Below are 54,334 nucleotides of genomic sequence, written 5' to 3' on the forward strand. Positions count from 1 at the left end.
AGAGACTTATGTGACAGCCTATATTTTATCAAAATGAATGTCAGGTTGACTAATATGTAACCGTAAACATTTTAATAGCTGATGTGGTAAGAACATGTTTGCGATTGTATTTGAGAAATATAGATTTTCAGTTAAAAAGAGTTTTTTTTTTTTTGTTGCAAAAGCTTTATTTTTAAGCTTTTGTCAAATACATTTTGACTGTTTTTTGGCTTTTTGAACCATTAAAAGTGCTTTCAATTGTTTTTACCAAACATATACTTCTTCAAACTGACTTTTTGAGTATTAAACGCACTTTTAAACCTCTTAAACATACACCCAAACAGGCTCTAAGTGTCACATGAATTGTTATGTCATTTTGTAAACATGGTAAGTACCAACAATGGTGACAAATTTAAGTGATGCCTTTCTTATATTTTTTATTTAAAAATTATTATTCTCACCTTTCGAGATGCAAATAACTAATTAAGTATTTATATTCTTTTTTTCTTAATATCTCATTCAATTGATAACAGGGCTAATACACTTAATCTTTGACATTATCAATCTTATGCAGGATTTTATTAATTTTAATTAAAAAAAAAAAATTGTACTACTTGTGAATAAAATTCAATAAGCAATACATGCATTTGAAAAAGAATAAAATCCTATATAATATAGTGCATCAATTGGAGTAATAGTTTCTTCACTTTGTAAAACTTCTTTTAAAGTTTGTAGTTCTGAAAATAAATCTAAACCATTAATATTATAATAAATATCATGTTTCAAAAACTTTCAAGATTAAGAGATTTTTTTCCCCTGCAAACTGTCATCGTCTAATAATTTTAATTTCTTATATATATTTTCATATATCTAAAATTTTTCAACCTACTATGAATTGAAAAAATAACTTGATATACTATATATAAGAAACAGTTAATTCTAAAAAACATTTTCGTCAAACTATTTATTTCTATGAATTATACATTTTATTTTTATGAAAAAGTTTTCATCTTCTCTGATTTCTTTTGAGCATTTAATTTCCAACCTAATCAATATTATAAGTGGAAAATGGTCATGACTCATGTGGGTTTGTGTTGAATCATAGGCATTGAATTTTCCATATATGACATTTCAAGTTTCCATATTTCTCTCTCTTTTCCCCCAAAGTATTTAATATTTAGCCATTGAGTGCTTTCAATGTAATTAATTTTTAACTATAATTGAAGCATTAATTAAAGAGTATTTATTAAATTTTGTTTTTACCATAATTGAGGTCTTAAATAAGTTTTAATGGGAGGGACCTTAATTATACTATTAATATTTGGGTGCCTTGGGCAACTAGTGTCACGTGAACTACCACATCCTTTGTAACGTCATTTTGCTAGAATTTCCTGGTTTGATTTGATCATTCTCTTTGGAAAAGCTTTTTGTTTTCTAGCCACCAAAAAAAAAAAAAGGCCAAAACATTAATAAATAACTTTAAATACAAAACATTTACAAAAGAAAAATGATAAAATTCTTTTCTTTCTTTTTTCAACCATTTTCATATCGAAAATCGATAAATTCATCATTAAATTGATGTGAAACTCATATAAATCCACAAATTTAATGGTTGATCTATTGAATTTACAAAAAGAGATGATTAAAAGATGATCGTGTAATATGCCTCTCTTACAAAACGCTCAAAATTACTTTCACCTTTATATCAAATCAATTTTATTTTGTTTTATTTTTTAAATATCTAAAAAGTGCTATCAATCTACATAACTTTGGTAGGTTGTCTCTTTTGGGTGAGTAACGTAGATGATAATGTATGGACAAAAAGAAGCTAATCAAAGTCACTTTCAATATCTACAAAAAAAAAAAAAAATTGTCACTTCCAATAAAATAAAACCTTGCCTTATTTTGAGCTCTTCCAACTTGTTCAACCATCTTACCATCACATACGTTGAGTCAAACCAATATTGAGCTGGTTTTATGAATTTATGACGAGCAAGTTTTGTAACATAGGCCTTCCCTTGGTCAAACCCACTCAAACCAATCAATCTTGGTAGATTTTTTATTTATTTTTTAACAATCACAAACTCTACACTCTTCCCAAAAGGCAACCGGACTTGATCAAATCCCCATTTTGACCTCATTCATATACTAAACCCGCTATACCATACAAATACAATTGAAATGATAAACCAATGAAAATTAATATTTAATTTTTCTTTAACTAATTTTTAATTTAATGAATAATTTTTACTTTTAATCTTTTATGTTATCAAATTGTATGAGAGTAATATAACAGTTTATTAAATATCATTACTTATTTCGAAACTTTTACCGCTTTACGTTTTAAAATAAAGAAAAATATTATTTAGTAAATTATTATACGACTATTATACGCCTAAATGAAGTCGACATTAAATAGCTAATTTTGAAAATATATCTACATTACTCTAAAATAAAATATTCAAGTTACTGGCTGAGGAGGTCACCCGGTAAACATTCACTGGTTTCCCAACCTACTTCCCCCACATAAATACGTACGTATCCACAAATCCACAATCGCTCGCACTTGCGACTTGCCCATCCCTCCCATTTTCTCAAGAGTCCGTACAAATCCAAATCCGCTTTGAGTGTTCTTTTATTTTTTTCCATTTTTGTTGATGTTTGAAATCTGAAAGCCCAATTTGGAGCTGTGCTTCGTTAAGTTAGTCGCAAGGCAACGAGCAAAAGCGCGTGATTTGCTGGAGCCGGGAGGTGATAAAATATGTCGTCGTCCTCGTCAGTACCAGAGCTGACACTTGCAGATTTATTACTGTGATTCTCTCTCTCTCTGTATAAATGGTTTTTTGGGTCTCGCTCTCTATTGCTTCTGAGAAAAGAAGGCTGGGAATTTTTGGCACTTTGAGCTCTCTGTTCTGTTCTTCCTGATCTTTCTTTCCGTGTTGGGATTGCCATTAAGTTCTCTGCAGCTGCTGGATCTCAGGCCCTGGGCTGATTCCCAAGCTTCGTCACTGTAAGTATATATAAGAATTACGAAATCCAATACTTAGGGCTACCACTGGGTCTGTTTGCTTGCCGAGAAAACGCGGGAATTTTTAGAAAGAAAATGCGTTACCCCATTTTCTGCCTTTCGGTTATAATTTCTTAACGACTCTAATAATTTTTCATGAAAGAATAAATTCTCACATTTTCTCTCACTCACTCACTCATTTACTCGCTCACACACTTTCCCGAATTCTCACCCAGAATTTGTTTTCCCAGTTGGCAGGTTCTCTTTCCAATTACCCGTAGAATCTCTCGCATTAGATTGGAGAAGGAAAGGAAAGGAAAAGCAAGAAATGGGCAAAACGGCGACGAGCAGAGACTGGAGCCAGATCTACGCGATCTACGGCGTGGAGCAGTGGCAGACCCTGGTGTTCCTCCTCCTCCACGCCCTCCTCTTTGGCGTCCTCTCCGTGCTCTACCTCCTCTACTTCGACCCCATCCGCGCCTTCTTCGAGTCTATCCTCTCCGTCACCATCTCCCTCCCCGGCGGCGCCGCCCGATTCGCCGCCGGATTCACAGGCTCCGTCACCGCCCTCTCCGCCGTATGCCTCTTATTCGCCGCCGCCAACTTCTTCTACTCCGCCGTGCCCCTCCACCACGCCATGGCCCTCCGCATGCTCTCCTTCGTCGACGACTGGTCGACGGTGAAGCACGCCCTCGACCTCGGCTGCGGCCGGGGAATCCTCCTCAACGCGGTGGCGACCCAGCTCAAGAAGGAGGGCAGCTCCGGCCGGGTCGTGGGTCTGGACCGCTCCAAGGCCACCACGCTCCGGACCCTCCGTACGGCGAAGCTGGAGGGGGTCGGAGAGTACGTGACGTGCAGAGAAGGCGACGTGAGGAGGCTGCCCTTCGCAGACAACAGCTTCGACGTGGTGGTCTCCGGGGTGTTCCTCCACACGGTGGGGAAAGAGCACGGCCGGAACCGTACAGTGGAGGCCGCGGCGGAGAGGATGAGGGTGGTGGGCGAGGTTGTGAGGGTGTTGAAGCCCGGTGGGGTGGGCGTGGTGTGGGACCTGATGCACGTTCCAGAGTACGCGCGGAGGCTACAAGACCTGAAGATGGAAGAAATCAAGGTGTCAGAGCGGGTCACCGCGTTCATGGTCAGCAGCCACATCGTCTCGTTCCGCAAGCCCCGTCAGCACGTCGTCGGCCCCGCCGAGGTCAGGCTCGACTGGAGGTGTTGACACGTCACTCCTTTTTTTTTTACTTTGACATCTATTAACTAAAAATTTTACTATGCTACTGCTTTGTAGTACAACATGTTCTGCTTAATTTGAAAAAAAAAAAAAAGCAGAAAGAAAGTAGAACCCAAAGAAAAAGAAAAGAAAAGAAAAGATTGGGTCAAAATGAATGTAATTGTCTGGGAAGGCGAAGCTGACCTGGATGCTTTGTTGGAAAATACACTATAGTATAGCTCTAAATCTAATTAATGTAGTTTTTTATTTTTTAATATATGGTTATCAATTGGGAATAATTGATGCCTGATTTTGTTTCAGAATCTGAATTTTGTAAAAAATAAATAATAAATAATGGTTGAATGGTAAGTTTCCTGAATTGTTGGGTGCAAATATATAAGGGGTATTGTTTGATTTTGGTGTCGGTTCCCCACCATGTGGTCTTGCTCCCTGGGAAAGGAGAAAGGGTAGAGTTGATCGATGAGTAGTTTTGAAAAAGATGGCGACTGATATGCAAGTATGTGGAGGTGGTGAGCTGATGGAGCCGTTGTAGGGCTGGGCTGTCGTCAAATCCTTGTCCTGCTTCTCTGATGATTAAGCATGCTGACTATGTTACGTGGGAATTAAATTTAAAGCCACAGGATTTTAATCGTCTTTATATTTAAATGAAAAAAATTAAGTATAATTAGTAACGTTAAATTAAGTGTAATTAGTAACGGTACTTTAATTAATTATAGTGGTAGATTATGGGAAGCACTCGTGTCTAAAAATGCTGAATCTAATGCTATATTGTAGGGTCTAGTGTAATTAACAAGTTTATTATTCCCATAACGAGGTCCAGCCCTCATGACTTCTCTTTAGTCCCGAAGCTTATTAATTGCACCATGTGCGTAAGCATCTTAACCTTTTTTCTCTTCTATAGTTCTATGTCCACGGAAAATATCTTCTCAATTTCAAATTTTCTCCATTTCTTTAGGTTATTGCATTTAAAAGGATAGTGTTGTTCAAAAATAATAAAAAATTATATAATAATAATAATAATAATAATTACATCAATATTATTTACTGTTATAAGAAATTTAGAAAAGCTTATCTTCACATTATTTGGAAAATAAATTGAGAATAAAGGCCATTTTATTATTAATTAAAGACTCAAGATATTTTGAGCCGCTTTAATCTGAAACAAAACAGGCACAATCCCCCTCTCTGTCTCATACACCATTGCACCAATATAATTACTGAGATTGGGAGTTACTATGAAAGGGGTTAGAGTAAGATCACAATTTGAATTACCCTTTTTTATGGTGATTTATTGCTAGGATGATGAATCACTAACAAATATTTTATTAGTTTTCAGTATATCGGTGTTATTATGGTCACGCTCGGATAAAAAAATTTCTCTTATTTTATTGCCTTCTCTTACCCTTTTATTTTTTTTTAACACAATAAACATGTTTAGTATTTGTTTCAAAACATAAAACACTTTTCAACAAGTTTACCAAAGAATTTTCATAAGTAAATTCTACAAATGACACTTTTCAAAGTAAACCCCACCAAAAGTACTTCACAGCTTTAAGAGTAATTGAACTTATCAAGCAGGAATTGGTGCCTGACAGCCCACCAAGATCCAAATGTGTCAGTCTCAGATGATTGAATATACGTTTGAATTTTGAGTTTCATGACTATTTTCTTTTTTCTTTTGTCAATTATACATACAAATATATATATTTTTTTAAAAAAAAAGAAAAGAAAAAAAGAAATTGTTTGATAATTGACATAAAGTCTCACTAATTAGGGAGAGCAGTAGATTGATTTTGCCAGGTGGAAGAAAAGATAAGAGAAATAATATTTGAAAAGATGGTGATATTTTTGGCAGGAAGCAAGTTTGTGGAGGTTGTGAGATAATAGTGTTGATGTAGGGTTGGGGCTGCTATCCTAAAGAAAGCTCTGATGCTGAAATCTCCAATGTTTAATGGGAATGATGATTTAGGTTGACATTTTGTATATTTCTAAATATATATTTAGTAGATCATAATTTTATATTTCTAAAAATGTACGGACCTCCAATTCTTTTTAACACGATATTTTTAAAAAATTCATCCCTCCACACTACAAAATCTAATTTTGCCTCTGATTAGTACTTGCAGCATTTTTTTTTAATTAATTATTTTAATCATTTTTAATAAATAAGTTTCACATTATTTTGTTACTATCTTTTTTTTTTTATAAAAAAAAAAAAAAGAAGGTTAATATCCCTAATTACATTTGTCTTAAAAGTGACGTACATTTTTTAATAGTATGTGTAACTTTTTAAAGACTAATTTTTATAAAATTAAAAAAAAAATAAAAAAAAATTAGGAAACAGTTTGTCCGTGACCAAATAAGTGATAGAAGTATTAAATGAGGGTGGTAGTTAAAAGTTAAAAGCATAATGGATAATAATAATTAAATACGCCAAGTTGATAGTAAATACTAAATACTAAATAGTGGCGTCCTTCTGCTGTCGCCATCGAGATTAATGACACGACAACAAACACGACGAAGTGGGAATTTTCTTTTTCTGAGCACGAGGAAGTGGGAATTAAATCTTCTAGAATTCCTACAATTTTACAAAGATCTCTCGGATTTTTTGAATATGGAATGGAGTGGAATAATGGATAGAGTTCTTCAATCATTTTGCTATTTCGAATTATTAATAATTCGATAATAATACAAATAGTAAATTACTGAAAATCCTAATCCGACTAGCAAAGAAGTTGTGATTTATACTCTCAACCTCAACCATAGATATTGCAATTTCTCTTCTCTGTGACTATTAAAATGCTGTTACCAATAAAAGAAAGAGTAATAGTAGGACATAACACAACTCGGGTGGCGCTTGGAATATGATTCTCTTCATTTCAAATGAAAATTGATAATATTCATTTTTTGTGCGTCTTACAATGTATATAAAGTCAATATTCAGCTTTCATGGATTGAAGGTTAATTTGGCTAAATCGATGCTTATCCCGGTGGGGAATGTGGAGCAAGTGGCTTCGTTAGCCGGCATTTTAGGGTGTGAGGCAGCTACTTTGCCAGTGAAGTACCTTGGTCTCCCGTTGGGAGGCTCTTGTAGGTCCAAGCATATTTGGGATGGAGTGATCGAGAAGATTGAATACCGGTTGGCCAGCTGGAAAAGGGTGTATTTGTCGAAAGGGGGTAGGGTCACCCTTATTAAGAGCACTCTTGCTAACATGCCCACTTATTACTTGTCTCTTTTCCCTATTCCGGTGAGTGTTGCTAAGCGCATTGAGAAGCTTCAACGCAATTTTCTTTGGGGAGGGATAGGCGAAGAGTTCAAATACCACTTGGTGAAGTGGTCGCAGGTTTGCACTCCGATCAAGGAGGGAGGGTTGGGGATCAGGAATTTATTGGTCTTCAACCGCGCTCTTTTAGGGAAATGGTTGTGGCGTTATGGGTCGGAAAGAGATGCTTGGTGGAGAGTTGTGATAGATGCGAAGTTTGGAAGTTTATGGGGAGGATGGTGTTCAGTTGAGCCTGGAGGCACGCTTGGGGTAGGGTTATGGAAGAATATTAGGAAAGGGTGGGAAACTTTCAAAGGCTTTACGAGATTTGTGGTGGGGGATGGGTCTAGGATTAGCTTTTGGCATGATTGGTGGTGTGGAGATTCAGCTCTCAAGATAGCTTTTCCGATCCTTTATAGTATTGCTTGTGCAAAGGAGGCCTCAGTTGCGGATAACGTGGAAATGCTAAGGGGATCCAACCAGTGGAACGTGAGTTTCTTGAGGGCGGCTCATGATTGGGAGGTGGAGGCCTTTGCCTCTTTTTTCCAGGTGTTACATTCTACAGGAGTGAGAAGAGGGTCGGAAGATAGATTATGGTGGAACCCTTCCAAAAGAGGTACTTTCAAGGTCAAGTCTCTCTTTCTATCCTTGGCATGCTCGGAAGGGAGGAGGTTCCCCTGGAAGAGTGTGTGGCGGACACAAGCTCCTCCAAGGGCAGCTTTTTTTGCGTGGTCGGCGGCTTGGGGGAAGATTCTGACCTTAGATAACCTCAGAAAGAGAAATGTGATTGTGGTAAACAGATGTTGGATGTGTAAGAAGAGTGAGGAGACGGTGGATCACCTTCTTATTCATTGTGAGGTGGCGTCTGCTTTGTGGAGTGCCTTTTTTGGCCGTTTTGGGTTATCATGGGTGATGCCTGGTCGGGTTTTCGAGTTGCTAGCTTGTTGGTGGTCTGCAGGAAGGGGGGGGAGTGCTACAGTCTGGAAGATGGTGCCTACTTGCTTTTTTTGGTGTTTATGGAGAGAGAGAAATAATAGGTGCTTCGAGGATGTGGAGAGGTCTTTCGAGGACTTTTTATCCTATTGTTTTCATACTCTGTATCTTTGGACTGTAGCGTTTGTTTTTCCGGTTTCGATTAGCTATAATGATTTCCTTGTACGTTTTTCCCTTTCTAGTTAGGTGATCCTCCTTGTATACTTCCAGTGTACTCCGGGGCGCCTACGCTTTTAATAAAGTCAACTACTTACTTATCAAAAAAAAAAAATATTCAGCTTTCATGGTCTTCCATTTTATCTTATATTCGAATCAAAAGTGGAAAGAATCATCTCTTATAACCTTGTCATGTTTTTAATTAAAAAAAAAAAGACACAGTTTTCTTCTAAATTATACGGGAGAAAGTTCATTTAATTCGTTTTATAAAATTATGAGTACTATTATTAGTATTAATAATATTAAAAAAAAAAAAAAAGACTCAATAATTGGTTGGGAATGTCACGTCAAGCTTGTTGAATGAATGTTAGATAAAATTATAGTATCTAACATTTCTCTAAAATTATTATATGTTCTTTAAGCTTGTGAAAAGCACATACTCTTTAAAATAATGCTATATACTATATTTTTATTCCACAATACTGACGTGATAGTTCTAATCAACCATTGATTTTTTATTTTTTTTTAACAATGAATAATCAAACGGTTAGTTGAGACTAAAACGCCAGCATTGTAAAATAATTGTAAAATAGAAATGTAATTTATAATATTATTCACTTTTTTAATGAAATTAAAAGAGTTAGAACAAATTTATTTATTTTTTTAAAATAATATATACTTCTTACATCCTAAAAGACAGGTGACAATTTTATATGGGTGCAAGCTAAAGTAACTCTATCTGGTTATATATGTTATGAATAGTGAAATTATATATATCTAACTGGCCAACAACTTATATTAATTTGTTTATTAAACCTAAGAGCAGAGAATAATAAAGATTCAACAACTAATCATGCACAAAAGAAGAATAAGTAAAAGATAATTTAATATATATGATAACGTGGATCTTAAGTCACAAAAATAATATGATCATATTTTGAAATATCAATAATATTGTACGGATAAGCTAGCTTTGTGATAACTCTGTTTGCAAATGAAGTAATTAATATTGCGGTAAGATTCAACTACCTTCATTGTAGTTATGAATGAAAGGCCGTACAACTGCTACAAGAAAGTGCAAAATAAAGACCAACTTGTTAAGAAACCCATCTGCTTCAACTCGTCTACACTTCTCATTACATTTGCTCAATTTTTTATACACCAAATTGGGCCTTTCCAGTGATTAGCCTTATATTGTTCTAATATCCCTATAAATTATCATTTTAAAAAAATTAAAGATTTTTAACTTAACCCGGTTAACAATTCTTTAAAACAAAGCCTTAAATCAAGTGATCTAAACCTTCTTTAAATAAATCAGGTCCCTTAAGACATTTTAAAGCAAAAATCCCCAAAACACCCTCATTGGCGGAACACTCGCTCTTGTCCCAGATGCGAGTGCTCGCCCAGGGACCACATGAGTGCATGAACATGGCAATATCCCTTGTGCAATACCCAATCGTACATCTGAGCAATTTTTACTTTTTGTGAACAGCATACGAGCGCTCGCTGCTATAGTACTCAAGCACTCGTTGACCAGTTTTCAGACTATTGGACAATACCCAATCGTACGCCTGAAAAGTAATTTTAACCCGTTGTGAATAGTACACGAGCGCTCGCACATTTTGCAGAATTTCTCTTGCAGCACCTTCAACTTTTTTCGCTATATAAACCCACCCCCGTACAACCCTAAACCCTCATTTCAGCCCCTAGCCGAGCCGTACTCTCTGGCCAAACTCTCACCCTAGGGAGCAAGCCACCCGTCCCCTTAACCCCAATAGTATGGTACAAGGTTTTAGTAGCTCTTTTTGTTAGATGGAACCTCGTAGAGTTCCCTAGCACTGCTTATAACAATGAGTCGTGTTTTGTGATGTTGAAGGACCCGAGCGAGCGAATGAGGTAAAAACACTTACGAACATTTTCCTTAAAAACGTGGGATATGTCAGCTGACTAACCACGCATATGATATGCGCATGTCTATTTTTTGTAATAACTTGGTAACTACTTTAATAACTGATTGATAAGATGCATTGTATGACATGGTACACCGGTACGTGCGGTATATGGCTTGCTATACAGACTTGATTCTATGGTCAAATGTGTGTGTGGTTAAATGAGCATTGAATCCAATTAGGGCTAAGCGTCGGTCGGTAATGTCGGTTTTGGTAGAAAATTTTTATTTTCACCTTTGAACGGACAATGTCGGTAAAGTCGGTTATTTCACCGACTTATTCTGCCAAATTTTATTTTATTTCACCTTTTGAACCGAATGTCGGTCGGTAAAGTCGTTGTCGGTCGGAAGTTGGTAAAGTCTGTGTCGGTAATGTCGGTATGTGGAAAAGTGGCAAATTTGTAGGTAAAGTCGGTTCGGTTAAAAAACCTCTTCCGTCTACCTCACCGAAAAATTTGGAATAAAAAAAAAAAAAATCATTCCGCCTCCTGTCCGCCACCTAGTCGGTAACTGTCGGTGTTAGTTGAAATCGGTCAAAAGTCGGTAATTTCCTCAGCCCTAAATTCAATGGTTGTTTCGTGACCAGCGTAGCCTTAACGGGCGGTCACTACAGGACGTACATCATTAGTAGCGTATGCCACCCGAGGTCAGACTCAGTCAGGCTACTAATGTTATAGAAGGTAGAATACAATAGTTGAGACACCGGCATTGTACAAGTCCCTTGCGATAGTGCCAATCTTGCTGAGAATGAGTAATATCTTGGGTAGACCATATATGATAGTTATGACCTATAAAGCATTAGTTTTATACATTAACATACTTAGGCGATTGCCGTCGGTAGTACACCATCATTTATCAAACCAAACAATATTTTCAAAGTGTATTAACGGAGACAACATCTATTTTCAATGTTTATCAAAACTGCACGTTTATTTCTGCTTAATAAATAATAATCATGAGCTCATGTCATACCCAATTGTGAGGTTTACTTACTAAGTCATTAGACTTATGCAGTTATTACTCTTATAGGGAGCTTGTTTTTAGAACCCAAAAGTAGTATGGTTGCCACCTCAGACCTTACTTTAAGATCTTCATGCTGTTATCGGGTTTGCTTTATATTATTAGTTGCTCCATGTCTTCTAATTTGAGAATTATACTTGTTTTTTGTAATAATTGATAGATTTCTCATATTTATTTCACATTCTTATGCATTAACTCTGATTATGTTTAGAGAAGTGATTCCTAATTTAGCCACCAGTTGGTTAAATTGGGGTAATTGTCAGTAACTCTGCTAGGTTAGTCAAGGCCAGTTTTGGAGGTGTTACAATTGTACAACAACAATATTGGATCAAATGATAATGGAAACCCACAACACTCTCTAGTCTCAAGACCAGGATTGTTATAACAGTTTTCGGACAGCCGGGTTGATGATGAAGGTCCTATAAAACAAAACAAAAAAGGTAGTTCTTGGAGTTCGTCGATCTCTTAAGATTTGAAGACACTCTGATGATTAAGCTAGCTTTCTACTTAAGAGAGAAAAATTGTATGAAAAATTGGAGAGAGAGAGAGAGTACCTCTCTTTGCCTTCTAGAAAGGAAAGAGTGTCCATTTTCTTATATTAAATGGCCTTTAAGTTTGGACGATTTGCTGAGTAGGCTAGATATCCGAGTTGTTTGGCCTAATGGGGTTGCCAGGACCAACAAGGATAACGCTAAGCGACACCAAGATAATTGTTGAATAATCTCAATATAAACAGGGATGTGCACTCAATTCTAGAAGATTTCTTGATATGAATGGAAAAACAGTCTCTTAATTTGATCTAAGTTTTTTTTTTTTTTTTTTGTGTTTTTTTATTTTTGTTTTGACATGTCCACACAAAAAGGGAGAAGGAGATTTGAACTAGTCACTTTTGCTCTATGTGGAGTAATTTTCAGCTAATTGAGCTACCTATCGGAGACAATTTGGTCTAGTAATAGAGCCAGATGAACTAAATTTTCCTCGCATACATTGTGGAATTTATCACTAGAGAAGGAATTAGGGTTTCATGAAATTTCAATTTAGTCTTTAAATTTTTAATTTTGACAACTAAATCTTTAAATTTTCCTTTGATTTCAAATAAGAACCACTCAACTAATTAACGGTATATCACCTCAAACCAATAAATTAATTTCACGTAGCTGTCGTTTGACATGTTATGTAAATATTATATGTGCCACATGGCACAATTATGCTAAAAATTACAAATATACCTTAAATAAATAAATAAAATTATATTTATAATTTAATGTAACTGTATTACATGGCAAGTATAGTGGATACATGACTTGTCAAATGAGAGCCACATGACATTAATTAATAGGGACATGCGAATAGTAACACTATTTACAAATAGGGATGTGTGAACAGTAAAACGCCTCAAATTAGTGATATTTTTTCAAAAAACTTCCCTATTTCAAACGCTACTAGTTTGGTGCTTTTTTTTTTTTTTAAAAAAAAAAAAATTGTTTTAGTAGTGAGAGACTTATTTGAAATCAGAGAAAGAATATTAAGAATATTCATTATTTCAAAAGATCCAAATTAGTGAGACTTTTTTTTTTTTTTTTTTTTTCTCAAAAAAAAGAAATCAGAGAAAAATATAAGGATTTAATTGTCGAAATTGAATACTTAAGGACTCATAAAAATAAATGACATAATATATTATAATAAAAATAAATTAATAAAATAAAATAATTTATAACCTCTAATTTAAAGTTAAATATTTATGTGAACTATTTATGTGAACTATTTATGTCACCAAAGGTCCCATGGTCTAGTGGTCAGGACATTGGACTCTGAATCCAGTAACCCGAGTTCAAATCTCGGTGGGACCTTTTTGACCATTTGTTTTGCTCGGCTCTTCCTCCTCCACCCCCCCACCCCCCGCGTGTATTTTAAGAAGCCAACACCTCTTCTTCCTGCAACGAATGAAAGAAAGGGCCCCGCTTTCTTTCTTTCTTTTTTTTTTTTTTTTTTTTTTTTTTTTTAGAAAAATGTAAAATCAGTCCTTGTAGTTTACTTGATTTGTAATTAACTTCTTGTAATATCAAAATGAACTCAAAGGTTCCTAAGGTATGTTAAAAAAATAATTTAGTTCCTACGATCAAATTCTGTTCACTGACTTAACAAATTATGATAACATAAAACATTAGAATCAATAAAATTGTGATACTTGTCATATTTAAGTCAGTGTCACACTAATAGAATTTGTTAAATTAGTGGACAAAATTTGACTGTAAGGATTAAATTATTTTTTTTGGCATACTTCGGGGACCTTTAAGTTTATTTTAATACTACAAGGACTTAATTGTAAATCAGGTAAATCACAAGGACTAATTTTTCCTTTTTCCTTTTTTTTTTTTTTTTTTTGGCATGGTTCACGAGAGAGAGAGAGAGAGAGAGAGAGAGAGAGAGAGCTATTTCTTGTTTGGCCGATTTTGGTGTTGGGATTTTGGTAATTTTTTGTTCAAAATTTTGCTGGGTGTTAGGAGTTTTGAGTTGTGATAATTTTGGGGGGGTTTCTTGCTATGACCGAATGCCCTATTTCAATTAAATTTCGGTTCTAGTGATTCTAGCAAAGCAAACAGGGCTGAAAAAAATCTGGGTGTTTTTGATGATGAGTTGAAGAAACATTTGGTGTTTTCGAGTTTATCATATTTGGTGTTTCACTCTGAAATGTCATCCTCTTATTGGAGGGCATAAATGACTTAATTTATGCCACTTCCATATATAAGTTATTATCTTCCCTTTAATCTTTATCTTGTATTTACCCAATTATCCAGTAGAGATTGAATATAATCATATCTGTCTCCCTGAAATCCAAGTCAATTGTGTTCTTGAATGAACACCTTTTCTCTAATTCCCACACTTGGATGATATAATTCCGATCTTAAGCTCAACTGCCAAGCATTCATACACAAAATTTATTATTGACGTCCTTAAGGTGTAGCTCAATCAGTTAAGGATCACGCCTTATGAAGCGGAGGTCACTAGTTCGAATCCCCCCTCTTGTGCGGACATGTAAAAAAAAAAAAATTATCGACCATTATGATTTTGAACTTTTGATTACTAGAATATTCATAAAAAATAACCCCCATAAAATTTTTATTAAGAGTGACAATTAATGGTGTGTGTTGCGTTAGAATCATGTCAAGACATGTCTAAAACTACATAAGTTAACCCTAACTCGACTTAATTAATTAAACGGATCAAATCATTCAACCCGCTAATTTAGTGCATTGTGTTTGTGTTTGATTCACCAAAAATTGTCAATCCTAAATATTAAGTTCGCATCATGTTGCAACACGAGTATAAGGCTATATAAGTCAACCATAATCCGACTAATTTAATTGAACGGATTAAACCTCTCAATACTAACTCATAAATTTTGTGTTGAGTTCATAGGTCACGTAAGAAATTGACATCCCTAATTTTTATGCATTATTTACTAAATCCATTTAGCTCCAAACACGTCTGGGGTCATAAAAGAAGTCCAGCAGTAGTATCAAGAATCTCTGCAGTCTACAGCAGCAGATATCAGAGACCACTATTGTGTCGATGGCAACAGACTCACAGACAGCTCTCGTGTCAATGGCCAGACAAAACGATCTCTGAATTAAGCTTAAGATGTATAAGCCACTAGTGATAAATGGGGCTCCAGGTGGCAGTCCACAAACAGCATCTGTGATAAAGGCCACTGAATAATTAAGGGGTACAATGCCTATTTCTTCACCAGAAAATGGGATGAAATGATTGTCCACCTACACCCCACCACCTTCAATCCAAAAAAAAAAAAAAAAACAAAACAAAAAAAAAAACATATAGGAAAAGAAAATGGGATTGATTGCACATGTTTCACTCATCTCAAATCATGCATTAGACCAAACAAAATATCTTTCATTATATTGTACATGGAAAGTACAAAATCCACTGTACATAGCAGGGATGCCAGATGTTCAGAACACCCAAAGAACTACCCCAGCCATACTAAATTAAACTAACTTCTCCGGATTTTCCAGCAAACTCAACAAATACAGATTTACAAATATCTAGGTAATCAAAACTGGGTAGTATTACCTCTATAACTGTAATTTTTAATTGAACCGAAAAAACTTGATCCAACCAGAGTGGAAAACTATAGTGACCTGGGGTAACAGCAATGCAGGATGCAGGAGCCAAGTAATCATGCTGGAATGCAGAAGGAGGAGCTGAGAGGCGGAGGCAAGACACAAACCAGGTGAGGCCCGGCAGGATTGCAACTTATAGTTGCCTCCTCAACATCTGGCAGTCCAAGTTGTGGGGGACGAACATAGCCTGCTACCAGTGGCATGCATAATATTGAGATAACTATCCTGGAACCTGTTGTCGCGAAAAAAAGGATGATCAAGATGAGCAGAAATGAGACAAGAAACCAGATTTTAACGAAAACTTATAAGCGATGAACGAAGTTTAGGAACCTTGCTTCGTGGAGACAGAAACATGCCCTCTTTTCCTCCCAGCAATCATCCAATTATCTGAATTTGCATTGACTTCATACAACACCTCATCCTGTTTCTCAAGCAACAAAGATAATTTAACTGAGCGATATAAACGAGTAATTGAAAATTTCACATTCTTATATTTAGTAATAGCTGCCCAAAGCACTCCTCAGGTCTTAAGAATCTAAGAAGTTGCAGGGTAGTGGGGAAGATGCAAAGGCAACATCATATGAAGGGTATAAAAATAGAATCAACGTTTTTTGCTGTTTTGGTTTCGAATATTGAAAAACTCACCCTTTCTAAGCAAACATGCAATATCATAAAAAATTATTTTCTTTTCCTACCCTTTTCTAAGCAACCAAAATAAAGCAAAAGAACAACCAAGGAAAAGGAAAAATTACCTACTGGTAAACTAGGTAAAGAATTCATGCAATATTAAATGAAACATTTAAGTTCAAGTCCTATGATTGCAAAATAATTCTGCGGACGAAGGCAAATGGGATATGCTACATCCTAATAGTCCTCAGTGGTACTTCAATCCTTTCACAAAACAAAGTCCAAAGGAGTGGGAACTACACACCTCAATTCATAATTGGAAAGAGAAAAGCAACTATCTTACAACAATATGACAATTGGCTTAAAAGAGCTGAACTCTGCAATCAATGCCACATCAAAATTTGATAGGAAAGGAGTGATGCTCTAGAATCCTGATTTCTAACTTTCTTTAAGCATTGTCGATAAATAATGGTTACTTCTCTTGACTTACATTGTGTTTGGAAACTTCATCCTCCTTGAAATCTCTTAACCTTTCAACCCTCCATTTCATGCTAACAAGTTGCCCAACTCTAAGGCCACCAGAAGGGAGAGGAAGAAAACCAACGGCCAGGCATGGGTCAAGCACAGGCCTTTGCAAAACAAGAGCACTCCTGAAGATCAAATCCTGTCTAACACCCTCGGGTCCTGGAGATTCTACAGCCACAGGCGGGTGTGCTCCAATAGTCCTATCACCAGAAATTCCATATCTGAGATTTAATATGCTATCTGGTTGTGGTGCCTTAGCTTCATCTGCAAACCAAAGGAAATATTAGCTCTGTTAAATGTAAGACAAATATGAAAAGATTTGCTTTTATTATATAGGCTACAAGGAAAACCGGTCTGATTTTGACATATTAGTGTTTGGTTTATACAAAATAACTTTTGTTCTCTCTAATGATTAATCACCTACTTTGTAAATGAGAAATACATAGCACTAATTTTGTTTACTTCTTTCTTTTAAGCAGCATCACAATTACTTAGAATAACTGAGTTTACAATTTACCAAAAAACTAATGGGAACAAACAAGCTGAGCATTCATCATCACATCTTCAACTTAAGTAAAAAGCTGCCTTTACTATTGTTCAATCTTCTAAACTCCAAGAAAATCAGATGAGATAAAAAAGTTGACATGTCAACTCACTGCATGGTACAACAAAAAGAAAAAACTTGTGGCTCAATTGAAATGATCGAATTGATCAGGTTGGACAATCGAGTTCAAAGACTCAAAAGTTCTTCAAAGGTTTTGTTTGGAGACTGTATTAATATGCATTAAATTCATTTTCCAGGTTAAAGTAGGCATCCGACTGCTGGTGTTTTCACCAAACATGTTTTATGGAACTTATGACAACTAAAATTACTAGAAAAGGAGTTTAATCTTAAATGGTTCTTGTAACATGTATTTGTCATTGGTAAGTTACACATGCATCTAGTGGAACTTGAACTCAGCACCTCACCGTTCATCCTATTATTGGAGGAGGAAGGATCATTTGAGCTAGAGCTCATTGGCTTCTAGGAATTTTGTAGATCTAAACAAAGCTTCAATTAATCTAAAATATCCTTTCTATCATTTAAAATAAGAACCTTAATTTTGTATAAAGCAATTATCATACTAAAATTGTTAATGGATTGAAGAAGCCCATTTCTTTTCCCCACTACTTCCTTATCTTACTCATATGTATACAGCACTCAAAGATAATATAGCCCAGCCGTATCAACTTCACCACATCAATAATGTCTGCATCCTAGTTGATATCAATTGGAGTATTGCTATATATCACCCTCCTATCCCCTTCCCATCCCCACAAAGCATATGTGGCGTGGTGCCCCATAGCATTTGATGCACGGAGATTAGTTTTTTGATTTGGAGGACCATGCCATATAGGCTTTGGGAGGATGGGAGAGGGATAGGGAAGTGATGAATAGAATTACTCTATCAATTGATATCTAAATCACTATTTCAAAAGGATCTTCGAGAAACCAGGCAAGCCTATCAAAATCAGCACCATACTATCACTGACTATGAACTAGCTGTACCTAACTATTTTAAATACTACCACATTTAGAAGTTTAGAACCCCACCATAAATATAGAAGGGAAGTATGTAACATATAGCATGTTAATATATTAGAGGTATAGTGATGGTCTTAATCTGGCACAAATTGTAAAAAGAGATCTACATATAAGTACATTGACCAGATCAGATATTGTTTGGACAATAGGATTACAGAGAAAATGCTCCCCAACTATGGTGGTAAACTTAATGTCATAATTCTTTATAACTATACCTCTTTTACTTCAGGTATTACTATGATTACCAGTTCTCAAGCCTTAGAATGGTCTTTGAATGACCTATGATGATATATAAGACATTACTGCATATTAATCTTTAGCGAGACACTCATCCACAAGACACTATCTACTCCGGTTTAACTCTAGCATGGAAGCACACAGGTGCCAAAATTTATTTGCACAATCAAATGAGAATACCTTCAGCATTTGACATCTCTAAGCATATACTGAACAGTATTCCTGCTCTGGAATGTGGAGAAATGATGAGGGGGGTGAGGCCTGAAGTTGGTCTCCCATCACCTTTTCGAGTATGAACAAATCCATCTTGAAGATCAAGCCAAGTATCATAGATGGTTAATGTGGCCTTCACTTCTGATTGTAGTATCACCTGGAAGAACATTTACCAATGTAGACTTCATAGAAAAATTGATAAATCATAACAAGAGAATGTCACATTTTGCTAATCTGTAAGAATTGTAATGAAAGACTGCAAGCTAAAATATCTTTCATTAAGTGATGCGGAGTCATTCTAGTTACAGATGGAAAAAGAAAATTTTTGATTCATTAAAATTGGGAACCAGTTCATCGAAATCAAAGTAATACACAAAGAAGTATGCTTTTGAAAACTTGAGACAAATTACCTGCAAAAGCAAAGTTCCATCATTGCATTTATCTGCAATGCGTGTGCTCACGTGGAAAGGATCAGTAAAATGGACGGCTAAGGTCCTGCACATCAGGCCAAGTACTTATTCAGACAAATGCATAACTAATAAAAGGGTAATGCTATTTAGTAGACTGCTATACGATTGCCATACATTGGGATGACATGGCCGTAAAAATTAACCCTTATATATATATTTTTTTACAGGTGCTAATATCCAAGGACTGATTTTTCACTACCACATCATCAAGTTGTTTGGCAGTCGTATAAGAGTCTACTAATTAGCATTACTCATAATAAAAATATCAAAAAGTAAAAAAAAAAGAAATGAATAAATAAAAAACAGGAATGCAGAATTTGCAAATTTAAACTCAAAGAATGATGGACAATAAGAATACCTCTCAAATATCTGGTTGTGGGATACTCCAAATTCAAGCTTCAGAGCTATCGTCCTCATTCCATCCACAATACTCTGTCTCTGAGGGGTAACTGCCCATAGCAAACAATGTGTCATATACATGGAAGCAGTTGGATGCAACAAAAAACATTAGATACAAGCCACACATACTAGATATTGGAACCACCAAAACTGTATCATAATCTTAACCTGAAGATGATCCTCTGGCAAGCCTGTCGCTAATGGCACATATTGGAATCCACAGAATAGAAGTCACGTTATTTGCCCAACCTGGAAACTCTATCCTGCCATCATGGAGTCTCAACTGCTCAAAATCTTTATCAACAGTCAAAGAACCATCTTTATGAGCCGCATCAGACCGTGCCATGTCAGCAGGACTTTGTGACACATCAACATAACTCTCCATCTCAATGACATGCGACTCTTCAATCTTCAGCCCTGGACCAGTATCTATATGCAATACAGCACCTTTGAGGGAGTAGTTCATGGGCCGTATTATGATCCCAACCCACTGAGGTTCATTTATTAGCAAAGCAGATGAAATAGCTGCAGCAAGGTCAACCAAGGCTCTGGGTTTAAAAACCTATGGATGAAAAGGTGTTTTGTTAGATGATTAAAATATTTATATAACAACTAAAAGAGGGATACTAAGAAACTAGTCCCTTATTCTAACAGTGCTTCAGGATCTGAATGCATGATACGTGGGTAATGTAAGAAGAAAGTCATCAGTACGAAAACACACTCTCCTGTCTCAACATCATAATTATCCATATTTCTATTCAACTTTTTAACTACATAATTATCCTCTGGTTCGAGATACAATACCTTCAAGATAGGTCTAGTTGGCTTTTCATATATCATAAAATCATCATTGTCTGCAGGGGCACCCTTGGAAAAACTATGAGATCTAAACCGCAAATGCCCAATCTGCCCAGTAAGAACTCCCAAGACATAGGAGCCTGGTCTTTGGGGGGGTAAATCCAAGGTAATTGTATTCCGGCCAGGCTTTAGAACTATAGCAGAAGAGCTCTTTAATGCCTGAAATAACAGATGAAATTATTGTTATTCAGAATTCATCAATAAATTGCTTCAACTGCAATGAAAAGGCATAACATTATGTCTAGAAAAGCATACCTTGACACCTTCATCACCATTATATGTAGCCATCAATGTGAGACTGAGTGAATCAAGAGTAATATCATCAGGAAAGCCACTCCAAACTGTCACAGATAAACTACCAGGATCCCCATCACATAGCTCCAACGGGGGTCCAGGATTGCCAGAAAATGTAATTAAAGAAGATACATCTAGGGGTACAGGGTGCTTCATTTCACTGTGTGCAAGGTGAACAACTTCAGACTGAAATGCTTGGCGTTCCTTGGTCGAAAATAAGCCTTTATCTAGTGAAAGCAGTCTCACACAAGACGATAGGTAACCAGCTTGATCATTAAGTATCTTCTGACACTCAGCTAAATTCGGAAGGACTTCAGCCAATAAATCCTGCCATCCTTCACCGGCATATAAGGCACAGACCTTCTCATATGACTTTGCAGCGAGATCAATATTTCCGTGTTTGAAGCAGACAGCTGCTATTTCACCATCAAGGACAACGCCATGTCTTTTCCACCAGGAGCGATGGTAATTGTCAGCAGCGCCTTTAGTTAGCTCCAGATATTTTTTCTGTTAGCATCAAATTTTGAATTGCACAAAATATGAGAGAGATTCAACCACTAAGTAAGACCACTTTAGAAGAAGCAACTGCGTATCAAAGATCATTTAGAAGTGGCTATCATATTTTAAGGGAATATGATTTGATCAAGTAAATAGGTCTGTTAAAGAGCATGGGAAATTTGAAGAGGATTTCCTCAAGGGCAAGACAATTTTACTGAATGCTGCGTGCACACGTGTATGTTTGGCCTGATATTTATACCTCAAACTCCTCTAATGATGATAAAGATTTCCGTAGAACATGATTAGAAATTGTATGCTGCAAAGCATGGTCAGCAGCAACATAAATCTCAGCAAGTCTCATAGGTCGATCAATTGAGCTCTCAAAATTTCCAGGTGAAGAGTTAGTGCGCGACATGGAACTTGTACGGACTTTTTGTGGAGGGGACAGTGGGGACATCTTTATGGATGCATCTGAACCTGATCTGCCAATGTACATACCGCCAAGATAAAAACTTGAAAACCAAAAACACCAAAAATACATTTACATAAAATTAATGCGTTGTTTCAGTACCCATCACTGATAATTGGGCGACCTTCAAACATTTCAAACATATTTCCAGCAGAAAGAGAAGCCCTTCGTCGATTAGCCTCACGCAAAAGAAGGGAAGGTTCAAGCGGCAATGATTTCCTCTGAATACCAAAGTGCTTGCCTCTAAGAGTTTCTTGGAGAATCATCTGCACAAAGAAACATTGTCAAATAGTTTTTTTGGGAAGTCAAAAAGAGTCTTTAGCAAAAACAACTATTAGCACTTCTTTTTTTTTTTCTTTTTTTTTGGAGAAATTCAGCACCTGCCATATCAAGTATCACATATGAAAATACATGTATTACAAGGACTGCTATAAGAAGCTCTTTGAAATGAATACAACTTACAAGAAAATTGACAGGCCCAATGACAATGAAATGTAAGTTCAGTCATGGAAAGGATCTGTTCGCTTGCAGATATGATCCTAAATTTCCCTCAAATGGTCATCCAAGTTTTTAGTTCTAAATAAGCAAGTTAATTAACTGATAGTCGAATAAAAACTGTATTTTTAAGTAACAATGCCACTAATGTAATTTGCATTAACAAGGCCACCAATTTGTTTGGGATCCAAAAGCTCCATTTCAGAATATGAAATTATTGGCTACCAATTGAGGCACCACGTAGGCCTGTGTTAATTACATTTTTGAGATTTCTGAATGAGACGCATCAGATATTACTTCATTCTTCAAATAGACTACCTTGAGTTATCTTCTACAATGACTTTCTTTCGTAACAACACGAGTTCTATTAATAAAAAAAGCACAAGTGCAATGTGATTTTCAAAGAATGTTAATGTATTAAATGGTCATTTTGCTAGCTCAGCCCTGCATATGCCATACTGAAATCTTACCTTTTCCTTCACAAAAATCTCAGACAAAGTATCGGGTGGAACTGCAGGCCAAACTGCTGGCTTGGGCCAAGGTAGCATGCTGAGTGAAGCACTGCTCGAAAGAAAAAGGATAAAGCTAGAAGTAAAATTCCAGACATTTCTTATCCAAAAGGGAAGAAGAAGAGTAGTCTAGATATCAAATAAAATTTTGCTGCAGTTAAAGAACAACATAATTCAGCTTGCTCTTAGAAAAATATTATGAGCAACCAAATTTAAAGAATGCTACAAGTGGATTTGGCCTTTAAAACTTAACTATGTACCTGTTGACAGGACTTCGTTCAATCTCTATTCCATATCCAATCAAATATGCAAGCCTCATGAACTGACAAAAAATCATAAATACACTCGTTCAGAATTTTTTTAGCAAGCTAGAAATAGGAAAAAGTGAAATCATTTTGTCGTAAGTGTAGACAACCACCAAAAACGGTGTGGAACACCACATCAACGCATTCAGCCAAATGTCAGCATGTTTAAAACAAACTTTCTGATTTAAACACATTCTTTAGTGATGGATATGAGTCACTTTTATGGACTAAGAATATTGGTACATACCAAATAAATCATTAAACGAGAAAAATATGCAGTTACTTTACTGACATAAAGCCTACCTTAACCCTGCACAGTGAATAAAGATCACCCAGAAGGCGGTAGAACTCCTTTTCTATATCCGGTGCCAGAAGTCCGTCCTTATAATGAGAAGCAGTTGCATTGATCAAATCCAAGCAGGCAGTTATTACCCAAACTTCACGCATACAAAAGGGTAGAATATTCTGAGAAGAACTCCAAGATGAAAGGAAACAGAAAAGGGGGAAAAAATCAGAACCAATATTCTTCAAGTAAAGCTCAAGACAAGTAGCAATAGTACATTAAACAAAGATTATCAAGTACCTCATGCAGTGCCAGGGCCTTTGAGAAGCTTATTATGAATAAATAACCCCTTGAAGCAACCTCAAGGGGGCGATTCAGCTTGAACAAAAGCTGCAATTTGACACACATCACTGAGATACAGTACCCATTTATAATTTCAGCAAAGAAAAAAGCCATTATATGAGTAAACCAAGTTTTGCAGAAAAACAAAAAAGAAGCTCTATATGAAAAAAATGCAAGCATGAAGTTTTTAGTGATGGAAAAGTTGGAAACATGATGCTCCTCTTCAAAAGGAAAGTACCTTTTGCTTCAGAAAGCAACTTTTCTTTTTAACAAATAATGTAAATTCATTAAAAGCGCATAGGGGTGCAATCCTATTACACATGAAGTATATAAGAGAACCCCTAAAGTATTGACAAAAAAAAAAGAAAGAAATTCCAAAAACTCAGAAAAATTAGAAATAGGCAAACTACTCCATGCTACTCCCCATGTATAAAGGGATTGTACCATCATCTTCTTCAGCACTAACATCCCATTCTCACGATCTTCAAAGCTCCTTATGTTCAGCTCTCTTCAAAGACATCACATTAAACAAAAAGGAGTCAACTTCCATGTTTACAAAGCAGTACAGTTTCCCAATTGTCCCCTCCAACTCGCTCACCCCTTGAGGCATAACCCAAGCAACGCCAAACAGCTGGAAAAGTGTACTCCACAATTCTGTTGCAACCTCACAATGAAGAAGATGATCAATAGACTCCCCACATTTCTTACACATATAGCACCACTTCACAATAACATTCCTCTTTCGTAAATTATTCAAGGTTAAGATTTTTCCTAAAGCAGCCGTCCACACAAAAAACACCACTCTCAATTGAGCTTTAACTTTCCAAAAACTTCCAAAGAAAAGGGAAACTTACCAGAGTAGATAACACCTGATAGTAAGACCTAACTTCAAACGGTTTCCTTTTAGAAGGAATCCAGCAAATTTTATCCTCACCTTTGTGCCTTACTCTTTGAGAATATATAACAACTCAAAGAGACCAGAGACCACTTCAACCTCCCAATCATGCACTCTTTTAAAGAAAGTATTCCAATGAATGTTTCCATTCTGGAATATGATCCGTCACCCACGCATCCTTACCACAACCAATAGTGAGTAATTCATTAAATGAGAGCTTCAAAGGCTGATCCCCACGCTAAACATCATCCCAAAACTGCATCTTAGATCCATCTCCTACCTCATACCTCACATATTTAAAAAAACCTTCCTACCCCCTCCTTATACATTTCCACACTCCCACACCATAGGGTCTACCACCAATCTCCACAAAGCATCCCTCTCTATAGCATACCTCCACAACCACTTACTCAAAAGTTACATATTGAAATTAGATTTTTCACCCCCCAACCCCTTTAAATTATTAGAGTACATATTTTTGACCACTTCACTAAATGAAACTTAAACTCATCACCAATACCCCAAAATAAAGTCCCCTAAATTTTTTCTAGTTGATTAACCACTCCTAGTGAAATAGGGAAAATAGACAAATAATATGTCGGTAAATTCGAAAGAGTACTTTTTATCAAAGTTAATTTGCCTCCCTTTGATAAATAAAGCCTCTTCCAATCCGCCAACCTATGTTCCATCTTGTCAATAATGCCATTCCAAATGGTAGAAGCCTTGTAAGAAGCTCCCTAAGGAAGCCCAAATACTTCATCGGCAATGAAGCCACTCTACACCCAAGAATGCTTGCCAAGCCTTCCACATCCCCCACATTGCGTATGGGAACAATCTCTGACTTAGACAAGTTTATCTTCAACCCCAAAACCGCTTTAAAACATAAAAAATGAATCTCAAGTTACGAAGTTGTTCACAACTAGGCTCACAAAAGATCAACATATCATCTGGAAACAACAAATGCGACACTACCACCTTCTCATGATTCCTCAATCTCACCGAAAATCTAGATAAAAGTCCACTATCCGCCGTAGCAGACATCATCATGCTTAATGCCTCCATAATAACCACAAACAATAATGGAGACAATGGATCCTACTGTCTTAATCCACACGAACTACTTAAAAATCTAGAAGGAGACCCATTAATGAGAATGGAAAATCACATTGTAGATATGCAGTGATCTATCCAACCTCGCCATCTCTCCCCAAAGCCACATCTCTTTAATAAATATGATAGAAATTCCCAGTTGACATGGTTATAGAATTCTCTAAATCCAATTTACATAATATTCTCAGCTCCCCGGATTGAATCAAATAATTTTCCAAAAGAATCAAATTACATTGTGAGCATCTACTCAAAAGTACTTGCTAAGCGCCATCTTTGGAGTAGTTTAAATCAAACAGAAATGAATTATCTATTGCTAAAATAGGATAAAAATACTTAATCAAGTTAACTAATGGATTCCAACAACCAATGAAGCAGCACATTAGAAAGTAAGAAAAATTAATACATGCAAAATAAGATGTGCAACGTTGAGAAAGCAAATAGAACAATATCTTTGCAATGATATCACTGCCGAATTTGATTTGCTTTTATATCAATCATTTGAGATCACGAATAATTCTCAGTTTTGCAAACCTTTGATTGACAGGAAAACATATACTGTCTAAATTCGAACTCCCTAAACGACTCATCTTGAACAATCTGCGTCAATGGTTTATTTCCAGGATTAAGCAATGCTGCCTGATCATCACCACGGTCTACTCCTCCAAAGTCTCTGTGTTTCACGATCATATTAACTGCAAAATCGAAGTAAGTTTTAATCCTTTCTTTTTGATAAGTAATACAAAATTTTATTAAGAATAGATTCCAGGGATAAGTTGTGATCCATTATTAATCATTAATCAAGAACACTTCAGTGAAAAGCAAGTACTTATTTCACCAACAAATATAATGATAAGAATAATAAGCATGTTGCTTTTGATCAGGAATGATGAACACAAATATCAAATCAATTCCTGTTGAAGGTATAGTGGTGCTACCTTAGAGGTCTACATAAGAACAAAAAGGGCATTAATAATTGCACAATCACCAAAAACAACTATTTTAAAACTCATTTTGTGAAAATTTGACAGAAAAATGAAGCAGGATCGTAATAATAAATAGGACTGGCTTCATACAAGGAGAATGACCCCTTGAAACTACTACTCCATGAAAATGTTTGTAGGGGACAAAGTGAAACAAGAACATACCTTAAAATGGTCTCCATCAATATCTATTAACAATAGAGATCTAATATGGTGAAATAGACTTTAGAGAGAGAAAGAGAGCAGTATCAAGACCAATAATTCATGATGCCTTATCTAACCGCTTGAGCTCCATCTAGCACCATGTTTTAAGTTTGTTATTTTGTAATATATTAACATGATTAATGACATCTATGATTCAAGATGTGACAAAATGTGAAGTGAAACAAATATTAAAATCAAAGTAGACTCACTTCAGGTTCAGCATGGGCTCCTCTCTTATTGTAGAATGAATAAATTAAACCTGTGTTCTAGCACCTACATGCTTATGTGCTGGATTATTTAGGCACTAAGTATCAAGAACCTTTCTACACATGATATAGACAAAGGCTATTCAGATGCCTAATATATATTTGAAGGTGAGATCATCATGTGTGTATATATCAAAGCACTACTTTTATTGGATAATTAAAAGCAGCATCAGAATTTGTATCTTGATAGCAGAAGGGATAACAAGTTCTCACCTGTTTCCAAATAGCAGAGTTCTAGTTCATCATACTCCCGTAACGCATCTTCATAAAGATGAGCCATCTCAAACAAAAAAGCCAAGCTTTCCTGAGAGAAAAAGGAAATGTTAGAAGTCCGAAACTTCTAGAGTATGCAGAAGAGGAATGTGATATACAACTGGGTTACATGGCTCTTAGGATATGAAGGATTTTTGAGACTTGTGCCTCCACATCTGTCCTAAGGGGGGATGTTGCTCCCAGCATGTACTTTTATTCAAAAGTAGAGGATGTTGGAAAAGTAAGCTCTTTAGTACAACGATATGTACTAGAAAAGAGAAAGCAAAACATGAAAGTCAACACCTCCAATTAACAATCAAGACACTCCCCCTTGCAGCCAAAGCACCCTTTATCAGATTTTCTCAATTCGAATATTTTGAAAAAAGGAACAACCTTCAAGATAAAAAAATTACAGAAGTTCCAGACTGGCATGAAGCGTTGTTCACTGAGTTTGCGTATCTCATCCTCATAAAACTGAACACGCCTATCCATTGTATTTCTGATCGACTCCATAATCTTAGATTCCAGGCCTTCCCAAAAATTTGCTTCAGGGCAGTGTATATCTAATTTGCAGCACCTGAACAAAGGATATGTTAGAAACACTATAAAATGGGGGAAAGAGCTTTCATAACTAAGCCCTCTCACTCGCATTTAGGTTTTTTTAACACCCCCCCTCCCCCCCCCTCCCCACCCCACCCCACCCCACCCACCCTCCCTTCCTCAATCTCCCCAAACTTAATTATGAAATAATGCTCTGCCAAGGTAGTCAATATATTACACTTTTGACCCCAAATTCTCTTGGTCATATATCACCAATGACTCAACACAATATATTCACCAAATTCTCTTCTGGTCAACAGTTATAAAGAAAAAAAAAATCAGTGACTATGATGATCTGAACTAGGAATTGATAATGATCATGAAAAACACCAATTTTTAAGATCAAGTATTACACATACAAAATTTTGACAATGAAATGTTCAACTTAGGTTGAAGTACAGAAGCAACTCTTTTGTGAAAAGGACTTGATGGAGAGCCTAAAGTTCAACAAACATTCAGTGAAGTATCAAAGGTAAACTTTATCATTTGAGTAAAACCAAAGTAGAGCCTAAAGTGCAACAAACATTCAGTCAATTGTTCTTAATCCATTAAATGAAATAAAAACACATTGTAATGAGCTGCAAGCATACCTCTCTCTCTTTTTGGAGCTAAATTCAACTTCAAGTTTGGCATATACTTTTTTTGCCAATTTTGTAGCCTGATCGTCATTTGGATGAGCTTTAGACACGAATACAATAAACCACTCCCGCTCGTCATTTTGGACAATCAATTTCAGGCGTGGTTTAAGGATGGTTTTGAACTCATCAAGATCCTAGGGGAAAAAATGAAAGTAGAACATAAGAAGTACATTAGAAGTAACACACACACACAAAAGGGATAGAGAGAGAGAGAGAAGAAGAAGAAGAAGAAAGAAATCACAATCTAGTACCAAATATAAGAGCATTAGGAAAAAAACAACCATGTAATTGAGTTTTAGAGTGTATTCTCTTTTTGTTGATCTTGCCATTTGGAATGTTTTCTTCAGTCGATGTGGGTTGTCTTAGGTTATACCTAGACAAGTAGTTGATTTGCATGACAGCACTCGAAATGTTGCTGTGTGAAAAATGGTACCTTCGTGCGTTTTGTGGTGTATATGGAGGGAAAGGAATGATAGAAATTATGAGGACCACGATAGAACTTTGAAGGAGATTAAGTCTTTAATTGTCAACACTTTGTATCTTTGGACAATTGCTTATGTTTCTCCTTTGGTGATAAGTTATCATAATTTTCTTGTTCGTTTTGCCCCTACGAGTTAGGTGGCTTCTCTTGTATACTTTTTGTGTACATAAGGCACCTTACGCTTTTAATGATATCTCGATTACTTATTAAAAAAAAAAAAAAAAAAACTTTTCCACACGCAAAAACTCCACAAGTTCAAACCCAGGTCTGGGCAACAATAATCAATGCCTATCTCCTCAAATCAGGTCTAGATGTGAATATTTGAATTTGTTGATTCATAGATACAGATAAAATATTATATAGGTTCAATTATGTATGAGACATATAGTACATACCAATATTAACATAGTTTTATACGCATGAATACAAATAGAATTACTTCCAACAGAATTCAGGCAGTAAGAAAAAAATTTGATTGGCTACAAAAGAACAAAACATAAGGCCCTCTAATCCGGGCACTCCCCCTACAATTTAGATGGCACACAACTTGCCTACCTAAACCCATCTAGCTATACCTACAATTAGCATGCGCACATTGGGGGGGGGGGGGGGGGGTGCGGGCGGGGGGGCCGGGTATTGTAATTCATCATTCTACAAATTCTGACTAGTTTTTATTAATTGTATCAAGTATAATTTATTAATTTGATTATAAGTATCATCATTTAATTTATCAACTTCTTCATATTCTGATTAGTTTATCAAGTATAAATTATTAATTTGATTGTAAGTATCAACATTTAATTTATCAACTTCTTCATACATATAGAAATTCTGTCAGAAATTTCTGAAGATACATGCAAATTGTCAATCACTTAAAATCAGCCAAATTTTCCCCTGCCCTCTCAACTACCAAAATCACACTACCCTTGAATCCACAACTGCAATTAGCATTCATTTATCATGTTGGACTTCATCCCAAGTGATGTGCATACACACAAATACACTATTACTTACGCAAAGATATTGTGTTGGCCAACTTCCCTAGTCATTATACATAAAATAATCAAGCATATGTAGATGTATTTTCCAGAAACCAGGAAAACAACTTAAAAAGAGAATTATTTCCCACTTTGTATAAGGCATCTTATAGATGACACCATTTGAACATGAGGCAATCAACCTTAAAGAAATCACAGAAACCAAAGGAATTTTCTCATACTCTGTATGAACTAATAGTGATAATTTGATGTGCCAATAGAAGGTCCACGCTGGGTCATAATCATGTCATAGCAGATGTGCGTTATCAACAAGAATACGGAATTTTGTGGGTTTAGGTTGATTAACTAATGCAAATGTGAACTCAAACAAGCTCAAACTAGGTAGATTCGACAGAGGTCTTAAATTGCTACTCCTATATAGAGAGAAATGAGTGGCACCTCGTAAATGACTGTACAATTGCATACACAAGGATTATTACATTACACTGATGATAGGATTGTAGGTATGAGTAATATACTGTACAATTCCTTAGCTTTAGGAATAGTGATGATTTGAAAGGTGTAATAACAACTGTATCATATGCCCACATCTAACTTAAAATAATTTTTACAGCTATACCATAATTAATACTATAACAAGTGGATAAGGTCAATGAGATGGCAAGTTACCTCACAGGTAACAAGAACCACTATTGCATATGGCTCCCGAAACCAAAATAGTGGCTGCTCCTGAGGGAACCGGCTACGAAGTCTTGAATCTCTCGTTAATATGAACTCAGCAGTCAATTTCTCCACAAACACAGGATTCCGGGTCTTGTTGTTTAAACATGCTCTTTTGAATGGCAACCGCTCCTCAAATCCATTCTTGACAATGGGCCACAAATCGCTCACATCTTCCACTGAAAAGCAGCTTAGAGGAAATTAGTGAGTAGGAACATTTAGCAAGTAGGACAATGACACATTCTGACATTCAGCTATTGGACAAAATATAAAAAGATACCTGCTTGCAACAATGTTGTAGAGGCTATAGATCATGGCAAATGAGAACTTTCTATTAAAATAATTATCATAATAGGAAAGCATGTGATTCTCATCCCATGAACACAGAAGTGCACTAGGAAATTAAGATTAAAAATTATCTTGTGAATTACTCTAAAAAATTATGACCAAATCTTGTGCAAGATGTTATGAAATGGGCTACATACACATCATGCCATGAAGATTCTACCAATTAATAAAGCATCTCATAAGTAGCCCAAGATGCCACACAAACACAAACAGAGAATTAGGTATTCTGTCGTAGAATCTTCATAAATAACTCTTTTCGACTGCCTTTGGTGGCTAAGAAGAAAATCACTCTCGGAAATAAAGACAGAAAAAGAATACAAAACAATCACTTCCCAAGGCATTGCGACTCTTAATATATCGACATTTTCAAAATCACAGAGAATTACTTGCACATCAATTCGGAAAAACAGCCCATTTTCAAAAAAAATTGTTACTGCTACCAAATGGAACCCTAACATCTTCTTATGTAGAAGTACATGAGGACGATTCATCCATATGATCCACAAAAATCATTCAGAAGGCAACTTTCACAGGAGCAACGCTATACACACTAACAAGTCGCACAACAATTCAATGCAAGTGATGATGAATAGCGTCGTAAGACGCGTCATGACAATGTAGCTTTCCCATTATTCACTACGAAAATTTTGTCCTATTCATTTGTAAGAAAAGCATATTATCACAACTATATACCACTTATTAATCTAAATCCACTACTTCCATCACAAAATTAAGCGACTCCATCTACAATTTAAATCGAAACCTAAAAGTGTTGTAGGAGAGGCATTAAGATCAGTAGCTCGCGATGCCGAAAATTTAAATCCAACTAAGAAATTCAGCTTCAATTTAATATCTAGGATAATTTTTAAGGGATGCGATTAAAACCTGCAATAACGAGGTGATCACAAGAATTCTTGATCGTCTGGAACTGAGCGAGAAAGGTCGCCATCACCGATCTACACCAACCATATGCAAATCATAGAGAGAGAGCGAGAGCTTCACTGAGTTCGAAGTGTGTAGGGAAAGGAGGGGCAGTTTGGAGGTTGGGACTTGGGACTTGGGATTCACAGCGCACCGGGGATCTAGTGCTTCGCGTCACACACGCCTGATGATTGGGATATCTCAGCTGACCGTTTGATTGCCGGTTCTTTTGGGCATGGCTAAGCTGGCCCATTCCTGGTGTTTGGTTGTTGGGTTATGTTATCCTACTAGCGCTTTTCTTTCAATAATAAGTAAATTTTCTTTCTTCAAAAAAAAAAAAAAAAAAAAAAAAAAGTAAATTTCTTTTTCTTTTTCTAAGCAAGTAAATTTCTTTAGACAAAATTCACGTACTTTCCTTCAAATTACTACTTAATAACATATCTCTCATACTTTTAATTTGAACAATATCCCTCAAAGTCAAACTATCAATAAGTTGTCAATCTTTTTTCTTTGGCTATAAAGAGGCCGAATCACTCCTAAGGTTTTAGGAATGATCCAACCACTTCCTTTAACCGGCTTGTGGGTGGCCGAAATTATCCCAAATGAATATGGGCGGCTCAACCATTTCCTTCGGCCATATTTAGATGTGGTCGAACCGTCCTTATACCCTTGGGGTGACTTAGCTATCTCCTTTGAGCCTCCACTTTTTAAAAATTTAAAATTTATAGTTTTTTTTTAATAATTTTTATAAATTGTATTTTTGTAATTGGGAAGACATTAATACTTTTTGTAGTTTTGGGAAACATTAACTCAATCAATATTTTTTTGGAAGAAGGAACATTGACAATTGAATGGTAATTTTAGAGAGGTATGTGTACTATATTATTGTTTTTCATAATAAATTAAGTTTGTTATGTCCCTAGACTTGCTTGTATTTGGGTTTGTGGAGTGTTCGGAGATAAGGATTGAGTGACACACTCCTGCATACGAGTTAAAAAAATAAATGGAAAAAATATCCATACCTTTTCAAATTAACACTCAATTTGTAATGTTCTGAAACTAAAAATTGCATTAATATCTTCCAAAACTACTAAAAATTTGCAATGAAATTTGGCTTAGGTGTTTTAAAAAACTATAGTGTATGTGCTATAATTTCATCAATAATCCATATTTAATTCATAATTTTGTATAAGAAAAAAAAAAGGTGAAATTAAATCCCAACCGTTAATAAAACCAAAGCATCCTACTGCAATTTTTTTTACGAAACCTAAGCCAGGTCCTTCCTTAAAAACCACAGGCATTTCTCTTCCTCATTACCTAAAGGAAAAAAATAATCAGGCTATTCTAGTCATTTCAATTTCTACAACATGCAAAACCAATAGAAAGTGTTCCTGATAGACTTTCTGGATGAGGCGCGCCAAAACATCTCTGCAACTTCCAACTTCCATTCATGGCGTTACATTTATCTTCAGCCATTATCTCTCACAAGCTCTCTCTCAATGCCTCCATCACTCCTTCTCTCCCAAAGCGAAGTGCCCTCCCTACCCATTTTATATTTTGCTCCAATCAAATGCCTAGCAAAGACCCAGCAAGACCGGGCCGCTCCAGCATTCCTTGCTTGCCCAAGAAAAATCATTCAGAGGTTCGTTCGGATTCTGATAAATCATTGGGATCCAAGCCCTTTTACTCGAATTCTTAAATCCAAAAGCAACTTTAGGGTGTGCTTGGTCATAGTGCGTGTTAGTGTGTGTATTGATAGTTTAAGCGTTTGCTACTATTAGTGTGGTGGAGGTGGTTCTGGTTTCAGATAACTTCTCTTGCCTTGAGTTTTATGAGTTTTTCTTCTTCTTATAAATAAAAATTACAATTTTGGATGGAATCGCAATTCTACTCAGAGGGTTGCTTCTCAAAGACAAGTATTGGATTTTAGGGCTACAAATCCGGTTCCATCTCGAATTATGTGCATGAAATTCACACATTACAACTCGTTTACATTATGGGATGATGTAGTCCTCTCCAGCCTTTTTAAATGTATAGTACTAGCAGGATTGCATCCAGACATTTGTGTTGGCCCAATTTTTGTTGACAGTGCCATTCTCTGCTTTCAAATAGAACTTTGTGCCTACAATGATCTCGCTGTATAAGTGGTTTCTTTGATCAATTGAACTCAGGACTTAATCTCGCTGTATAGTGTAGTTCAATTCATTTTCATTTGTTACGAACTTTCACATTCAAAATTTATGTAAAAAAATCTGCTATAGAGCCTTTTCACAAGTAAGTTGCTATCAATTCTTTTAAAATCATAGACAACATAGAGGATTTAACTTAATGGAATTATTGTTTTCGATGTGTTTGCATTTGTTTTCTCATTAATAAGTTGGCCAGAAATAAAATATATGGTGAGAAACACAATGCAGTATACCACATTGTGGTGCCAGATAACCATTGTGTATACTGACTGGATTAATTTGTATTATTATATACAGTTGATTTGTTGACTCAAATGATTTGCAAGTTCTCAAGTTCATGCTATTCTGTCCTTGTCCTTTCTACTTGTAATGATGATGAGAGTCAAAATCATCTCGGTGATTCACCATTTTTCCACTTGTGGCCAACTTGAATACTGAAAAGGCCAAAATAGTAATTAAGCCAGAAGAAAAGATGAAATCATATTTCTCCACGCTTGTCTTTTCACTTTCTGAAATCGGTGATCAATCATGCAGGAACTGGCAAACCGGCATGATTTTACTACCAACTTGTACATGTCAATTTGCAGACTTGGACAAAAGAAGCTCGAGAGTCTGATTGCTGTAATCCTTATGTCTGTTCAAATTTTTTCTCCGCTTCCTTTGGTTGGTTGGGACTCTTTTTCTATATCTCCTGCAAGAGCGGTTCTTTATTCTCCAGATACGAAGGTTCCAAGAACAGGAGAACTTGCTTTAAGGAAGGCTATCCCTGCAAATACAAACATGAAGGCTATTCAGGTTACTCTTGATGATCGAACTTAATTTCTATCATCCCTTAACTTAAACAGTAATCAGTTTGCAGACCATCTTCCCTCTGCTTCTAGGAATCTCTGGAGGATATTTCGTACCTGCTAAGGATTCCACAGAGAAAGCCATATGGAACAATGGAGGGGAATGTGAAGAAAGCTTTGAAGGTATATATTTCTTTTAACTTTTTTTTTTTGGAGAGGGGGTGAGAAGGGTGGGGGTTTCTTTCATTATAATGCTTTCTAGAAGGGAGGCAATCTTAAATAAGCATTGCTTCCATCCAAAACTTAAGAGAGCAGTTCATTGACCAGGTCCAATAAATAAACGGGATTTTTTTTTCTTTCCGAAGTCAATATTTAAAAATGAGAGTTTCTCCTTCTTGCATTCTACCCTTTTTAATTTGTCCTTAAAGTTTTGAGGTGTCAGCCCTTCCAACCCATGCACGTGGGGACGTGGCTGCAACTACTGCTTTGTCTGCACAATACATGTTGCTGGTACCTGTAAAAACCATTTTCTTTTGAGTTAACATTTACTTTGCAATTTGCAAGTTGATGTTTATATTTTATACCGTTTGGCATGGGTCATTTCCCTGAGTTCCAATCATGTGATGTCCTCTTTTATTTGTATATTTGAATCACTGGTTATCATTATGCATTTGTTCTTGTCTCTGTTCATTTATATGTATGGTACGCTGATGTAATCACTTCTGATTTTTACTTTTTCATTGTCTTTTCCTATATTTAGATAGCAGTGGATGAAAAGGATTCTATTTTGGCAAGTGTACCAATAGACCTGAAGGAAAAGGGTTCCACATTGTATGCATCACTTATTGACGGGAAGGTATGTGAAGTTACTTTGGGCGAAAAGGGAGCTATATTAATTTATGAGAAGTCTGTCAGCACAATTTTGTTACTGTTGGTTGACCAATTAACAGAAAGAAAAACTATGATCTCATTGTTATGAATAAGATTTGAAGTTTAAGTTTTTTGAAGTCAAAGTTCCCTTGGCTATGCTTATCATGATTTGGAATTAAATCACTTTGTCAGCATGGTTAATTGTTAGAATCCAATTAGTGGTTGGTAAAGAAAAACGTTTTTCCGTATTTTCAGAAAAAAGAAAGATGAAAAATGACAAGGCTTCAACTATACAGTACTGAATCTCACATATCTTATCTCTTCTAGGACATGAATTCTCTTGAAGACCTCAGATAATTAATAACATCTCGTGGTTGATGCGGTTCAGTGCAGAACCTATCAGAATATTATTGAAAGTTCCTTTGATTTTCCAGGGTGGATTGCGAGCCCTTCTTGAATCTATAAAGGATAAGGACCCAGATAAAGTATCAGTAGGCCTTGCATCTTCACTTGATACTGTTGCAGAGATAGAATTGCTACAGGTAACTGAAACTCATCAATAGCCATAGATTATTTTTCTAACTCTTTATCTAGGCACAATATATTTGTATGTTCAACAAGCAGATGCCTCATGGAAAGCATAGCGTGATATTTGAGATAATTTCCTAAAATTGTTGCTGCTGCCATGCTAATGGAAACCTGCAATGTTTTTGACTTAAAGGCGAATAATATTGTTTTTACTAGCTACTTATCTTACGATGATAATATAAGCATTCCAACTCTCAACTTGCTATTGTGTGTAACAGGCTCCAGGCTTGTCATTTTTATTGCCCAAGCAATACTTGAAATTTCCAAGGTCAGTCTTCACCAGAGATTTTTAGGTGCTATATCCTAACCACCTTGATGAGTCACAAAAATATGTGGCTAGTGCCATTCTAGTCTGATATTGGGATGATCCCTTTTTTTTTTATTGCTTTTTTTATTTTATTTTTTCTTTCGATATCCACGACAAATAATTTAAAGCAAAATAAAAAATAATGGAGTAATAAAAAATTTATTTTTGGGGAAAATATTCTCACCCTCTTTGAACTGACACCCTTTTTGTACATGTACCTCCAAACTATCATTCGTGACACTTGACAATAAGAACTTCAAGCATGTTAAAATGGATCCTTTCAATAGCTGATGGGGTTAAAATAGATGGAAATTGGCACACGTGACACGCATGCACTATGGACTTGAAAGTCCAGGACTCCAAATTGTCTTCCTATGGTGAAGCATGTTAAAAAAAAAAAAAAAAAAAAGAAAAAAAAAAAAAGAGAAGGGTTGAGGGGAGTGGTTGGACCACTTCTCAAGGCTAAGAGAATGGCTCAGCTACCCCCAAAGAAGTGGTTGAGCCACCCCATAGCTCCTTAGGGTGACCGAACCACCCCTCAACACCTCTCTCTCTCTTTTCTCTTAAAGTTTTTTTGTTACATTCTTTTCAATCTTTTTTTTTTTACATGTCTACAACTATTGACCTTGCCTTAGAGAGGTTTCCCGACATAAAAAAAAAAAAAAAAAAAAAAAAAAATTCTAACGGTGGGTCATTTTAGGCATTTCAAGTCATAATTTTGCATGTAAAAGTCACACGCTTCATTTTTCCCTCCATTTTAACGCCAATCACTAACAGAGGGTTTCATTTGTACCTATATGGTTGTTGGAGGGAGTCAAGTGTCACAAATGGTAGTTTAGGAGTGCATGTGCCAAAAGGGTGTTAATTCGGGGGTAAGTATATTTTCCCCCATTATTTTTGGTCTATCTACCCAAGAATTCTTTGCTAAACTCATCATTTGATTGGCATTACATCTTTCTTTTTCCTCCTAGTAATCAGTTTTGTTAGTCTGAACATTTTGGGATCACAATTCTTTACAAATTTTATTTTCAAGCTAGTTATAGCAGTGGTTAGCTGGCCAGTAAGTTCTGACCTTCTGAAGCTGAGTTATGTCCAGCTGGTTGTTTCTTATAAGCAGAGATCCTACTCAAAAAAAATATTCGATATGTAATGCTTGAAAACATTTATTTGTTGTTTGGATGTCTCCTAGAAATATTTAAGCATATGAACTAAAATGGTGTGAAAAATTTCCTCCACTCTGGTAAATCGGCTTTGCATTGGTGCATCTATTTTTTGAACAGGAAATGTGTTCTTTTTTTTTTTTTTTCTGATTTGTAGGCTTAATGGGAGAGGAATTGTTGAATTTACAATTGAAAAAGGAGATGGTTCAACATTTTCTCCAGAAGCTGGTGGAGAATCAAGAAAGACTGCCATAATTCAGGTATACTAAATTTTACACTTTTAGAGGGATGAAAATATTGTATTATGTAATCTTGCATAGGATTGTTATATGACTTGGATATATAAAGAAGATTTACCAAAGTTCATAGTTCCTACTACTAATTATCATTTTTTTTTTTCAAATGGTAAGTGAATCAATAAATTTTGGCTAATACTGTTCTTCTTTGTTAATATTTGTACACCATTGAGGGGCTTAACATAGCAGTGCCACCTTTGCTTTTGAGATGTTGGTGCTGAATAGGCTATGAGAACCTCAAGTGAGAGTTCTCTTTGAAATATGTTATAGGATAATCAGAAAAGCTGGAAACTTCCAAACATTAAAAAAAGAATGACATGTCTGACTTCAAATGGTGGATTTTAAATTTCGATTTTGCAACCGCACAGAATATCACCAAATTCCAACAAGACATAAAATAAAGTAGGCACAAGAATTTGGTGACACCATGGAAACCTTTTGAAGAACTTTTCAAAAGTAAAACCACTCTAGGAACAGCCACCCCAGGAAACTTATCCACAATTGAAGAAAAATTACAATCAGTTTATATTTACAAGACATTTGTAGTAAAAACCTAACTTGTACCCAACAAACGACCCGTATGTCTTTAACTGCAGTAGCTCCAAAACTCTGGCCTCTCAACACAAAATAATGGTCTTAGGGTGAAAAACGCGGCTTATAAGACTTACATAGACATTGAGAACTGAGGTTTAATGATCAAGTTGGTTAAAATATAACATAGTCTAAGGCTGTCATGTTCGAATGGGAGTAAGTCGTGTTTGAACGGCGACTAGGGTTTCATAACTTATCGCATGAGGTGTCCGAATGGGGTTTGAACATTGTTGCGATTGAGAGTCTCAGATTTGGCTTAACGATTATTGCGTTCGAATCGAATTCGAACGTGATTGCGATCAGAGCTTTTGGTGATCCTTTGTGAACAATGTAATTCAGCTTGCGTTCAAATCAGGTGCAATCACCCTTGCGAGTTGCGATCAAGCCTTTCGGGTGATTGAATTTTAAAAGTCGTGAGCACTTGAACGGTATTGCGATTTTGATTGCAATCGAGACATTCAGGAACTTGATCTTGTAGTGTTTTGATCTTCTCGTTCAAACGCCTTTTGAATGGTCTTGTGATCTAGGCATTCTGACTGACATTTTGAATCTTTGAAAAATTGCCTCGTTTGAATGCCATACGATCAAGGTTGCGAACGAACTATTTTCTCCTTCACTTTGAACCAAGTTTTTGACCCTCACTTGAATACCGACTTTAACCCTACACCTAGGCTTATAACATAACAAATTTTGCACTGAATTTGCCAACAACATAAAACCTAACAGTTTCCACTTTTGTTGTTGAATTTGATTACAATGTTCTTAGGCATGGGCTGCTAACTCTGGTTGCTATTGACTTTAATTATGTCTAGGAATAGAGGGTATCATAATATGAATCATGTACGCATTGAGCTTAGGATTTGCAATCTAAATATAGTGTCTAAGCATGGATTATAATTAGCTCTAAACCAGATGCTTGATGACAACTGTATTGTCTTTTATAGTGCATTGATTTAAGGGGTTGGGATTTAAGAGTAGTTGTCTGTGTGTGTTTTTTTCAAGTGTGCCATTGTGTGACATCTCATCTACATAAAGACATTAATGTCTGCTGTTCCATTGATTGCAAAGGAGCTAGTTGACGGGATACTCATGGTATGGGCATTTACTTTTGATCGTACAGAAATGTGTAAATGGTCAACTTCTTAATTTATCAATTTGCATGGGCCTTTACAATAATTTTCACTTATCAAAAAAAAAAAAAAAAAATTATCAATTTGCATGTAAAGTCACGAATCTCTGTACTATTGAGAAAATTTGTATATTTTTGGGTTATGGGCCAACATATTGACTGGACTGAGGCATTCACCATTGGAATCAGCACAAGGTTGGGTGCATAGTACTTGGTTAAATGGATGTTGGTTCCTAGGATCATAAATTCAATGTCAACTGATCATAAGCCTGTGAATTTAGGTTGTTGTAGATGGATATTCAGCACCGTTAACAGCAGGAAATTTTGCAAAGCTGGTAAGGTAGTCTCACTTCACTCTTGGGAAATATATCTATCTATATACATAGACACGCAAGCACACATGCAACTGTGCGCTCGCGCCACACACACGTGGATGGTACGGTGATCCTTTTTTTATTGGTCTATTATGCTTTCCAGCTATACATTCGGTTTTCCCTTTTTGAAAAATTGCATTTTCTTGGTTTCGAGTTTTACATAGAGAGGAAAATTCTTTCCTCGCATAAAAGAAGATTTAAGGGAAAAAAAATTATGGACGCAAGTATGTGAGTTATGAAGATCTGACAAGCTTATTGGGAAACAACATATTGAGGATATGTAAACATATTGACAAAAATGAACTTCTATTGATTGGAATTCTCCTAGTCTTATGCTGGTCTCACCTGAATACAAGTTTTTGGTCATGATAGTGCCCATGAAGTTTACTCTTTTCCATTTTTCTTTTTGGTGAATCTGAATTGGAATTTATTGGGCTGTAAATAATATCTGAAAGAAACAGATAATCAATTGACAATTTCTCAGGTAATTGATGGGGCATATGATGGGGCAAAACTTAGCTGTACCGACCAAGCTATTCTCTCAGACAATGGGCTTGACAAGAACAGCGGTTATAATATTCCTTTAGAGATAATGCCATCTGGGCAATTTGAGCCCTTGTACAGAACAACATTAAGTGTGCAGGTTTGTCAATGTCTTATATCAACAAGATTTTTCTTGTGGGTAATTCTTCTTATTTTCTTTGCTTTTTTCTCCCTGTTTAAAAGGACGGAGAATTGCCAGTTCTTCCACTCTCTGTTTACGGAGCAGTTGCAATGGCACATAGTGAAGTCTCTGAGGAGTCCTCATCGCCATATCAGTTTTTCTTCTATCGTTATGATAAGCGAAATGTAAGTTTAATCCTACATTTTGTTTGAATTAATATTCAAGTTTTATTCCGCAGGCTTTTGAAGACAAACATTGAAAAAGCAGAAGTTTGAGACTAGTGTTTAATGTATTCTGTCTTTGACATTATTATTTTTTTTCCTTCAACTTATATTTGCATATATCCTGCGTGCATTTGATAGGCTGGCTTGGGAGGGTTGTCGTTTGATGAAGGGCAATTTTCAGTTTTTGGGTATGATTTTAAACTCATGACTTTTCTTGTTACTAATTACTTTGAGTTTCCTTCAAAAAAAAAAAAAGAAAAAGAAAAAGAAAGAAAGAAAAAATGACTATGTTTCCTATGGCTAGTTGCATCATTTCTTTATATACTGTTTCAATATGCAGATACACAACTGTTGGGAAAGATATTCTTTCACAGATAAAAACCGGAGATGTGATTGTATCTGCAAAGCTGGTGGAAGGTCAAGATCGCCTGATATTGCCAAATGAGAGTTGATCTACTCTATTGCCAAGCAGGTTACTTTTCATTCTTTGTGTTTGCTGCATTTTAATGGCATCAGCCTGATTTTATTGCTGCAGGTTGGCTTGTCCAGTTTCTCATTGCCAGTTTTTGTTTGTAGTTTTGTTGTGTATTTGAATATCAGTTGTCTGGAATGAAATTTATTACATTTGCACAAAGGAGGAGACTCATTTAACTTATCCTTGTACTTTACCTGTAAAGTTACATGTCTCAGTTCTACCGATTAATATATACTTGATTTATTATTGGTTTTTTGAAGCAATCAACTTAACATTGATTTTTTTTGTTGGCTTTATCTTTTTCATCAAAGGGAATGTGATAACAATACCTTGAAAACTTGATATAGCAAAACATTGATGCTGTTTTCTTTGTACACTCATTGTTGGCCGGAAAATGCTGGAAATTTAAATGTCTCCCTCTTCAATTAAGCTAGATGGTTTTGTTTCAGTATTTATTTTGTGGATGGGTGAATTCATCATTTTATTATCACATTACCAATGTACAAAGAGGATCCAAACACAAGCTGGAACCAGCAGCAACAACTTGTAAACAACAACCACCACACCTAGAATAGGAACTAAGCAATCACATAACCTTTTAAACTGCATGCCATGTTCCTCAGTTCGTTTTTCTCTTGCCCACGTTAACTGCAGATCATTGTTGTCTTCCAACTGCATGTTTATTTCTATTGACATGTTATATGTATAATGGGATCTTGAACTCACAGCCTTTGCATTCACTGGATATAAGGGTTAAGATGCCATCTGAGTTTGCAATCAAAACCTACAAATTTTTGTTGCAAACAATAGAATTTGAGTTCACAACATCTGTATTAATTGTTGTACTAACGTACAACTTCTACCACAAGCCCTACAAACTAGTACTGCTGACAGCATTTTTGCCTGCTCCTTTGATCTATCTTAAAGATCATTTTTATTATATGTAATGGCTTAAGAAAAAATGTGCTAACACCCCAAAATTACTAATCAATTTGAAACTTCTTTATAATTACTTATAAAGCCCAATTTTATGAGTCTATTTGATAAATTACACGATCTATGTGAATTACTAACGTGTGATTTAGCCCCCATGAGTTTTTGTTATAAACTATTGGCTTGATAGGAACTGCTCATTTTCCAAATATAAGATCAGAATATGACACTACTGCATATGATTTTCTTCATTTGTTTCACTCAGAAAAAGAAAAGAAAAGTCCATTAACGTGCTTCAGATGCGTTTTACTTTGACCACAGGAAGTAGAAAAGTCGTGTACCTTTCATTTCGTTGCGTTCCAGGATTTTCAAGAAATCATACATGTTTGAAGCGTGACCTCGAAAATAAGAGTGGTTCACATAAATTGCGGCGAAAATACTATTGTGTGTCCAGAATTATCTGGAATCAGTAGGAAGCTAGAAGACGAGATATCTCAAATGCGTGGCTTCCATGCCTCTTGTTGGCTGTTGCCGACGGTATGCATGGTTGTGGGCCCCCTACACTCACAATTTGTGGATAATTTATGGGCTTCCAAATTGGAATGGTAGTTTGGTATTCGGGGACCCACAAAGTCCATTTTCTATTGGGCGCCGCTCTGGTCAAAGATACCACTGACAGCTAATAGGACATGGGCAGAATCTAGTTGGTCCTTTTTTTTTTTTCTTTTTTTTTTTTAATTTTAATTATTATTATTATTATTATTATTATAATTTAGAATATAACTTAAAACTCCCAATTATAAACACAAGTTACAAATAACTCTCACATTGGCTTGACACTTGAATTCTGTTGAAAATTACAATGTGCAACTTATGACTCTAAGCATTTGTTTTTTAAGCATAATTTCTAAGCATTTAAATTGGGATAGGAATTTCCTCCAAGGAAAATGTTAAAGTCACAATACAAATCCAACTTATGGCTAACTTCTCTCATACGTGTCAGTTAAAAAAAAAAAATTGAGAGAGAGGATTTTGGGATTATGAAAATTTGATAAAAAAGACAATTTGTTTGGTTTAAAATTCAATTTTTTTTTAACACGTAGGAGAGAAGTTGGTCATGAGTTGGGTTTGTGTTGTGTCCGTATCAAACCTCTCTCTCCAAACCCATACGGAGGAAATATCCTGAAACCCATGTGTCTATAAACATTTAAAATGCACATTACATTATTAACCTCATTAATAACAGTTTACTAATCTAGACTAAATTTAATATGCCTTTTAAATGTTTATAGACACTTGACACTATTTTATATGGTTTAGAGGATATTTTCTCTATACTAGTTTGGAGGAAATTTATGTCCTTTAAATTGTGCTTTAGTTAAGTCAATAGTTCAATCCGACCAACCATGTATAGAGCTTAAGCCAAATCTACATGTCCTAAACATAATAACTTAATAACCAAGTCGGTTTTTGGTTATAAAAAGGACACAAATTTTCAAAATTTGCTTCAACCTATTTTAATAAGTGACAAATATTATTTAACATATTGGATTTTTCAAAAATTAATGATAAATGACAGTTAAAAATATTAAATAAAATATGTGAGATATGGCAGTTGGCACTTGTTGAACTAGGTTGGAGGAAATTTTCTCCAAACTGATTTGAAGGAAATTTTTGTCCATAAAAACCAATTTTTTGTTTAATAAAATCATAATACTCCTTGCAAAATTGGTTGCTTTGACTTTGAGACCGTTTTACTTTTCAATACGAAATTACGAATAATGTTAAAAAATTATATTTTCATCTCATAATTATTGTATGATAATTATAAACAATGTTGAATAAGTGATTTTTAAAAAAAATTAAAAATTAAGTAAAAATTATTACATTAAAATTATAAAATAAAAATATAATATAATATATAACCGCCATCTTTTAAGAGCATTCACAATGGAGGAGCCATATTTTTATGTAAAATGGTTTATCAAAACTCACTTTTATCTAATTTAGCTAAACCATTTTTAAATGTCACTACATCCGATTAGCTATATTTCTATCTATTCTATAAAAATATTATTAAAAGTAAAAAAAGTGTTGAGAAAAAGAGAACATGTGAGAGGAAAAATGGAAAAAAATTTGAGAAAAAGAGAAAATGTAGAGAAAAAGTAGGAAAATATTTGGGAAAAAGAGAAAACAGGTGAGAGAAATAATGAAAACTAAAATAGCTCCCTTGAAAAATGCTGCTACATTTAGTCTTTTTTTTTTTAGCTCTTCCAATTAAATATCTATTTTACATTTGTTTTTGGCTAATCCAATGTAGGAGCTTTTTAAACATTTGAAGAGCTATTCTAGATAAAAGTAACATTTGGCTCTTCCATTAGAGCATTCCCAATGGAAGAGCCAAATGTTACTTTTATCTAGAATAGCTCTTCAAATGTTCAAAAAACCTCCCACATTGGATGAGCCAAAAATATATGTAAAATAGATATTTGATTAGAAGAGCTAAAAAAAAAGTTAAATGTAGCAGCACTTTTTAAGGGAGCCATTTTATTTTTTAGTGTTTCTCTCTCATGCTTTATCTTTTTCCCAAATATTTTTCCACCTTCTTTTTAAAAAATATAGCTAATCGGATGTGGAGACATTTAAAAATGGCTTAGCTAAATTAGATAAAAATAAGTTTTGAGGAGCCATTTTACATAAAAATATGGCTCCTCCATTGGGAATGCTCTACATCCGATTAGCTATATTTATATCTATTCTATTAAAATATTATTAAAAGTAAGAAAAGTTTTGGAAAAAAGAGAATATGTGAGGAAAAATGGAAATAAATTTAGAAAAAAGAAAACATGCAAAGTAAAAGTAGAAAAAGATTTGGGAAAAAGAGAAAACAGGTGAGAGAAACAATGAAAAATAAATAGCTCTCTTGAAAAGTGCTGCTACATTTAACTTTTCTTTTAGCTCTTACAATTAAATATTTATTTTACATTTTTTTTTGGCTAATCCAATGTAGAGTTTTTTTAAACATTTGAAGAGTTATTTTAGATAAAAGTAACATTTGGCTATTCCATTGAAAATACTCTTAGAAATACTCTAAGCAGTGTTTGGAGGAAGTCAACTTCAACTATTTAATTATATTCATATTTACGTATTTTATTTTGATCGTGATTTTCTTATTGAAAAGGAGTTTTAATTTTTTCGACCACCGCTCTTTTGTGGACCACGTTTCTCATCTAGAATTTAATCTTTGGAAAGTGAAACAACCTGCATCGCAGTTCACAATAACAAGCCTACAACCCACCTCCCCAAACAAATAGGCTGAATAGCCACTCCATCCTCAAACCCAAATCATCATCTCTAGCGTAAATCATAAAACACATGAAAGGTCAACACGGATACAACATAAAACCATAGACCACGACGCACCATAACTACACATTCTAATCTAAAAACTCGCACGCTCTCACAGTTTGGACCCGGAGAAACACGGTCCGCGAAACTGAGCTCAGTTCCTCCCAACGCAGTCGGCCATAGCCATGGCGACCTTACACACCATGTCGCCCCAGAGCGTCGTCCTTCCTACGTCCAAACCCAAACCCAAATTCAGACCCAACTTCAAGCTTTCCCAGACCCCGTTTTTCTCGAGAAACGAGCGGAAAACGAAGTCGTGGGCGGTAAAATCCGTGGAAGAGTTGGACGTGATCCCAGTACAGAGCGCGGACTCTACGGACCAGCAAGAGGGCGTGGTAGTGAGCCGGGTGGAGAGGGAAGGTGGGTTGGAGACAGATTTGGTGGGCGGGTTCGCTGCAGGTCATGAGGGGAGGCTCTCGTTCGAAGGGGCTGGTGAATTTCAAGGATTTTCTTCTTCTTCTTCTTCGGGTTCGGTTGGTGATGGAGTGGGGAAGAGCGAGAATGAGGAAATGGAGAGACTCTTTGACAGGACCATCAACGCGACAATAGTTTTGGCTGCGGGTTCTTTCGCCATCACCAAATTGCTCACCATTGATTCGGACTACTGGCATGTGAGTCTCTCTGCGATTCTATCTGATCGTTTCTTGTTCTTGTTCCTTTTCGTCAAGTTATTTTGTTTTTGGGTGACATTTGTTTGGGGGTTATTAGCTTAGTGGTTGTAGTTTTCTGTAGTAAATTTCTGAAATTTGGGATGTGAGATGTTTGATGATTTGATGCTAACGATGCTATCGGGGAAAATGTAGTCGGTTACAGACTTACAGTTTTATGTTCCGGATCTTGTTGCTTTTCTCTCTAAAAGTTTATCGATTGAAAAATAAGTTGTACTTTTTTTTTTGGTTAAAGAATGCTCAAATGTTTTCTCTTTTTGGAAAGTTTCTTTCCTAGTGTGGTGCTTATGTTAAATTTGATTTATTCTTTTTGCTGAGTTTCTAGTCAACCGGGCTTAATGGAAATAGTTAAGGGTTTTTGTTGGGAATATAGTTGTGGCGAGTTTACTATGCATATAAATGTGCCACTCCGGTTTTAGATAACTAAGATTTATTGGGCAAATATAGTTTTTGGATTGTGTTTAGATGCTTTACAGTGGATTGATGGGTGTTGGGTCGCAATGGATAGGAGCTAACTATTGTGCTATCATCTCAGTTTGATCATGCATAAGGTTGGAAAGAGTGAAATGATGCTTTCTGTACAACTAAAACGGCATGAGTGAATTAGGGAACTGATTTTGGAGGGTTTCATAATTGATTTTAACAAGCTCAATTGAAATAAGGATAACAGCTGGACTAAGTATGCATCACAGTACAAGATGGATGACTGGGAAGGACCAATTCCATTGCGTGAGCCTGTCTGCGATGATCTCATGCAGATGGATGAATTGCAAGGCTGGAAATGTGGTGGTTCTTCTAGTAGCAAGACAAATAAAGTAAAATGAGATATTGTGTTCTTCTGAAATGATCCCAATTCTTGTAAATCAAAGGTTTTATGGGTACAAGAAAAGGTTAGAAAAGATGAGCTGATATGTTGAAGCAAAAAGATTTGTGCACTTATGACTTAAGAGATGCTGTTGCCTGAGATTGACTGAAGTAGTACTAAACAATATATAAAAATCCTTTCCCAATTAGTTCCTTTATTAGTGTGATTGCTTATGTGGGAAATTTAAATCATTTAAATCAAAACCTTTATGGTGCGTGCATGCTTTAGATTAAAAGGGTTCTTTAGATGATTTTAACTTCCGATTATTTGTGCATTGCATGATAAACAGGGTTTTAATCTAGTCCATCTTGTAGGACTTGATATTAATTTTTATCTTTTGGTTGTGTTAGGGCTGGACGCTTTTTGAGATACTAAGATACGCACCTCAACACAACTGGACTGCTTATGAGGAAGCTCTTAAGACAAACCCAGTTTTGGCAAAAATGGTTATTAGTGGAGTGGTGTACTCTGTAGGTGATTGGATTGCACAGGTTAGTCCATGTTGTGCAATAATGCCTTCTGAATCTCGTTCTGTTACAAATTGTCCTTTACATAACTTCTTAATATGTAACTTATATTCTTTAATTCTGCAGTGTTATGAAGGAAAACCTCTCTTTGATTTTGATCGAGCACGAATGTTCAGATCTGGCCTTGTTGGCTTTACTCTACATGGCTCCCTTTCTCATTATTATTACCAGTTCTGTGAGGTGATTATTATTATGATTTTTATTTTCTTTTTAGTCGGATTTCATAGTTCTTTGGTTTACTGAAACAGCTTACTCTGATTCCAGGAGCTTTTTCCGTTCCAAGACTGGTGGGTGGTTCCTGTCAAAGTAATCTTCGACCAAACTGCATGGGCAGCAGCTTGGAATAGCATTTATTTTACTGCCTTGGGATTTTTGCGTCGTGAGTCCCCAGTTAGTATTTTTAATGAATTGAAGGCAACGTTCTGGCCCATGCTGACTGTAAGTGAACCTTCTGCTCTTACTACCTTATCTTTGCATTCTTCTCGAGTGTTTAGAGCCAAACTTTGAAGCTGATTCCTTCCTTCTCTGTTTGTGCTTTTTTGCCAGTGGTGGCTGGAATAGTCAGGAATAGTCATTTTAAATTCTTTAATTAGTAAAATAAGTAGTTAATCTTCATTGAAAGTGTTATGATGTTAGGAACTTTGGTCTATCAACAATAAACGGGTTGTCTATAAGTTAATACTGTTTTTCATTAATGCATCTAACTTCTAAATAAGGTTTCAAACTTGATCAAGTGTGCAGATGTCTTGTCCTAGTCAACACAAATTCACATTGCTTTCAAGCTTTTGATTTAGTCCTCATGTTCCAGACAAACCTCATATTTTTCTCTCACAAAAAGTTAACAGATACTGGGTCCTGTCGGTAGTTGATTTAGTTTTAGTGAAACATGTAGTTGGAGCTCAGTCCATGTACTTGAGGTTGACATATATATGTAGGTGACTTTATCTTGCATCTAATCTTATTGTCGGTTGTATTGTGCAGGCAGGGTGGAAGCTTTGGCCATTTGCTCACCTTATTACCTATGGTGTGATCCCAGTAGAACAAAGGCTTCTTTGGGTGGACTGTGTAGAGCTTATATGGGTGACAATACTCTCAACGTGAGTGTTTAATATGGATTATTTTGAATTCACGTGTACTAAGCGCTGAAGATTGAAGATCTTTGTCATCAATTATGTATTTTCTCTTAGAAAAGATCTGGTTAATGGAAAGCAAACTAAATAGGTACTAAGAAAAAATCATTCTATTTTTTTTGATATATAAAGAAAAAAAAAAAAAAAAGTTTTTTTGGCTTATATGAAGTGCTAAAAAAAAAATAAAATAAAGAAAAAATCATTCTATGTGATCCATCTTACTGTAAAAGTGCTAAAAAAACATATAGACAATGCTTTAGTTTTTCTGGCTTATATGAAGTTTTATGTGATGCATATATAAAGATAGGATGTTCCGGACTCTAGAACTCTCCACTGGGTAGAGTAATTTATCTACTATTTGAAGATAAAGCTGCATGACATAAACTGTCATTTGTCATCAAGTGTTTCTAGTGAAAGTAGTGATACTGCTGAATATTACTTCCAAGAATTTCAATTTTCTGGCTTATATTAGGTGTATGTGGACTTGGTTATGTTTTTGCCATGTACAATCTCTTATATTGATTGATTTTTTTTTTCTTTGCTAGTTATTCAAATGAGAAATCAGAAGCAAGAGTTTCTGAAGCACCAGTAGAAGCCAGCTCCAGTTCTCTATCCACAGATCCCCCTCAGGTACATAAAACTAACAGTCTTGCGCTTTGACAAATTTTCTTATTGGCTGCTTGATTCAATTTGTATGGTCATATAAGAGCTGCATAAACAGATTTTGATGTGCACCCTTTTTGTTGTCCTTCTTCTTTTCCCATGTCAGGAGTAAACCGCCTGGAAACAACCAGAACCGGGATGGTAAAGATGAGTAGTTGCTCGAATCAATTGTCAGAGAGTAAAATCCACTTTCTTGTTGATTGAGAAAGTGATGTCGATCATGGCTGGCATGACTGATTAATGTATATAGTGGAGACATTTCAGAAACTTGCATATGTATAATACCTAATGCCATATTCAATTCTTCCTTTCATGTGAATGCCTTGAGCTTCTTCTACTTGATTTAATGATACATATTTCCTTTGCCACAGGTAGGGGTGGAAGCGAACCGAGTTTGAGCGGGTAGTGCTTGCTCAAGCTTGGCTCGTTGAATTTTTTGTCGAGTTCGAACTTGACACGAGTCCCATTTTGTTTCCAAGCATGACTCGCTAGGGTGGGAACCTTGTTCGAGCTCAAGCTTAGAAATTTTTGCCGAGCTCAAGCGCATTTAATAACCGAGTTGCTCACGAGTGGAGCTTTATCGAGCTGAGCCTGGGTGAGCTCATGGGTAGCTTTGTTCGTTTACAACTTTAGCCACACGAATCAAAATGTATGATTGCAAGACGATCATTTGAATTAAAATCACAAATATATATCAATGGTATGCAACTCTCAGTAATAGGGTTGTAAATAAATCAGTCTGTTTAGCAACCCGCTCGATACTTGCTCGGTTTAACTTGAACTCGAGCTCGATATTGTACAAACCCGCTCGTTATTGTAGAAACTTGCTCGATTAGTAAATGATACATACTCGACTCGCTTGAAAAAACTCAATAGGAGCTCGTAAGCTTAGCTCGTTAAAGTTCAATCGGTTCATTTATCCGATTTGTTAGCTCGTGAGCTTAGCTCGTTTAAAGTTTAACTGGTTCGTTTGCCTAATTTGTTAGCGTGTATATATATATATATATATATATATATATATATTTGGATTCGGCTTCTATGCGGTAGTGAAAACTACGTATAGAAGCTGTTATGTAGTTTTGTAAAATAGTCCCAAGTAGAAGTTGAAGCTGAATTTAATATAATAAATAATAAAAATAAAAACTCTTACTCACGCCGTTACATAACCAAACGGCAGTATTGCCGCTGCAACCTTTGAAGATTTGCATGAATGATCCTTGAATATTTGACACTGCAAGCTTCCATAACACCCGCAACCAACCCAGAATCAAAGAAACCCTGAAAAAAAATAAAAAAATAAGAAAAAATTACATTTTACCCCCTTAAAGTTGACAGCGTTTTTCAATTCGAACACCAAAATTTCAATTTTTGCAATCTACCTCTACAAAGTTCTAATTTTTTTCAATTCGACCAATATTATTTCAAAATTCTCATATTGCCCATAACTTTATTTTTTTTTATAAAAAAAAAAAAAAACAAATTTTGGAGTGCAAAAATGGCTAGCCACCTTGAATTTTTTTTTTTTTTTATAAAAAAAAAAAGGTAATATAAGAAGTTTTTGATACAATTTGTCAAATTGCAAAAAATTGAAACTTTGGGGGGTGGATTGCAAAAATAGGAACTTTAATGTTTAAATTGAAAAATACTGTCAACTTTAAGGGGGTAAAGTATAATTTTTTCAATGAATAATGACATAGAGTAACAAGTAGGGAGAGAAGCAAGGCACAAAAGATTATTCCCTAGCCTCAAATATTCATTATATCTGAAAGAACAAGTAATCATGGGAGAAATTAAAATTCCCCAACAAAACCCCCGACCAAAACATCAGAATCAAAAGATCCAAATCAAATATACAGTATCAACAAACCCAAATCAAATATACGGAGAGAGAGAGAGAGTACTCACAACAGTGTTTATCACGACATAGATATTTATACCGCATCAAAAAACCCAAATTAACAAACCCCTCCACCAAAACATCACAATCAAAAAACCCAAAAAACCCACATCAATAAACCCCTCCACCAAAACATCAGAATCAAAAATTAGATCCGGCTTACAGGAAAAGAGAGAAAGGGAGAGAGAGAATGAAATACCGGTTAATGGTAGGCTCTCCGGCTCCAGAGCTCTTGCAATGGAATACTTGTGACGTTTGATATTGCTGTTTGGTTATGTAATGGCATGAGTAAGAGTTTTATTTTTATTATTTATTAAATTCAGCTTCAGCTTCTACTTGGACTGATATGCAAAACGACACAGTTTTACTTGGACTCTTACGCAAAATTGTGCCATTTTGCATATAACAGCTTCTATGCGGTAGTGAAAACTATATATATATATATTAATTTACTACGAAAAATTAGTTATATTAATTTATGTATATTACTAATTAAGTAATATATGTAATATAAATTACTTAATATTTATATTTATACTATAGATAAATGTCTAGATGTTTTAAAATTCGGACTTGAATCCTGCTTGGATCATACATTAAAAAATTTAATGTCTTAGCTCGAGCTTGAGTTGAGCCGGCTTGACTCAAATAGCATTCTCAACGAACTCGAGCTTAACTCGAGCTCACTCGAACTTTAAATGAGCCGAGCTTAAACATACATTTTATAGCTTGGCTCAAACTCGAGCTTGGCTTCGAATAAACATAATTCGTAAATGAGCCAGTTTTGAAATTTTAAAGCTCGACTCAGTTTGACTCAATTACAGCCCTATGCAGTAAAAATATATAGAAAAAATCTGAAAAAATATGAGTATTATCTTAAATAAAGAAAATCCTGAGTCAATACCAACTACCAAGCATTCCTAAGAAAGGAATCTCAAACCCTCTACTCTTCTCTTGTTTTGCTTTTCTTGCTTACACTCTTTTTGGCATGTTCCAAGCAGTCAATCGCTCTCTTTTGCTTCGTTTCCTATTGTATAACCCTTCTTCCTCCGATCCATCGTTTTCTTGAAAGATTTGCTTCGTAAAGTAAAGCAAGGCTCTCCTCATAAGGACCAGCAAAACAATATGTTCCCTTATCATATATCTACGCTACGATTCATAATTTTTGATCTCTTAGGATCATATGAAGCTACCTCTCCATTATCTGTCTGCCATAATACCTCGCCTCTCGTAGTAAAGCCCAATGGTTTTAGTATATTTTGTTCAATTAAAACTTGGGTCCATGACTCTACTACACCATATTCTTTCATCACCCACAAAGACCAAAGATAAGGTGAGGCAACACACGCAGTAAGTGATTTTTTGTATACTGAAATAAACAAGGATAGCGAGGAAAGAGAAGCGATTTTATCAGGCAACATTATTTCACGAAATATCTCATTACTTATATCAAATGACAAGACCAAATGTCGGCGAACATCGCTGCCAATCCCCGAAGCAAGCCAATTGATGGCTCCATTGATGAAAGGTTGCGGACAACGGTTAATTATACGATCGATAGGCCCATTGATGATCGGCGGCGGACCGCGGTGAGTTAAACTATACGCAGGAACACCAACTCTAAAGCTTTTCCAACACCCAGTAGAGAGTGAGAAAACCTGAACCAGAGAATCAAGTTATGCAACACCATTGTTTTCTAAGCATACAATTTTCACCACTTTGCAGTCGTTTGTCCGACAATCAAATCCAAATCCCCAACTGATAGAACGCACCTCATATCCAATATTGTCGGGTTTAGGAAGGGTTACAGATTTTCGAAGCAAAGGGTTCCACAGAGGAAGCGTGTCGACGTAAAGCTTAATTAAAACTAACAACAAGATCAAAATGCTTCAAGCTTCTGTACGAGAATTTCAACTCTTTGTGTTCATTGAATGATTTCGTTGATGGCGGATCTTGTTCTTCTATTACTTGTTTGCCAAACCAAGAGGCGATAATGGTGGTTACTTATCTGTGGCGGCCATTAGTCTTGCAAGAAATCGTTAGAAGGAGAAGGCGATCATCAATGTGATTGTTATGGGAACGGTTTGTGGGGGGAGAGGTGAGCAAAAGCAAAGCTATGGCTACTGATGATGGAGCACCATGCTTTGCAGACGCAAGTGAATCTCACAAGGGATTTCACGGCTAGTCTCAAGAGAATTTCGCATATGATTTCCACCGGAAAATAGTACAGTAACATGGCAGACAGAAAGGATAGCTGCAGCTCCAAGTTTCTTGTTGGTCGCACTACAAAAAAACGGCCATTTATTCACGTGGTAAACATTATTTTT

The 54,334-nt window shown here is 35.7% G+C and overlaps 4 protein-coding genes and 1 non-coding gene across 11 annotated transcripts; 4 read left to right on the plus strand and 1 right to left on the minus strand.

The window, feature by feature from the left end:
- Positions 1–2,542: 2,542 nt before the first annotated feature.
- LOC132175110 (S-adenosyl-L-methionine-dependent methyltransferases superfamily protein) lies at positions 2,543–4,575 on the plus strand. The gene is made up of 2 exons (XM_059586940.2): positions 2,543–2,989; positions 3,238–4,575. The coding sequence occupies exon 2, from the start codon at positions 3,315–3,317 to the stop codon at positions 4,203–4,205; it is 891 nt and encodes a 296-aa protein (XP_059442923.2). The 5' UTR covers positions 2,543–2,989; positions 3,238–3,314; the 3' UTR covers positions 4,206–4,575.
- An 8,800-nt stretch (positions 4,576–13,375) lies between these two features.
- TRNAQ-CUG (transfer RNA glutamine (anticodon CUG)) lies at positions 13,376–13,447 on the plus strand. Its single transcript has one exon. It is a non-coding gene; the product is annotated as a tRNA-Gln (tRNA).
- A 2,041-nt stretch (positions 13,448–15,488) lies between these two features.
- Positions 15,489–32,462, minus strand: CLUB (TRAPP II complex TRAPPC10/CLUB). 2 transcript variants are annotated; one of them, XM_059585031.2, is made up of 21 exons: positions 32,226–32,462; positions 30,942–31,171; positions 28,746–28,927; positions 27,949–28,132; positions 27,517–27,607; positions 26,385–26,545; positions 23,807–23,896; positions 23,527–23,688; positions 23,179–23,240; positions 22,880–22,970; positions 22,017–22,180; positions 21,705–21,927; positions 20,909–21,454; positions 20,600–20,812; positions 19,964–20,357; positions 19,755–19,845; positions 19,337–19,421; positions 18,894–19,083; positions 16,857–17,155; positions 16,070–16,160; positions 15,489–15,971 (listed from the first exon to the last, which is right to left on the minus strand). In XM_059585031.2, the coding sequence occupies exons 1-21, from the start codon at positions 32,287–32,289 to the stop codon at positions 15,796–15,798; spliced, it is 3,789 nt and encodes a 1,262-aa protein (XP_059441014.2). In that variant the 5' UTR covers positions 32,290–32,462; the 3' UTR covers positions 15,489–15,795. The 2 variants fall into 2 exon arrangements, with proteins under 2 accessions (XP_059441014.2, XP_059441015.2); XM_059585032.2 differs by lacking the exons at positions 28,746–28,927; positions 30,942–31,171; positions 32,226–32,462 and having other exon boundaries at positions 27,969–27,988.
- Positions 32,463–33,646: 1,184 nt separating this feature from the next.
- LOC132175657 (Cyclophilin-like peptidyl-prolyl cis-trans isomerase family protein) lies at positions 33,647–43,256 on the plus strand. 5 transcript variants are annotated; one of them, XM_059587670.2, is made up of 13 exons: positions 33,647–33,903; positions 34,985–35,245; positions 35,332–35,421; positions 35,999–36,094; positions 36,543–36,650; positions 36,915–36,964; positions 38,321–38,423; positions 40,461–40,514; positions 41,038–41,196; positions 41,280–41,402; positions 41,580–41,629; positions 41,782–41,913; positions 43,171–43,256. In XM_059587670.2, the coding sequence occupies exons 1-12, from the start codon at positions 33,712–33,714 to the stop codon at positions 41,891–41,893; spliced, it is 1,398 nt and encodes a 465-aa protein (XP_059443653.1). In that variant the 5' UTR covers positions 33,647–33,711; the 3' UTR covers positions 41,894–41,913; positions 43,171–43,256. The 5 variants fall into 5 exon arrangements, with proteins under 5 accessions (XP_059443653.1, XP_059443652.1, XP_088371011.1 ...); XM_059587669.2 differs by lacking the exon at positions 43,171–43,256 and having other exon boundaries at positions 41,782–42,094; XM_088514885.1 differs by lacking the exon at positions 43,171–43,256 and having other exon boundaries at positions 41,580–41,628; positions 41,768–42,094.
- A 3,020-nt stretch (positions 43,257–46,276) lies between these two features.
- On the plus strand, positions 46,277–51,071 carry LOC132176238 (Peroxisomal membrane 22 kDa (Mpv17/PMP22) family protein). Of its 2 annotated transcripts, XR_009439503.2 has the most exons (8): positions 46,277–46,868; positions 48,141–48,281; positions 48,384–48,497; positions 48,582–48,755; positions 49,299–49,414; positions 49,993–50,077; positions 50,217–50,386; positions 50,482–51,071. XR_009439503.2 is itself a non-coding variant. In XM_059588384.2 (7 exons), the coding sequence occupies exons 1-7, from the start codon at positions 46,383–46,385 to the stop codon at positions 50,220–50,222; spliced, it is 1,122 nt and encodes a 373-aa protein (XP_059444367.1). In that variant the 5' UTR covers positions 46,277–46,382; the 3' UTR covers positions 50,223–50,429. The 2 variants fall into 2 exon arrangements, 1 of the variants encoding a protein (XP_059444367.1); XM_059588384.2 differs by lacking the exon at positions 50,482–51,071 and having other exon boundaries at positions 50,217–50,429.
- The last annotated feature ends 3,263 nt before the right edge of the window (positions 51,072–54,334 follow it).

Source organism: Corylus avellana, chromosome 3 (assembly GCF_965113065.1).
Source record: "Corylus avellana chromosome 3, dhCorAvel1.hap1.2, whole genome shotgun sequence".
NCBI lineage: Eukaryota > Viridiplantae > Streptophyta > Magnoliopsida > Fagales > Betulaceae > Corylus > Corylus avellana.

What these genes read in the sequence shown, in the direction of transcription:
- LOC132175110 (XM_059586940.2), top strand. Translation starts at nt 3,315, where the DNA reads ATGGGCAAAACGGCGACGAGCAGAGACTGGAGCCAGATCTACGCGATC.
- LOC132175657 (XM_088514885.1), top strand. Translation starts at nt 33,712, where the DNA reads ATGGCGTTACATTTATCTTCAGCCATTATCTCTCACAAGCTCTCTCTC. An exon ending in CATCACTTATTGACGGGAAG is followed by an intron (nt 36,095 to 36,542) that starts GTATGTGAAGTT and finishes TTGATTTTCCAG; the next exon opens with GGTGGATTGCGAGCCCTTCT. An exon ending in GAAAGACTGCCATAATTCAG is followed by an intron (nt 38,424 to 40,460) that starts GTATACTAAATT and finishes CTGTGAATTTAG; the next exon opens with GTTGTTGTAGATGGATATTC.
- LOC132176238 (XM_059588384.2), top strand. Translation starts at nt 46,383, where the DNA reads ATGGCGACCTTACACACCATGTCGCCCCAGAGCGTCGTCCTTCCTACG. An exon ending in TTGATTCGGACTACTGGCAT is followed by an intron (nt 46,869 to 48,140) that starts GTGAGTCTCTCT and finishes TGGTTGTGTTAG; the next exon opens with GGCTGGACGCTTTTTGAGAT. An exon ending in ATTATTACCAGTTCTGTGAG is followed by an intron (nt 48,498 to 48,581) that starts GTGATTATTATT and finishes CTCTGATTCCAG; the next exon opens with GAGCTTTTTCCGTTCCAAGA.
- CLUB (XM_059585031.2), bottom strand. Translation starts at nt 32,289, where the DNA reads ATGGCGACCTTTCTCGCTCAGTTCCAGACGATCAAGAATTCTTGTGAT. An exon ending in ACTCTGCTATTTGGAAACAG is followed by an intron (nt 26,546 to 27,516) that starts GTGAGAACTTGT and finishes TCGATTTTGCAG; the next exon opens with TTAATATGATCGTGAAACAC. An exon ending in CGCCCAATTATCAGTGATGG is followed by an intron (nt 21,928 to 22,016) that starts GTACTGAAACAA and finishes GTACATTGGCAG; the next exon opens with ATCAGGTTCAGATGCATCCA.